Genomic DNA, 72,089 nt, shown 5'->3' with positions numbered 1-72,089 from the left:
AAGCACGATTACTATTTCTTCCCACTGGAAAGTTAATGTTTTAATAGCAGTTGTTTATTGTCAGGTGCTATTTTTTACTATGTAAATTTCTGTGATAAACATCACATAGAAAGAAATGGGCACACTTACACATAATAAGTATCCAATGTGGGGCAGTTAAGTAGTGACAGTATTGGTTGTATGATCAAGACTTTGGAGCAGGGAAGAGCGCTAGCTCTCTGAGGCTCAATCCAGATAAGCTGACACTACACGTAGGAGCCGGAGGGGGGACATGCCACTGCTTCTGGGAGCCATGTGGAGCGGGGCAAGCCCCAGACCCTGCTCCCCAGAGGCAGCTCCCTGGTTTAGACCATCTAGAGGCACTATTGACATGATCTTCACTGCTCACCAGCTTCAGGAAAAATGTAGAGAATAACACAGACCACTCTACCTGGCATTCATTGACCTGACATTAACAGTGAACTGTTGTGGAATATCCTTCTGAAGTATGGAGGTCCATTGAAATTTTCACCATTCTTCATCTCCTTCATGATGATATGCACATGGTGATCATCAGTAATGTATCTACTATGGCTCCTTTTATGGTTAAGACTGGTGTCAAAAAGGGCTGTGTCATTACCCCGGCATTCTTCCCCATCTTCCTTGCTGCGATACTCGATTTGATCACTGGTAAGATCCTGGTAGGAGTGCAGCTAATCTACCAAATGGATGGAAAGTTGTTCAACCTTGGGCACTTCCGAACCAAAATCAAAACATCGCCAACTTCAGTCATCAAGCTTCAGTATGATGATGATGCTGTAGTGTGTTCTCCTTCAGAAACAGATATTCAGGTAATCACTGTCTTTGCTATAGCATATCAGAAAATGGGACTGACACTTAACATCCAGAAGACAAAGGTCCTCCATCAGCAAGCTCCTAGTAGACAATTCCCAGCACCAGCAATGCAGAGCCATGATCTCCCTCTAGAGAATGTTGTGCAATTCCCATATCTTGGAAGCTACCTCCCACAGAGAGCCAATATTCATGAAGAAATCCAGCACTGGATGTGCAAGCTTGCGACATCAGAATCAAAACCAAACCAGAAAGTTGTTATGATCCCTACCCTACTAGATGGGGCTGAAAAATGGACAACATACAGGAGACATCTTAAGGCACTGGAGAAGTATGATCAATACTGTATGCGTAAGATTCTCTGAATCAAATGGGATGACAGATGCACTAACATCAGCATCCTCTTGCAAACCAACATTACGAGCATCAAGTCAATGATTATTTATCATCAACTTCGCTGGGCAGGCCATGTTGTCCGGATGCCTTATTCCAGACTACCAAAACAAGTCTGTTCTCAACTAAGCCAAGGCAAACACACCAGAGGAAGGCAGAAAAAATGTTACAGGGATGTCCTCAAAGCTAATATGAGGAAATGCAACATTACTGTCAATTCATGGGACCAACAACAGTTGAGGAACTGCTGGAGGCAGGTAACTCAACACTTTGAGAATCAGATGCAACTACATGTAATGGGAAAATGGAAATGACAGAAAGAGCGTACTATGCCCAAACTAATACCCCAGGTTCACCCACCGTGCTCGGTAATACACATCTGCAGTGTGGCTCCAGAATAGGCCTTCTCAGCCATCAGATGACCCATAGATAATTTGAAATAAGCAATCCATGAAAGACAATCATCTTCGACCTCAAGGAATTCCCAATGATGATGATGAAGTGGAGTATCCCTCTAGAAACATATTAGATCAGCACTCCATGACATGCACTGGCTGCCTCTGGGATACCATGTGCAGTTTAAGCTGTTGGTTTTGACCTATAAAGCCCTAAATGGCTTTATAATGATGTTATCCTTGGTGCATTTTCCGTTAGTTGCGCGTGATGAAATTTTGATTGGAAGTTAGTTGCTCAGATTACTAAGGGAGGGTATATGAATACCCAGATTATAAAGATATACTATGCCAGGATGTCATTAGGCAAAATTTCCTAACACCTTTTAAAAATATAGGACCACATCATCACTAATGGACTTCCCCAATTTACACTCACTGAACATCTAGCCCATAAAATGCAGAGAGCAAAATTAGTTTTGCAGAGTGCTCCTGACACCTTATTGCCTCCTGCCTCATTCCTGATTTTTTCCCCACTGATTGAAGTGACTACAGAAGCTCTTGAAATACAGCAGATGCAAAACAATTTGCAAACAATTCCCTACTACACAGGTGCCCACGAAAAAAAAAAAAGAATTGGGAAGATGCAAAGTAATTTAAGGAGGAAGCAAAACCATCCATCATGTTACCTGTCCTGGTCTTAATATAGATCGTCATGTCACTTTTGCTGCTGTCGTGAGCACAGAGCCTATCACTGTAACCATTTCACTGATGTCCCACGTGCTATTCTGTGCTCCACCAGAGTCTGAGTATTGGAGCCATTCTGCTGCTGATCCCTGCCCTTCCATCTGCTTTGGCATCTGTGCTAGGAGCAGAACCAAAGATGCACATCTGTGGTTTCTCTCATACAAGCCTCCAGCACCAACTCTCTGCAGATGCTCCAAGCATGATATAATAAGGAAGCTCATCCAATTGTTTCTCACATGCTGCACATGAGTTATGTAGAGCAAAGCTGAATCCATCAAAGAAACAAAGTTTCCCGTTTGTCCAGATGGATGCTACAATTCAGAGAGATTAATATTTGTTTTGTAGCTGAATCAAGTCACTCATCTCAGCTTAAATTACAGGAGAGGTAAAAATACACCAACAAGAGGGACATTTAATAATCTTTATGGCAACTTTTAATCACACAATTGCCAATTTCCTATCATAGCTCATTGATATACTGACACAACACTGTAGAGCACCGATGGATGAATCTTTAAAGACTCAGAAATTCATTTCCGTTAGGATAAGCGCCCAAAATCTGAATCGGTAATCTGAAGCTGTTTGGTCTAGACACTGGACTGAAAAAATCTCATCTGAATAATGTCACCATCAGTTGTCCAGTACTTCCTGGTTTTGTCTGGGTAGGAAATATTTGTAAAATAGCAGTGTAGATGAACTCTGAAGGCGGTAGGCAAAACTGGCACAAAGCTGCACTGTTCTTAGTGCCAGTTTATAGATGTGAGTAAAGATCTTTAATGCATCTGACTAGGAACAGGAATCCCCTACCCTGAGGAGCCTCTACTGAAAAAAAGGCCTCTCCGCTGATTATTTCAGCCAGAAGCAGAAGTGACTGTTCACAAAAATGAAAAAACGAAGGGCAGCTTCTGCAACCCTTTCTTATCTGAGAGGTATCATAACAAACAATGGGGCAGTTCAGGCAAATAGGGGGTTGCAGGATAGGTCCTTGAAAAAATATATTCTTCTGAAAGCTAAAAAAAAAAAAAAAAAATAGTGAGTTCATTCTCAATGAAGGTTTGGGTCAATTCTTTAGCAAAAAGAGTTTTGCCCATCACTAACTCTAAGTGAACAAAGTTGTTCCAACAGCAATTCTTATTTTTATTCATTATTTATGTCAATAACAAGAAGGCATCCATGAACTCTGCGGTTATCTATTCATTTTGGGGTAGAGTTTAAGAAGTTGGTTTTGGCCTATAAAGCTCTAACTTCACTTGCTCAATTTTATATAAAATAAGCAATATTTTTAAAGCGCTCTTCTCCCTCAAATAACTCAGGCTTAAACATAAACCATCTCTATGGCCATAAACAGTATATTATTCTGTGTCTTTAGCTGATCATTTGATTTGTTTCCCCCTAGAAGAAGCCATACAGAGCGCATACCATTCGTAAGTGTTCTTGGGTAACTATTTGGATTGGACTCTTGATGTGTGCCTTTTAAATTATTATAACAATTAGTAGCCTTAGGCACGGCTGATCCCAACAGTTTGTATCTTCCGTGTGCCCATCTGTGCCTCAGTGCTTCCTCTTCCCTCTCTGTGTAAGAAAAGATTATTCTTAAAGCTGTCAGGCCCTCTAGTTTCCAGTAGAAACTGTCACTTCAGATCTATATTAAGTTTATTTTGTAAGGTCTTTGTGTAATCTTTGAGAATAATCTTCAGCCTCTCAGCTAGTTAAGACCTCAAGCATGCAGAGGGCTGACAGTGTTGTTTAGAAATATGTAACTACTTTACAGCCGCAAACAAGCAGTTGTTCTGATTTCCAGTGTTTTTCCTGCGGAGGAATACTCTGAAAGTCTGATACATTCTTGAAATATTGAAGATTTGTTTCTGGACCATCTAATTCTCTATCTCATGGCAATGGATTACATACTATCAATTGGCAGGCTGGGCCATTCAGGTATTTCTTTCAGTCATTCAGAAACCATAATTCTTGTGAACCGTTGGAAGATGCTGTAATAGGAGTTTATACACTGCTACTAAACACAGATTAATACATGCCACCACCACCTATACTTAGCTGAAGATACATGTAACCCTTCTGCCCGTCAGAGTTGGCAGCAACAAGGGCCGGGTTCAATATCTAGGGATCTAGGGGATCCATTCCAATAACACAATACAAACCGGCTCGAGCCCCCACCCAGTGACCTGGGACAAATATATACCACCCCCGCTGGGCACCTCCAAGAGGCAATACTTCCCCTCTCGCAAACACATAGTCTGAGTGTAGCAAAAAAACTTTTAATAACAGAGAGAAACAATGTGGCATTATGTTGGGGAAACACCACCAACAGGATTCATAACACAACCCATGAGCAAAAAACCCACCCCAGGCAAATTGGGGCATGCCCTTTCCCTTTTGTTCTTGAGTCCAGCAACCCCAAATCACCCAAAGTCCCAAAAGTCCAATTACCCAAAAGTCTCTGTCCCTGGTCAGGGCAGCCCCAGAGTTCAAAAGTTTATCTACAGAGCTTTACCTCCCAACCTGGGTGGAGATGGGGATGGAAGTAAGAGGCACCTTACATGATCTCAAGCTGACCGCCCCACAGCTCCATAGGCCTTCGCTTCGCTCCGCTCCACCAGCCGCCCCACAAACTGCTTCGTTCAGCTCCACTCTGCAGTCCACATGCAGCTCCCGCCATCCCATGAACTGCTCCGCATCCCACCAGCAGCTCCCGCCATCCTACGAACTGCTCCACCAGCCTGTCCCCAAGGCACTCCAGCCGTCCTGCAAACTGCTCCACAATATATCTTCAGGCTCCCCCACTACTTAACACAACACTCAGCGATTTCAGCTCTTAGTCAGTTCAGCTCTTTGGTGAATTCAGCTTGTAGTAGGGGAGCCTCAGTGCTGGTGCACCCTTAGCCCAAAATGAGCTCAGCAGCCTGTAACTAGACTCCTAATGGAATCAAAATTAGCACTGATATTCCACAGCGGAGAGAGGAGGAAGTGCAATTAGCATGTAAGGCCCTCACCAAGGGGCCCATGCCACCAAGTGTTAATACTTGTCCCCAGCCTCTCTCAATTCACAGAGTTTTGGAACCCATGACCCTTGCCTAACGAGTACTACTTAGTTGATGGGGAGTCCCTCCATCATAACAAAAGGCCAAGTACAGTTCCAAGCACAGTTCCCATAATCAGGGTAATAACAATTTTATTCTTCCTGCCCCAATAACAGAGACACTGGGGATCCCACAGCAGCCAAAGTGACCATTTGGGCAGCTATGGCCTCATTCTAGGCGGGGTGGGTGCGCCTATGCAAATGAGATCGGCCCCTGAAGTTCTTTTCACAACTTGCCACACCTCACCACCAGATGTCAGGGTGGAGCTCATCCTGACACTGCTTACATCCAGAAACAAGTGTGTTTGAAAACACTGTTTGACCATTTTCAATCACTGTCTTGATAAAAATCCACATTTTCCACTTAGAGCACAACTCCCCCACTAGTTCCTCCTGATTATTAATGAGACCAGCTTTCTTCTTTCATTCACATAGCCCATGAACAGTGTTATCTTCACCACACATACACAAGCAAACCAAACAGAGAAAGATGCCTGATCTAATAGCTATTATATTTAACAATTAGAGAAAAAAGAAGCTTGTATAATGGGCAAAGTGACTCACTACAGTAAATAATAACTTCTCTTCTGCCTAGATTCCTATCCGGCTTCCCTCAGCACGGTATCTGAGTGGCTCTTACCTTGTTCTTTCATCCTCTTGAACCTTCTGTGTGGCCAGAGGCTGTTCGTTAAAATGGTGTTCTGCCACTGTGGAGCAGGACACAACTGAGTTGATCCCTCAAGTCCTTGCATAATACACAAAGTTGTTCCATGTCAATATGAAAATATGAGCTGAGGCAAAGGAGAGGCTCAAGTAAGGGTAAGTATCAGACATAGTCTGCCACAAAAGTGGAAGTCTCTTATTCACCTACCACTTGTTCTCAAAAACAGAAAAGGGGCAGGAAATGGATGAAGAGTTCAAGTGTCTGAGAGAGTATGGGCTTACGTGAAGTCATATGTATGGAAGTGGAGCACTTAACCACATGTTCCCCGCTCTAGCCTTACTTGTGTCACTAGACTAGAGTAATTTGGCATCCACACAACAGCACCTTCATTACGTCTGGATGGAGTCCTTTCCTGAATGTCCTTTGCAATCCTTCCGGACTGTGACATTGAAAGCATCAACGCAATTGTAATAGAAATAGCCCGTATGCGAATACCATCAGCTCTTTATTCTGAGCTATTGCTAGTCTTCTGAGAGCTATCATTAAAGACACTAACTTGTCTGAATCTGCTGTTGTGAATCTTTCTTAGAGGTTGCCTGCTCTGTAACTGTTTTATGGTTAGCTCAAGGAAGGACTTACACATGCAGTGTTCTCAGCTCCAACTTTTCAGAAGATAAACCAAATTCTTATATAGGGATTCCATCCAGGAGGTCCTTATTTTCCAGTTTAGTAATCTGTTCAACAATAACCATTTTTCTCTTTCTTATCTGTACTGTGACAGAACACAAAATATACATTAGGACCCTAGGGATTCCAAAACCCAAACATTTAGCTTACCAGGCCAATGGATAGACTATACTCGGTGGTGAATACTTATTGTGGCCTTTATTATATAGGCTTTGTTACATGCTGTGTTCCACATTTGTACATTGGCAACTTGAGACAGGTGGGTTGAAACTTTTCAAACTACAATTTTCCTGACAAAATATGGTATTTCATTGAAATAAAGTTTTTTTTTAATGGGAAAACATCCATTACGATGGAATTTTTTTCAACAGGAAAGTTCGAAACAGAATATTTCATTTTCATGCCAAATGTTGACAAGTTTCATTTTGACATCTCCTAACTGAAACTTTTCAGAATGTTCTGCTAAAATAGCAGCTATTTTGACTTTTTTGTCCCATTCCGGGGAGACAGAAATTCTGCTTTCCCAAACAGCTCTAGGTGTGAAGTTGGAAGAAATCACTTCACAGGGTGCGTGGAAAGGTGGAGAAGACCTGAAGAAAGCCTGTTCCATCCTAAGAGACAGCCCCGTGTGCCAGCAATCAGCCTTGGGAGAGATTTTTGTGTCTTGCAGCAGAGTTTCTGCAGCATGCTGCTTCTGGGGTAGGACAGCTGTGCGTCTGTGTCTGAGCTGTGGAGGCACGCAGGACTGCACACAAACCATACAGTCTAGCCTTGGGCTACTTAACACTCATTTGCCAGTGGAAAAACAGTATGTTGTTCCATTTGAGATGGTTTTTACCAAAGAAGTTTAAAGAAGCCTTGAATCAGGAACACAAACCATTTCTGAATAAGTCACGTATAGGCTTATGCATGCAGTTTTAAAGTGACACATAGCTGGCAAATCAGCCCAAGTAGAGATGCCACCAATGGTAACAACATTACAGAGTAATTATTTTCAATGGACAAAAGGCTCCCTCGGGAATAGCTGTCACACTGTCTCAAGCACAACTGTTCGGTCCTCTCCCATCAAGTCTCTTTCTTTATCCCAATTCCTAGTTTCTACCAATGTAAATATTGATACTTAAAAGTTCTACTGCTACACAGAAGTAAAGCAGAGAACAGCAGCAAAGACACCAAACCAGTATATAGTAACGCCGCAATCCAACACTTGTGTTCATAAACTGGTTCCTTTGTAGTCAAAGGCTTTATCTCCAAATATAGACCACAGCATTCAAACAAACTGTAAATGTATGTCTCATGCCATACATTCATGCCAGCCCAAATGAATGTTTCACTGCTTGCTTTATAATTGTAAGGGTGCATTTGAAATCTGACTTCTGGGTGACTGATATTTACAGCATTGCCACAGGTCAGCATTGCCTTTAACGCAAAGTTAGTTGAGTGCATTTTGTACTTAATTAAAAATACAGATTACTATATATAGGTATTTACTATGCAAACATAATATTCTGAAGGCAAATTCAATGCACACAGTTATGTAGTGTATCTATACATGCACACTCTGCTTTTCCATGGTGATTTGAGCTGTCCTTGGCTAGAGAATAGCCCAAATAGAGCATTGTACCAACAACGTATCCCCATGAGAGTGAGCTACAAAGCTCATTGGAATCATGATAGTGGTGGTTTTCAACCTCATTCCAAATGTAACTGGCAAAGGGCACATCAGTATAAAATGTTTGGTCACCCAGCTAATTAGAGACAGATTGAAAAACTTCAGAGAAATATTGTAACATATGAAGTATTTCGGTGCAAATTAAGGCCCGTATCCAAAGCCCATTATTGGGAGTCCTTACATTGACTTCACTGGCCTTTGGGTCAGGCCCTAAATCTTTAGGCCAAATCTTCAACTGAGGAAAAACCATTGTAGCTTCATTTAAGTCACAGCATCACTTTGAAGCTTTGACTTAAATGGTCAAATGGTCTCATATCAGCTGAGACTCTGTCCCTTTGTCATATGAGCAATTTAGTGTATCCTAATTTAATTCTATTTTGGATGATTAAATACATAGTCATTTTCTTGCCATCCTCCATTTTGTCAATCAAATTTCTTAAAGTTTCACCCTGCTATAGTTAGACAACTCTCAGAGAATTACATACCCATAGAGGGACCTGCAGAATGCCCTATTAGCCCCCTGAGGAGACGTGAGGTTCCAAAAGAGCAAGGTCGGAACTAGTGTCCAAACTATTTGGAGGATGTGGAAGAATCACCTACTGGTGCACCCATTTCTGAGCAAAGCAGTCAATATGCAGTGCATTTATGATTAAAAAAACAAAGATAAACTGTTTAGGTAAGGGACTGTCATTTACAATGGCATCGGCTTAAGTCGTCCCACTGACATCAGCAGGTCTTAAACTTGTGCTTAAGTGCTATGCCGAAAGGGGATACTTATCTGAACCAGGGACTGTGTGTTTGTACAGGTTTCAGAGTAACAGCCGTGTTAGTCTGTATTCGCAAAAAGAAAAGGAGTACTTGTGGCACCTTAGAGACTAACCAATTTATTAGAGCATAAGCTTTCGTGAGCTACAGCTCACTTCATCAGATGCATATCGTGGAAACTGCAGCAGACTTTATATATACACAGAGAATATGAACCAATACCTCCTCCCACCCCACTGTCCTGCTGGTAATAGCTTATCTAAAGTGATCATCAGGTGGGCCATTTCCAGCACAAATCCAGGTTTTCTCACCCTCCACCCCCCCACACAAATTCTCTCTCCTGCTGGTGATAGCCCATCCAAAGTGACAACTCTTTACACAATGTGCATGACAATCAAGTTGGGCTATTTCCTGCACAAATCCAGGTTTTCTCACATCCCCCCCCACCCCCATACACACACAAACTCACTCTCCTGCTGGTAATAGCTCATCCAAACTGACCACTCTTCAAGTTAAAATCCAAGTTAAACCAGAACATCTGCGGGGGGGGGGGGGGGGTAGGAAAAAACAAGAGGAAACAGGCTACCTTGCATAATGACTTAGCCACTCCAAGTCTCTATTTAAGCCTAAATTAATAGTATCCAATTTGCAAATGAATTCCAATTCAGCAGTTTCTCGCTGGAGTCTGGATTTGAAGTTTTTTTGTTTTAAGATAGCGACCTTCATGTCTGTGATTGCGTGACCAGAGAGATTGAAGTGTTCTCCGACTGGTTTATGAATGTTATAATTCTTGACATCTGATTTGTGTCCATTTATTCTTTTACGTAGAGACTGTCCAGTTTGACCAATGTACATGGCAGAGGGGCATTGCTGGCACATGATGGCATATATCACATTGGTGGATGTGCAGGTGAACGAGCCTCTGATAGTGTGGCTGATGTTATTAGGCCCTGTGATGGTGTCCCCTGAATAGATATGTGGGCACAATTGGCAACGGGCTTTGTTGCAAGGATAAGTTCCTGGGTTAGTGGTTCTGTTGTGTGGTATGTGGTTGTTGGTGAGTATTTGCTTCAGGTTGCGGGGCTGTCTGTAGGCAAGGACTGGCCTGTCTCCCAAGATTTGTGAGAGTGTTGGGTCATCCTTTAGGATAGGTTGTAGATCCTTAATAATGCGTTGGAGGGGTTTTAGTTGGTGGCTGAAGGTGACGGCTAGTGGCGTTCTGTTATTTTCTTTGTTAGGCCTGTCCTGTAGTAGGTAACTTCTGGGAACTCTTCTGGCTCTATCAATCTGTTTCTTTACTTCTGCAGGTGGGTATTGTAGTTGTAAGAAAGCTTGACAGAGATCTTGTAGGTGTTTGTCTCTGTCTGAGGGGTTGGAGCAAATGCGGTTGTATCGCAGAGCTTGGCTGTAGACGATGGATCGTGTGGTGTGGTCAGGGTGAAAGCTGGAGGCATGCAGGTAGGAATAGCGGTCAGTAGGTTTCCGGTATAGGGTGGTGTTTATGTGACCATTGTTTATTAGCACTGTAGTGTCCAGGAAGTGGATCTCTTGTGTGGACTGGACCAGGCTGAGGTTGGTGGTGGGATGGAAATTGTTGAAATCATGGTGGAATTCCTCAAGGGCTTCTTTTCCATGGGTCCAGATGATGAAGATGTCATCAATATAGCGCAAGTAGAGTAGGGGCTTTAGGGGACGAGAGCTGAGGAAGCGTTGTTCTAAATCAGCCATAAAAATGTTGGCATACTGTGGGGCCATGCGGGTACCCATAGCAGTGCCGCTGATCTGAAGGTATACATTGTCCCCAAATGTGAAGTAGTTATGGGTAAGGACAAAGTCACAAAGTTCAGCCACCAGGTTAGCCGTGACATTATCGGGGATAGTGTTCTTGACGGCTTGTAGTCCATCTTTGTGTGGAATGTTGGTGTAGAGGGCTTCTACAATGTCTATTGCCTGGGGGCCCATCCTCAGCATTGCTAACTCTCACAGTTTTACCACGAGACTCGCAATGCTCACTGGTTTTCTTAAAGTGCCAACTTCTGGAGTCGTGGAATTATGCAAGATATTAGTTTTCATTTTTTAAAAAGTAAGTTCCTAGCTCTCATGGATTGAGAGGGAAAGCTTGAAAACGTGACATATTAGCACTAGAATTTTCCACCCTTGTGATACGGACTAAGGCACCGTGCAGACATGCCCCAAGTCTTGCTTCCAGCATAACCCTACTGTAGACAAAAGGTCACCAGATCTGCTTTTACAAAATTTCTCTCTCTCTCTCTCACACACACACACACACAGTATTTACACTAAAAATGTAATAAAACTAGTGAAATTTATATGGCTCCCCACTCCCTTGAGGCTTGCCTACAATAGCACACACTCAGTAAATGTACTCTGGCAACTGAACAATTACTCAGGCTACTCTCACTGGCAACCACTCACTGCCAGTTGGCCACTGATTGATACCTCTGACAATCTATGGCGATGAAGGGATCAGTTTTCAAAGCATGGGCAGGTGCGGAGGGGATTAGCCATGCAAATACTCATTAAGTTGTCTGAACTCTTAGAGGTAAGTCTCTAGGCCATGGTTAAAATGTGAAATAAAATATTTCACAGTCACAGATATTAACTGTTTTGCTGCTACTCCCCATGCCAGGCAACTGTCTCCAGCACTGCTTTGGATCTCATACCCACCATGAGATCTGGTAGCATAGACCTCTGCACCCATGTAGACTCTGAGACTTTCGTCGGTAAAACTTTTGTCATTCAGGAGTGTGGAAAAAACATCCCCTTGAACGACAAAAGTTTAACCGAAAAAAAGCGCCGGTGGGAACATCGCTTTGTCGGTGGGAGAGCTCTCCTGCTGACAAAGCTACTGTGTCTCGTTGAGGGTGGAATATTTAGTCGGCAGGAGACCTCTCTCCGACCAATAAAGAGCAGCTACACTGTGCAGCTTTTAGCATCTGTAGTGGCACAGCTGTGTCACTAAAAGGTGCATAGTGTAGACACAGCCTCAGTGAAGGAATATCAACAGGACAGCAAAAACTCAATGGGACTCTACACAGGTTCTGCAAGCAGATCAACGCATAAGTTACCAGATGGATTGCAAATGGAGCTGTGTGATTAATGGGAAAGCACCGGTGAACATTTTTGCTAATTCTGAACTTCATTTGGATTTGGTCATATCCAGACCTGCTCTTTCCCTCCCCCCCTTCTTTTCACAACATTTTTGCAACAGCAATTTCATTCTTATGTATTTGCAAAAAGCAAGTTACAGGCTGGTAGCACGATTTGTTTGATCAAGGAGTGAAATTTAGTTCTTCAATACATGCAGTTTGCTTAAGGCGGAAGCACAAGTAATTTGTAAAGGTGAGTATGCAATCAGAGAACAGAAAGAATACTGTGTGACCTAGTAAATTATGAATACAAACTAAAACAGGGCTCGATTGTGCCATGAAAGGTGTAGGCCTGTGTTGGGGGCTATATGGCACACCACCATCAAAGAGGGCGTACTGGAGATATTTTGCCTCAGAAAGACAGCAAGGCCTCCTGGTGCTCACTGGTGACAAAGGGAGAGAACTGGGACATCCCCTGAAGAGGTTCAGTGTACGCCCCTCTATTGGTTAGTGGTTGCAGGTTTGTGTGGGTGGATTCATAGCTCCACATTTCTGTGCCCCTTCCTGCCTCTGGTGGGATGCCATGACCCCGTGGGGGAAATTAGGGAACAATCCTTGAGCTTCCAAATGAAGGGACTTAAATTCTGTCTGGTACTTACATGGGCAGTGCAGGGAGATGCTCCTTGCTCCCTTGCCACCCACCCACAGTATGCACGTACATAAGGGCTAGGCAGAATCTAGCTGTGAATGGAGGCATGCTACAAGTAGGTCATAAACGATCCATAGGCAGAAAATTATTCACGTAATCCATCCAGCAGTTACAAACAACAGAGAAATCTGGAAAGAGTGATCCTGTTGTGGACAATTCAAAAACAGTGAAATAGAGTTAAATTTTCCAAATAAATTGTTCACAATGTACATTTCAACTAGTTCTAACCCTAACATTCCAGTGTAATTTCAATCAAATACTGAAGCATTGATGGAACACCACTGCAATCCAGAGAATGAAGTGGAGAACCAGCAGTCCGAAGCATTTAGACAAAGAAGGATACGCCTTTCCAGCTACAGAGCAACAGTTGTCCTTTGAAACAACAGAGAATGGTGTTTTTCTCGGCTCTAAACCCTTACAAGTGAAAAGAAATGATTTTTTCCTAAACGGCCCAGATGGGCCTGAGGCCTGAAACAGTGTAAAATGCCTCTCGCTTTCACCTTGCATGGCCTGGAATTCATTGGTGTGTCTGGCCCCAATTCAGTTATTCTTATTGGTTTTATTCATGCAAGCTGCTGAGCACTGCTGAAAGAAGGACAATCAGAGCACTGGCACTCAGCATCTGTTCAGCACCTGTGCAGAAAGCCTTTAGCAAAAGCCCTGTGGTTTCATAGAGAACAATAGTCATCCTATAGAATTTTAACCCAAACTCTAGAATTCTCTAGCCAGGATGTAACTATTAGACTATATCAGCTGGTTCAGAAATGTTATAGCCAGGAGGTCAATGTCAATTTAGTGTTATAGACTTTTAAAGTAGTTTCCATGGAACCCTCTTGGTTTAGATTCTGTAGGACTTTTCTGAAAAGGGAGGCTTCTGTGCAGTGCATGGAAATATTATTGTGATCAGCAGCATGAGCCAACCTCTACATGTAGGAGTAGGATTTTATATTGGTATTAGAGGTATAATAATGTACTATGTATTAAATGTATTAATGAATTATTTGATTTCATCCTGCCAGCCACCCTTTTTGAATAGCAGAAAGGAATGACCCTCTGGGGCAGGGGTGGCCCAGGGGTGGCTCTGGAGCCACATGCGGCTCTTCAGAAGTTAATATGTGGCTCCTTGGATAGGCCTGATTCCGGGGCTGGGTCTACAGGCACCAATTTTCCAATGTGCCAGGGGTGCTCACTACTTAACTCCTGGCTTTGTCACAGGCCCTGCCCTCACTCCACCCCTTCCCGCCCCCTCCCCTGAGCCTGCCGGGCCCTCGCTGCTTCCCCCTCACCCCCAGAGCCTCCTGCATGCCAGGAAACAGCTGATCGGAAGGTGCAGGGACGGAGGGGGAGGCGCTGATTGACAGGACTACTGGTGGGTGGGAGAAGCTGGGAGCAGGTGGGGGGAGCTGCTGACGTATTATTGCGGCTTTTTGGCAACGTACATTGGTAAATTCTGGCTCCTTCTCAGGCTCAGGGTAGCCACCCCTGCTGTGGGACATTGGTAGAAATGCATCTGACAGACTGCCAGCGTCTATACTAATATTAAGGCAGGAACAGACCAGAACAGTCCTTATGGCTGATTATGGTCACCCTCTGTTTTAGGATAAATTGTATTATAATGTCTACTATGGGGTCTTGTTTCCTATATGCATTACAAAGTAGGCCCTCTAGTTAAATATACATTTCTTTGTTTTAAGGTCTAGTAAGTAAGAGACAGGCTCTTGTATTGTGTCTATGTTAATTAGATTAGAGGCACGTTGAAGGCCTGGACCCCAGAGTGAGCTGTTTTGGTCACAAGATTTAGTAAGATTTAATTTACAATGGTTTAGTAAGGTTTAATTTACGTTGAAGTCTACGGATTTTGCTGTGTCTTTTTATAACCAGTTACTCCTTAATTGGTGTTATCTTTTGATGGCTTCTTTCTTGCTCAACATAAAACATGGCTGTTTGTATACCTTTGAAGGTCTCTGTAAGAGACTGTTTGTGTGAATGAGGAGTGTCTGCGTCAGGAAAAGATAAGGTGTGAAGGCCATTGTTAGAGCCAGATGGTCAAGGGAGGAGGAGTGAAGAGACTTAATGATACCAGAAAACCATCAACAGGCATCCATGATTAAAGAAGGGCAGACTGACAACCCTAAAGTGGAGGCTAGCACCCCTAAACACAAGATAATTGATTAAATTGAAAGGACTATAAAACAGGGTTCTTTGCCATGGAACTTTGGGTTCGTCTTGCCAACAACTCCAGGAGTATCGGATCACAACCAACAGAGCCAGGCTCCCCACTGAGACCAATCCGGCTGGCCACTAGATTGATCCAGAGTCTTGATTGGTAACTATAACACTGACTGGCGGGGGTGGGTGGGTGGGTGTGTGTGTGTGTGAAGCATATGCTAACTGCTGTATTCTCAATAAATGCAGCGTATTGCCTTCTCCCCTATAAAAGATCTCATGTGCTTTGTATAAGCATAACATACCTCCACACTGAAGTGAGTACCAGCAAGTAAGAGAGGATTTGCAGGGATGGAAATGGAGCATAGACGCCTAAATGCGGTCCATTCCTTTATGGGCAAAAAGTCCTATGTGATTTATTCGGGATGAGGGGGAGGTCTATAGAAATTAACCTAAAACACTGTTTCCATTGCCACGCCACCCCCACCACAATCCATTGTTTATTACACCCACTTGTTGCATCTTGTCTTAAATGACTGAAACCCTTCAGGGCATGGACTATTTTTTACTGTGTGCCTGTACAATGTCTAGCATAATAGGGCCCTGATCCTGGGTTCCATTAATACAAATAATAAATACCTGGGGAATGTAACAGGGAATGATAACCTCGCTTTAGTTTTTCTGACCCATCTTCAACAATTCTTCAGAAGAAGAAGTTCATCTATTGAATTCTATAGAGTGGCTCAAAAGAAGCCTAAAGAAAGCTTACCATTAGCTATTGAAGCAAATATGAATTTTCCATGTGGGTTGGATGTAATTGATGTACATAGCAAGCAAATCTAGGATTTTCATTGACTCCTGCTGCCAATGAGGAGAAGTGGTTCACTTGAGTGTGCATAAGAGCTGCACTTAGAAGACAGGAGACCTGCAGCCAAACTTGGGGGACACTAAGATGTACAGTAAAAAGCTGGGGCATGTTCTTCTTTCCCTTCCCCCCATCCCATATTGTGCTTATAGAAGACAATGAGAGCAGGGGCATTCAAGAAGGCCAGCCACTGACATGCTTTGACATGAAATTCTTCCAAAGGCTCTTTGGATCCCTTGGAGCCATCTGCTCAATAGCTCATGATCCACTGGGCACAGTGATCTTGGCAGCCTACTAGCCTGTAGTGCTTGCTCGCCTTTTCTTACCTGGCACCATGCTGGACACACCCTACCAACACTATTCTTTCACAGCCATCATCTATACACCTGGCCTGAGCCCTCCATTTTCACTCCATCAATACACCCATTGATGTGAACGAGCATTTTGAATGTATAAGGGCTAGAAATTGAATAAGGACTGCAGTATTTGGCCCTCTGTTTTTATTGTAAGTACTTCGTTGGATATATTTTTCAAAAACCCTTTTCTTGCCACAAATTGCTATTCATGGGGCTGAGTGAATGGCTGGTAGACATACCATGAGAAAACTATGGGTTGTATTGTAACAGCCAGATAAAGGATCCCTGACAGAGTCCATGACAAACACAGGTAAAACACAGAAATATGAAGGTAGGTGGTTGTATTCAAATTTCTTGGGAATCTGTATGCACACCCTTACAGGAAACTGATATTCTCTGATTATACTGGATCTAAGGCATTTAGGACCAAATTTTAAAAGAAGCCACTGATCACAGAAGACTTGTAAAATTTCTGCACTTGTAATAGACTAAGTTACATTATAAAAAGGGATTTGTTTGTGCAGCTAGCCATTCTGTAAGAGTAAATGTTCATTTACCTGCACAATTATGCATTTAGCCAATATCAAGAAAAGAACTGGGTACTTCCAGAGCTAAAAAGAGAAACCTGAGCTAAAAAGCTAGGCTCTCAAATCCACAGCTATAACAAGACTATTCTTTGTGGTCTAGGCACAGATGGTGATACATACCACCAACTGACCAGTGGGTTTACACATGTGTGCACTCAAATTTTGCTGAAGGCACTTTCGTTTGAAAGAAGTGGCCCTTCATTCTTTTTACAAGCAAAAACTGCCTTTTCTCCATCACATCATCTTTGGACCCACAATGCCAAATGGTTCTTTACAAAGCTACGGAACATGCAATATTAATCAGTTTTGCCACTGGTGTGACTTTTTCACACTGTTCAGCTAGAGAGTTTAGCAGCTTTATTTTTAGGACAGGAATAGCATCACATCCTGGGGGAAGTTTGTCAAGATGTTTCACTCTGAGCTCGCAAAGACTATCTGCAAGTGTTGAGGGGGCAGTGAGATTAAGAGGAAATTGGAACGCTGCCTGCTTTTTCACACACTGACAATCCCTTCAGAAATGCCGAGTCACTGGAAATGTTTAATATTAGATAGGTGGCTTCCCAAATAAAGAAATATTATTTATTTGTGATGCAGCAGCACCTAATAGCTCCAACCAGGAACAGGGCCCCAAAGAACTAGATACTCACACAGGCACATAGGATGGCATGGTCCCTGCCCAAAGAATATGCCATCTAATTTGAGGCTTTCACTCATTCTTCATTCTGCGGTGTCAGCTCTTGCATTTTTATTGCAAGACTCATATTTGGTGTTTCTCTCAAACCCCAAGCTCCTGGAATCGCAAGAATCTCAGCTTTTTAAAGAAAAAATAAGTGTTTAAAATTCATGGCTGTGGAAAAGCTGGAAAATGCCACCCAAGTATAACCTAAAGGCTCCAAAAAAGGCAAAGAAAAAGAATCCAAATTTTACTATTTTTTAAAATCTCCTGATTTTGCAAGGCCTGACTCATGAATTTTGAACACTTTGGGCTGCAATACTGTTCATTTGCTGCTGGTACATTTCAGTCACGTAAATTAGGTAGGAGGGAAGTGGGTATAATCAGATGCATCCCAGCTCAGCTCTAGAAATGATCCAAAACTAATCCAGGGATCCTAATAACCCAGATTTGGGAGAAGTTCGATACTGATCTAGATTCAGGTTTACTAGCTTGGTCCCGCCTATTCTCCAAACTCATGCTTCAGGTTCTAAGATGATTGCTTATGGGAAATAAGGAAGGATTTTTCCCCCACCCAAGTACAGTACAATTTATCAAATTTCAGAAACCCTTCAAATGGTTTCCCTTCTGCTACCCTTATAAATACACCATACACAGTATTGCCCTGGACACAATCATGAAGAAATATGAAGAGTGAGAAAGTAGAATAGGTTTGGATGCCTCCAAAGGTGCAGCTGCTTTATATCCCAAAACACAGATATTTTAGCAGCCAGAAAGGAAAAGGAACTCGCAGATAGTTAAAGTATCAATAATGTTTCTGGCTTTGGAAGAATGTGAAACAAAACTGTGGCCACCCAGAACTTCATGGTCGCTATAATGCTGCATATCATGGCCACTAAGAAATTAACTGAAGCAACCGGGATTGAACTCAGTTCCACCTTCCCTAAAAGCACAGACCTCTACCACTTGAGTGAAGGAAAAATAACTTTTAGCAGTCTAGTACTGATGGCACAGTTGAGAACTTCTGTATCCATCCAGGAGGGGCAACGGTATGTATAAACACTAGCCACTTCATTCCAACACATTTGAAAGCATGGCTCCAAATTTGCAGCAGTGTTGTCTGGTGAACAGAGCATTGGACTGAGACTCAGGATATCTGCATTCTAGCCTCAGTTCTACCACTGGGCTGCTGGATGATTTTGAGCAAATCAAATCACCTTCGTGCCTCGGTTTCCATAAAGGGAAACACGGAAAATGATACTTTACCCATCTTGTAAGGCACTTTGATTTCTATTGCTGAAAAGTGCTATACAAGAGCTATTAGTAATATCTATTACTAATAATAGTATTATTACTAGTAATATTATTACTAATAATTACTAATCTATTACTGTTCAATCAAGATCTTTTTCCCCTCTCTCCTCACCATCACCATTTACTATGACATGGAGCATATAACATATGACAAAAAATAGTTATTCGGGTGAAATAAGCACGTGGCACTCAGCTAAAGCCCATCTAAATATTTCCTTTGGAAGCGTTACTTTTTTGAAAATTGGAAATAAGGGTAAATACAATCCTTAGCCACAACTCCAATTTCAATGGGCTACAAAACCATGTTTTTCTTCCCATGCAGCACTAAATAATGGCCTAGAGTTGCTGCACACAATTTAACAGCTGTGATGTTTGAGCCCAGCGATAACAGCATTTCAGTGATGCTGTCCAACAGGCCAGATTGTGATAATCTTACTCACATTGAGTAGTCCCTCACTCCATAAGTAATCATTTGGGCTTCAGTGGAACTACTCCAGGTGTTAGGCACTATTCCACATAACTCAGGTACACTATCTGATCCCATTTGTCCATCCCCTGTATTAGTTAAAAATAACTAATATTTGTCAAGTTCTTTTCAAGGGTAAAATGCCATAGGATTGATAAGTAATATTACACATAATTGACAGGGCAGTTGTGAGGCTTAACTAATAGATATTTGTGAAATCCTTTGCGATATTGGAATTAAGGTGCTACAGAAGTGCAAAGCAGTAGCAGAAATGTATACTTCATAGGGCAGAGAACCATTGCTCACATTGAATCGCACCTTCTACCAGGAGTAGTCCATTGAAGTGAGTCAGACCCCTTGTGGAGCACATTCTGCCTCTATATAATGGGGGGGGGAGGGAGGAACAGGGAGAAAAGCTGTTTAGTCCTGTTGCTAATTCATGTTAGGCTGAGAAAGTCAAGCCTTTGCCTTTGGCAGGCCAGCTCATTTTCTTCCTAGGTCATTGCACAAACTGAGGATGATTAAATGATCTGTTATTTTTAAAGTGATAATTAATTCTAGGAGATCTTAAGGGTGTTCAGAAAAAGTGATTCCACATTCCTGAAAATTATTTAGTTTGTTGGTGTGAAAGCCACACGCACACCCAACTCTCTCTCATGCATACATACACTCTTACTCGCCTTTTAACACAGTTTTAGTGGATACACTAAAGAACATTTAAATTTTGGATCCTTCTGTAAAACAGACCCCACAGTGCATGGAAACTTACACGGCTAGCTACAAATATACAATATACAGCAACAAAGAAAGTTCCCATCAACTGTATCTCTGTAAATATGACTGATCAACACTGTAACTTGCAACAAAAGTTCTCTGCTAATCCCAATGCAAATGTCTAAAACTAGAATAGACTTCACTATTCATGCTACATCATTTTGCCTACGACATCTTAAAATCTGATCTTGACTTGTAGAAAAAAAGGAATTGGAGATAGGATCTGATTAGATACTAGGAATAAGAGGACTTCATTCATTTTAAGGAGTTAGCAGATATGCCTCTTATTTAAGTTCTTACTTATTCTCCAAATGCACCAACATCTCCCTCAGAGCTATTCATTCTCTGTATCTACTAGGAAAATACATTCTTTATGTCTATCTATATTACTAATATTGAGGAGCATGCTAGCAGGACCAGTATTACAGAGTCTGCATTTTCCTTAGGATTCAGAGGAACATTTTCAAAAAAGAACAAATAAATTTCAGTGTGTCTGGTGTTCTTTATAGACTGAGGACATTCAGAGACTGAGGCCAAAGCTCTTCTCCCCCTACCTTTGGTCCCCACAGGCAATCCCCAAGATACAGGAGCAACAACCTCATTCCAAATCTTACCTTTGCTGTCTTCAAGAACGGAGGTGGCTTATCCCTGCTTACTTCTGGAGCTAGCTAGCCCATTTTGTTCTTCCCCCAGGTCATCAGTGGATACCAAATGCTCTCTCTCTTCCCCTCAAGAGTTTCTTCAAGAGGCTGTCTGACATGGTTGTTGATGTCTCCCAACCCTAAGGGTGTTCCCCTCCCATCAGACAATAGGAGAGGGACATACACCTTTTGCTGCCCTGTTAAGTACAGGATAGAAGCATTCCATAAAGCCTAATAGAAAAATCATGCACCATTCCACCACTCTATGTAACTAACAAACATTATATTATGATCTTTTAAAGTGAGTGTTTCTGTACAAAGCAAGAGAGTTGTCTAGCATTCAGGAGGGGATAAGCAAGGCCAGCAATGAAGAAGAAGGGAGGATTACCACAAACCAGTGAATAAAGGTTTTCCATGAACAAAATTACAGAACCTTCCTTATAGTAAACTGGGCCGAACTCTTCTCCCATTTACACCTGTATAAATCCATTACTTCAGTTGAGTTTCTCTGGATTCACACCATGAAACAGAGCAGAATTTGGTCCCTCATACACAACTCAGACCACGCCTACAGGGACTTCAGACATTCAAGATCCAACGTTCCACAGTCAACGTGCCGAGCTTCTGTCAGAGGGATGCTCCCGGCATGAAGGAGGCATCTTTTCTTCGATCTTTTCAATGTTTTTCCCTAAGAATATAGTTTAATCCAACATCTGCCACAGCTGCCTTCATTTTTACTTACTCAGGTTTTTTATCAATTAGGGGGAAAATAGCTCCCTGAATATTGATTCTTGCATGTAAAACCGTCTCTGCTTTTGCTCATCTTCAATCAGAAGATTTTGTCATTCAGACTTTGAACAGAGATAATTTATACACATGGAGATATCACTTAATTACAAGTGTCTCATTCAATTAAATGCAGCTCAGATGTTTAGAGCAGCCAAATGACCAATCAGGGGGCTCCTTTCTAAAGTGCTGCATTCTCCTCTCCTTGCTGATTCCTCGCTCAGGCAGAACTCCTCGTGAAGTCTTTTAGCCGCAGTGCAGTCCTCAGCTGCACAATATATCAAGGGAATACCCACTGATGTCAATGGCAGCTCTCTGCACTTAAAGACAGCTATATGAGACAGACACACAATAGGATGGATCAACTATAGAGTTTTGACCACGTTTTGTAAAAACTGAAACAAAGTGGCCTCAATCACATTGTCCTTGGACAAGCATGCACATCACACCAATCCCTTGGTTCCTAAACCTGCACCAATATAAAATCAGATTAAAAGGCAACTTTCTAGTCAGTTTCTTTGTTCATTTTTCCATGATTATTCCAGCACTTTAGCTGTATTGGATAGGAGTGAATTTTTCGGCAGAATATTCACTAATTGCCAAGTTCAAAACTGTATATTTCATTGTAAATTCCTAATTAAAATTTCACCCAGTTAGGGAAACAGAAATAATACCATGTGACTTAATAACCCTACACTCACTCATGAATGATGGGCAGATGATGAATCGTGCATCGAGTAGTTCGGAATAATGAAGACATGTGAGAATATTGAGATCTGTTTAAAAGAAATCCCAAAAGGGAGGGAGAAGCAAAATTCATTGAATTTTAGTTGAATTAAATTAATTTAATTCACTAATTAGTCATCCAGATCTATTGGCATTCCCATCACCAGTGTTAGTGGTGAAATCCAGCCCTGAATAGGCTTGGTGGAACTACTCCACAGAGGTAACCTGGCAAGGCAACATAGATTTTACATGGCTGTTGCCCCTGGCAACCATTCCTGTACTGGACAGAAAATATTAATCTCTAGGGCTGTCAATCTGGCACCTTTCATGAATACTAAATTTATGTGAAAGAAATTAAAAGTGGAGCAACTCTTATGGACAGATCCTGGTTTCACTAAAGTCAATGGCAAACTCAGTGTAAAATCCTGGCCCCACTGAAGTCAATGGCATTTTTTACATTAACATCAATAGGACCAAGATTTCTCCTGCATTTACTACAGAGGAATCAGGGTTCATTCCTTAATGGGTATCAGTCTGAACTGTCTACCATTATAAAATATGCACTCTATTGGGGGGTTGAGCTGCTCATGTTCTCATTCACTGTGGTAAAATGTAATTAATCAAGTCTACAATTCAGATTAAATGAACTCTTGTACATACTCTGAACTGCTTCATAAATAGAATCTCACTGCTCGGGGAAAAACATTTTTACCAGTTACACAAAAAACCAAAGAATCTGCTAGTTTTGTAACAATTTTTGTTGTTGGTCTTATGGTGAAAAGAAAGTTTGCAGGCAAAAACTGCTGCTTCTCCCCATAAGTCCGTGCCACGCTCAGAACAATTAAAATGACCCACAACCCTTAGCCCTCTGTGTCTTCTGGAGAAACATGCACACTATAATGGCAACCTTAAACAGTATGTTTACCGAAACTTCACCATCTAGCCAGGTTTTTATACTACATTAATCACTGTAGTGGATTATCAGAACTCTGAGATACTTGGTGTTATTCAGTTTCACATTCTCACACCTATCAGATTCCAATCTGTTTTGCTGCTCGGTCCCAAAACCACATGTATCTATCCATCTTCGGTATTATGTGTGCCCTATTAGCTTAGTATCTGAGCACTCTCACAATCATTAACAGCCTTGTGAGGTAAGGAAGTGCAAGTATCCAATTTTGCAGAAGGGGAAATGAGGAAGAGAGAAACTAAGTGACTTGCCCAGGTCACACAGGAAGTCTGCAGTGAAGCAGGGACTCGAACCTGGGTTTCCCAAGTGCCTTAACCACTGGACCATGCTTCTTCCTTTACTGAAGTGCTTACTGGTCCAACTTTGAGAAATGGTGCATTACTCACATCAGGCAATCTCTCTATACTTGAAAACGCTCCCTCAACACAAGGAGGGAACAAATGGGAGATGGAGAAGCAGGGGAAAGAGGATACTGGAGGATTAGAGAGATAAGAAGCTCCTAAATCAAAGAATAACATTCCTGTGGGGCCTAGGTGTGCCATATATAGGGGTTTTCCTCTGCTATACTGTGTAAGGGACTGGGGTATAGGCCATCAGGCTAGGCTGGTGTCCGCAAGTCAAGGACAGCCACAAGGCAGAAGTCAGTGAGCAGGGATCAGCGTAATTACTAGAGCTAGGATCAATAGGCAAGAGTCAGGCCAGGGTCACAGATCAGAGGTAGTTACCAGGCTGGAATGAGGAGGCAAGAGTCAGAGCTAGAGTCAGCCTGAGGTCAGGGCCCGCAGATAAGAAAACACAGTGAGTTCTGGAGTCACAGCAAGCCAAAAGTCTGCATGGTTGCCCAAAACAACTTCCAGTGCCACCCACCAGGGTTAAATAGTGAACAAGAGCCAATCAAAAGGCCACAGTGTAGTGTCACTCTGGACTGTTTGGACGGTACTTCCTGTGGGGCCTAATCGCCATAGTGCTCCTTTGGAGGAAGCTCTACATAGCCTCCCAGTGGTGAGGGTGGAATATCATGTGGCCCAGTCTCTACAGTCTTGGATTCTAGTCCCACAGATCCTTATATACTGCTTCCCAAACCCCATAAGAGGAGCCATGTTAAGGCTTCCTGGAAACAGCCTGCCTAGCTACACTGTTCCTCATAATTCAGAATTTCCATCCCCTTACCTTTGACAGGCAAGTCATCCTTTAAACGATCTTCCTCAATCCCTTCTCATCCATCCTTTTAAGGGCAGCACATGGGAGCCCACAAAGAATCCATCCCTCTGTGGAAAACACAGAGGAGATATACAAACATGGGGAAGGAAAGCAAAACATCAGGCAGACAAACTGAGGAGGTGGGTGATGAAAGGGTCCTGGGCATTTATGTGGCCCAAACAGATTTATGGAGCATCTTGTCTAAAAGGTAAACTATGAAGCCATTTATGTAATTTCATTACATATGAAGCCCTGCTGATACACCACTTCTGGAAACCACACAAGAATTTCCTTTTCTGACACAACCACATTTATTCCAGGAGACATGAGTAGGCACTAGCCACAATGTAAAAGAGCATTCATGAATTTTCTAGGATGCAGACCTGGCAAGATCCGTTGGCTCCGTCTCATCAATTCAAAATGCTATATGAAGTCAGAAACACTCCATATAGTATAGTACATGGAAGAACAAGATACCAGGGATAGAAACATGAGAGTAACAGATGGAGAGGAAAAAAAGGAGATTTTGGTTCTACTCTGGATTTTCATGTAAACATTGCAGTGATGGCAATAGGAGTTCCACAAGCAGAGTAGGAATGAGATCTTAAAAACATTATATGGTGGATAATTACACAGACACCGTACACTGAAAAGAGGGGACCTTCTGGCCAATTTAAGGGCATGGAAGAGATAATGGGATAGTTAGGGTAGACATGGCCACCCCAGTGGCGGGTCACACGTAACATATAACTGTGCACATTAAGGGCTCAGTGATACAAGGTGCTGAACATTCTGTTCCAGTACAGAGAAGCACTTCAGCATATACTTGACAGTAAACACATGCTTAAGTCCTTAGCTAAAACAGGCCAGCGTACTTAATGTCATGCTGGATGGAGCCATAAGCAGGTTTTGTTCCTGGCTATTAGGAAGGGTCACCACCACAGCTGCCAACTTTCATGCAGTAATTAAGCACCTCGACTTTCACAATAAACCAAAAATCAAGCTAATCCCATTTCGAAACAAGGCCAAAGCAAGCCAATCCCTAAGAATCCCAACACTCTAAGTGACTAGATCCTCCCAGCTTGCAGTCTGGGACCGTGGTGGGCCTGCTGTGCACCCCTGACTTTCTTCCCCCGGCCCCTGCTTGCCCCTCGCCCCTGCTTGCCGGGAGCCAATCAAAAGAGAGCAGCAACAAGCTACAAGTCAAACAAACAACAAGCCAAAAACTAGCCAACAAGCAACTCACAAGCCAATTAAGCCAAAAACAAGCCCAATTTCTGCCTTTTTTTCATGGATTTGGCATGTCTGGTTGCCACACATAGCTCGGATTCTCCCAGGGACACTGTGAATCCAAAGCAAACTAAGTTCACAGTGTCTAAAACTGCAGGCCACTTAGACCTAGGCACAGTAGGCAGAGCTCCATTTAGGCAAAGGGGCCCCTTCATAAAATCAAGTGCCTCTTCAAAAGCCCAAATGCTGCCTTTAAAAAGGGCCTGCTTCCCTTATGAAGCCCAGCTTTCAGCCTTTCCCTCCAGGACTCCATTCAGGTAGGGCAGGTTTATTTTCCTCCCCTACATGTAATAAGTTCAGTGACCATTAGAAGACTGCTCTAAATCTGTATACGGTATACTCCCACTTTCCCAAAATTCTATTATCCAAAACTCTGTATTATCCGAATCCCTTCCTTGAACCACATGCAGGAGTGAGTGAGCAGGGTTGTGCCAGCAGAGGGGGTCCCTGCACTACTGCAGAGCTGGAGATACCTGATCCTTGCAGGCACAAGATGCAAGAAAGGCTGCAATCCTGGCAGGGCAGAGCAGAGTCCTGGCCAAGGGGGGGGGGCGGTCCCTTCTCTGCCCTGCCAAGACAGCAGCCTCCCCTCCAAACCTGGAGCTTGAAATAATTGAGAGGGCAAGAACGGCAGTCCAGGGAGCCCACTGAAGCCCTGCTATCACAGGAGTGAGTGAGCAGGGCCGTGACAACGGAGCTACAGAGGGATCCCAGTGCTGCCCGATTATCCAAACTCCGGATTATTTGAATAAAACCCATGTCCCCTATGCTATTTGGATAACTGGGAGTAGTCTGTATATGTCATAGAATCATAGAAATCAGGGTTGGAAGGGACCTCAGGAGGTCATCTAGTCCAACCCCCTGCTCAAAGCAGGACCAATCCCCAACTAAATCATCCCAGCCAGGGCTTTGTCAAGCCTGACCTTAAAAACTTCTAAGGAGGGAGATTCTACCACCTCCCTAGGTAACGCATTCCAGTGTTTCACCACCCTCCTAGTGAAAAAGTTTTTCCTAATATCCAACCTAAACCTCCCCCACTGCAACTTGAGACCATTACTCCTTGTCCTGTCCTCTTCTACCACTGAGAATAGTCTAGAACCATCCTCTCTGGAACCACCTCTCAGGTAGTTGAAAGCAGCTATCAAATCCCCCCTCATTCTTCTCTTCCGCAGACTAAACAATCCCAGTTCCCTCAGCCTCTCCTCATAAGTCATGTGTTCCAGACCCCTAATCATTTTTGTTGCCCTTCGCTGGACTCTCTCCAATTTATCCACATCCTTCTTGTAGTGTGGGGCCCAAAACTGGACACAGTACTCCAGATGAGGCCTCACCAATGTCGAATAGAGGGGGACGATCATGTCCCTCGATCTGCTCGCTATGCCCCTGCTTATACATCCCAAAATGCCATTGGCCTTCTTGGCAACAAGGGCACACTGCTGACTCATTTCCAGCTTCTCGCCCACTGTCACCCCTAGGTCCTTTTCCGCAGAACTGCTGCCTAGCCATTCAGTCCCTAGTCTGTAGCTGTGCATTGGGTTCTTCCATCCTAAGTGCAGGACCCTGCACTTATCCTTATTGAACCTCATCAGATTTCTTTTGGCCCAATCCTCCAATTTGTCCAGGTCCCTCTGTATCCTATCCCTGTCCTCCAGCGTATCTACCACTCCTCCTAGTTTAGTATCATCCGCAAATTTGCGGAGAGTGCAATCCACACCATCCTCCAGATCATTTATGAAGATATTGAACAAAACTGGCCCCAGGACCGACCTTTGGGGCACTCCACTTGACACCGGCTGCCAACTAGACATGGAGCCATTGATCACTACCCGTTGAGCCCGACAATCTAGCCAACTTTCTACCCACCTTATAGTGCATTCATCCAGCCCATACTTCTTTAACTTGCTGACAAGAATACTGTGGGAGACCGTGTCAAAAGCTTTGCTAAAGTCAAGAAACAATACATCCACTGCTTTCCCTTCATCCACAGAACCAGTAATCTCATCATAGAAGGCGATTAGATTAGTCAGGCATGACCTTCCCTTGGTGAATCCATGCTGACTGTTCCTGATCACTTTCCTCTCATGTAAGTGCTTCAGGATTGATTCTTTGAGGACCTGCTCCATGATTTTTCCGGGGACTGAGGTGAGGCTGACTGGCCTGTAGTTCCCAGGATCCTCCTCCTTCCCTTTTTTAAAGATTGGCACTACATTAGCCTTTTTCCAGTCATCTGGGACTTCCCCTGTTTGCCACAAGTTTTCAAAGATAATGGCCAATGGCTCTGCAATCACAGCCGCCAATTCCTTTAGCACTCTGGGATGCAACGCGTCCGGTCCCATGGACTTGTGCACGTCCAGCTTTTCTAAATAGTCCCTAACCACCTCTTTCTCCACAGAGGGCTGGACATCTACTCCCGATGCTGTGATGCCCAGCGCCGCAGTCTGGGAGCTGATCTTGTTAGTGAAGACAGAGGCAAAAAAAAGCATTGAGTACATTAGCTTTTTCCACATCCTCTGTCACTAGGTTGCCTCCCTCATTCAGTAAGGGGCCCACACTTCCCTTGGCTTTCTTTTTGTTGCCAACATACCTGAAGAAACTCTTCTTGTTACTCTTGACATCTTGCTAGCTGCAGCTCCAGGTGCGATTTGGCCCTCCTGATTTCATTCCTACATGCCCGAGCAATATTTTTATACTCCTCCCTGTCCAACCTTCCACTTCTTGTAAGCTTCTTTTTCATGTTTAAGATCCGCTAGGATTTCACCGTTAAGCCAAGCTGGTCGCCTGCCATATTTACTATTCTTTCGACGCATCGGGATGGTTTGTCCCTGTAACCTCAACAGGGATTCCTTGAAATACAGCCAGCTCTCCTGGACTCCTTTCCCCTTCATGTTAGTCCCCCAGGGGATCCTACCCATCCATTCCCTGAGGGAGTCGAAGTCTGCTTTCCTGAAGTCCAGGGTCCGTATCCTGCTGCTTACCTTTCTTCCCTGTGTCAGGATCCTGAACTCAACCAACTCATGGTCACTGCCTCCCAAATTCCCATCCACTTTTGCTTCCCCCACTAATTCTTCCCGGTTTGTGAGCAGCAGGTCAAGAAAAGCTCCCCCCTAGTTGGCTCCTCTAGCACTTGCACCAGGAAATTGTCCCCTACATTTTCCAAAAACTTCCTGGATTGTCTATGCACTGCTGTATTGCTCTCCGAGCAGATATCAGGAAAATTAAAGTCACCCATGAGAACCAGGGCGTGCGATCTAGTAGCTTCCGTGAACTGCCGGAAGAAAGCCTCATCTACCTCATCCCCCTGGTCTGGTGGTCTATAGCAGACTCCCACCACTACATCACTCTTGTTGCTCATACTTCTAAACTTAATCCAGAGACACTCAGGTTTTTCTGCAGTTTCGTACCGGAGCTCTGAGCAGTCATACTGCTCCCTTACAGACAGTGCTACTCCCCCACCTTTTCTGCCCTGCCTGTCCTTCCTGAACAGTTTATAACCATCCATGACAGTACGCCAGTCATGTGAGTTATCCCACCAAGTCTCTGTTATTCCAATCACGTCATAATTCCTTGACATCACCAGGACCTCCAGTTCTCCCTGCTTGTTTCCAAGGCTTTGTGCATTTGTATATAAGCACTTGAGATAACCTGCTGATTGCCCCTCATTCTCAGTATGAGGCAGGAGCCCTCCCCTCACAGACATTCCTGCCTGTGCTTCCTCCCGGTATCCCGCTTCCCCACTTACCTCAGGGCTTTGGTCTCCTTCCCCCGGTGAACCTAGTTTAAAGCCCTCCTCACTAGGTTAGCCAGCCTGCTCGCAAAGATGCTCTTCCCTCTCTTCGTCTCTGCCCAGCACTCCTCCTTCATGGAACACCATCCCATGGTCAAAGAATCCAAAGCCTTCTCTCCGACACCACCTGCGTAGCCATTCATTGACTTCCACGATTCGACGGTCCCTACCCAGGCCTTTTCCTTCCACGGGGAGGATGGACGAGAACACCACTTGCGCCTCAAACTCCTTTATCCTTCTTCCCAGAGCCACGTAGTCTGCAGTGATCTGCTCAAGGTCATTCTTGGCAGTATCATTGGTGCCCACGTGGAGAAGCAGGAAGGGGTAGCGATCCGAGGGCTTGATGAGTCTCGGCAGTCTCTCCGTCACATCGTGAATCTTAGCCCCTGGCAAGCAGCAGACTTCTCGGTTTTCCCGGTCAGGGTGGCAGATAGATGACTCAGTCCCCCGGAGGAGAGAGTCCCCGACCACCACCACCCGCCTCCTTCTCCTGGGAGTGGTGGTCGTGGAACCCCCAACCTCAGGACATCACATCTCATGCCTTCCAACCAGTGGAGTCTCCTTCTGCTTTCTCCCCCCAGACGTATCATCTGGTCCACTCTCCGCAATGGTACCTGTGGAGAGAACATGAAAGTTACCTGTGTCCGCGTTGCTGGAACCCGGACATTCCCCCTTCTTCTTCTGGAGGTCACATGTTGCCAAGCTTCTTCACTGGTCTCTTGGCTCCTCTGTGCAACATGCTCTAAATCTTTAGAGCTTTGTGCCCGTAGAAGCATATCCTGACTTTTGTCCAGAAAATCCTCAGATTCTCATATGCAACGCAGGGTTATTATCTGTTGCTCCAGACCTTCAATCTTCTCTTCCAATATGGAGACCAGCTTGCACTTTGTACAGACAAAGTCGCTTCTGTACTGTGGAAGAAAGACAAACATGGCACATCCAGTCGATACGGTGCCAGTAGATGGTGCTGAAGAACGCATAGCACAGTTCCTAGGTTTTGTAGAATCAGTAAAACTCCTTGTGCACCGAAAATAACTACCTATATACAGCTCCTTACAGCGCTCCTCCCCTGGCTGGGGGTGAGGTACCGTCACTCCATCACAGCAGCTCAAAAAACGGACACATTTACTCTGCTCATAAAGATGTGTTTTGTTCTACATTTGTTTACTTTCTGCCATGCTGTAAGCTTGTAGTCTAATACGAAAGGGGCTGTTTAGGCCTCCCTGAATGAATACGTGACTCCTACCTAATGATATCACTGGAAGAGAAATGTTTATGGCTTGAAAGGATACAAAGGTTGCACTTTACACAAACATTTTGTTAGCTTTAGATTCAAGTATAACTCATCAGTGGCCATTGACTCTCATATTTTCAGATGAGAAATGAATTTCTAAAGGGCATTTCTCTCTTTTTGCACAGATGGCTGATTCAATAAAACCAAGATCCAGGAATGCCTCTCAGTGGAAAAACCATGTCATAGCAGAAACCTCAAATCTAGGAAACAACTTCCAATCCAAGGTCTCTCTGCACTGAATAATCTAGTCTTTGAAAACGTATCATGAAAACTACTGAAAAGGTAACAAAATCAACAGTATGAAGACAATTAAATTATACATTTGTGAAAAACTAAATGCAAGAAAAAAAGTACAGCGTCTAAATAGCATGTGTGTTCAGGTGGAATTGTATTCTTATGGCAGCTGTCAGAATATTGATGGGTAGCTTTCAATGACAAAGTAACAGGATTATACTTAATTCTTAGTTAAACTGAGTAAGGTGATTTATGAATATGATATTTTTTATTTTAAAGAGAATTATACCCAATGGTAATAATTACCCTTTTCTAAGACATTAGCTGCCCATATACAATGAAGACTTGACTTTTTCTGATTAAAATGTCCCTCCTCATTGTTCAAACGTATGATAATTTTTCAAAACAGAAGAAAGTTCTCGTAAATATAATTCTGAAGTCCCTACTCAGGGAAAACTCACACTGATTTTAATGTGAGGCTTGTCCGTGTAAGGACTGTAGGACCCTAGAATGGATTGGCCAAAACAGAGCATAATCTACGGTAATGAGAGAACTAAGCCAAAAGAAAAAAAAAACGACTGTAGTAAACATGAAATGTTACACATATATAAAACCATAAAATTAGACTGTTTAACAGAATTCATTAATCTTTTAATTTCAAAGAACTAATATCAGTAGGTGCAACTTTCCAATATACAGGAGTTGCTCAAGAGGACACAGTGTATCTCGGGTTTTTCTAATGGAAATCCTCAGACCACAGTGAATTTACTGAGTTTTACAATACAACTCAAAAAATACTGACTAAAATTAGTATCTAATGACTTCATCATGCAGTACTCATTCTGGCAAGATAGGAGTAAGAATTGCAGGATTGGGTCTTCAAAGGTTAAACCACAACTGCTAATTTAGACTCTCCAACAAAATGAAAGAGCCAAGCAACACCATCAAAAAGATTACACTGTGAGAACATTAATTTATGGAACACATCTACAGATACTGTTAAATGCTGTGCTAGAAAACCTATTGAATTCCAACAAATTACTGTACTATAAAAGGTTTCCGAGTAGCAGCCGTGTTAGTCTGTATTTGCAAAAAGAAAAGGAGGACTTGTGGCACCTTAGAGACTAACAAATTTATTTGAGCATAAGCTTTCGTAAGCTGCATCCGATGAGGTGAGCTGTAGCTCACGAAAGCTTATGCTCAAATAAATGTGTTAGTCTCTAAGGTGCCACAAGTACTCCTTTTCTTTTTGCGTATACTATAAAAGAAATTGCTATGTTCCATAACTAGTAAAGGGGCCTATTTGTCAACCTGTCCTTTCATACTTCTCAAAGGGCAACAAGCCACCCTTTTCAGCTGATCCAATTAATACATAATACTAAAATAATAACTACAGTAATGCAGTAGAACCCCACTAATTCACACAAGAAACAGGCAGACTCGTTACCAGTTATTGGTGGGGTCTGCCTTGCAGACAATGTTGTCCACACCCTAGTGTAGCCGCTCCCATCATCAAGGGTGCTTCTGTTTATGGAGGCCAGTGCAGTTTGTAGGGGGTGGGGACAGAGCATTCTCAGTGGAGCTTGAGCCTGTCGAAAGATTTTTTCCAAGGGATTTGCAGAGTCACTCTGGCACTACTTGGAATTTGACACTCTGTGTAAGAGCTCCAACTTCTGAATGAGTGGTAGAGGGGATGTTGGGGTGTGTTCCTTTCATGGGTTTCCCTGCTTCCACTCATGCTCTCCTGCACCAGCCTCTCTCTTACCACTTCCTCCCTATCATCTCCATGCTAGATTTCTCTCCCCAGGGGAAGGCATAATCAGTAGCAGCAGGGACTCCCTCTCTGATATCCTCTGTCTCAGGTCAGGGGAAGCAGAGGATTGGCTGCAGATTTAGAAGATTATGATTCCTGGCTTTTTGGCCTGAGTCTCCCCCTTCTGGGATTTCTCAAGCTTTCAGAACTTTGTGGGCAGCAATGTCTTTTAAGCGCCACAAGTATCATGTGCAGTAACCACAATCATGACTGTGTCACTGAAGAGATCAGAGCAGCAGTTCTCAGACTATGGGGCGGGCCTCTCAAGGGAGGCGTGGGAATGTGTCAAGGGAGCTGTGTGCTTTTCTTTTTTTTATTTTATTTATTTATTTATTTAAGAGCTCTGGCTCTCAGCCCTGGGTGGCTAGGGCTCGTGCAGAAGGCCAGGCACAACCGGAAGGTGGGGATAAAGGGAACAGCCGAAGCCCTGCCACCCAGGCTCGGGCTTTCCTCCCCTTCCCCCCCCCCCCCCCGCATCCCTCACCAGGAGGTAGCAGGGCTCCAGCTGTCAGTCCCGGGGTAGCAGCAACAGCACAGAAGTTAGGTTGGCAATGAGGTGCTAAGTCTGCTGGGCAAAGTGACAAATATCACTTTTCATATTGCCAACCTTACTTCTATGCTGCTGCTGACACAACGCTGCCTTTAGAGCGGGGCTCCCAGCCAGTAACCCCGCTGGTTGGCGATGTGTGTAGTGGGGGGGAGGGCGTAAACCTCTACAGACACAAAGAAGGGGGAGCCTGATCAAACAATTTTGAGAACTAATGGATTAGAGAAGAGAGAGATGGATCTTGCTAAAACAGGCTGCAAAGACAATCACCCTGGAATCCCTGAACCCCATTATTGTCTGAATTCACTTTACCTTGATTTAAAACAATGCAAATTATAAGATTTTTTTTTAAACAAATATGTGAGAGAAACCAGGTGTGAGGGTGTTGTAGGGGGGCAAACCAGAGGAAAATACCAGGCTTTTCTTTGGCTGCCTGGCAGGGGAGAAGATAGTTGGAGCCAACAGGAGGGACAAACTCTTGCAGTGCCAGTTCCTCAACTGGTATAATTTGGTGCACCTCCAAAGAATACCTGTTTACACCATCTGAGGATCAGACTCACACAGCGATGACAGAAGCTGCAGGACAAAGAGCTTCTTCACTGCTCCCTGATACTGCTTGTGTGACATTGCAAATAGCTGTTTAAACAAATTCTCACACTCCCAGGGAACCGTCAAGGCCCAGGCAATATTCTTGTGTGACTGCCAAAGGAGCCCGCCAGAGAAGGTGGAAGTGTGAGGTGCGGGGAGGCACTGCAGAATGGCTGCCTGTGCAGATAGTTTTGGATATGCAGGAAATGGAGCCTTGTTTCTCTGCAGAGGCTTTGCTGCATTTCCAGGTCCCACCCACCTTGGAAACTACTCCTGTCTGAGGGAAACTCGACCAGAAGATCTTCCCAGAGTACTGGCCTTCACTTGACACTTAGCTTATGTTACAAGAGGCCCTTATGGCATTGCATTAAGAAATATGACGTTCAGCCTAACCTTGCAGTCGGTGTGACAGGGATTGGTATGTTTAACACCATGTCAGCAGTTGGGAGAAAACACTTCTGGAACCAAAGGTTCCACAACAACCAGACAAACAATGTGTAACCTCTCTTGTCCCTGACTGCAGAGTTGTGTTTAATGTCATGCTAGCTAACACAACTCCTCTAGGTCAAGTCTTACATGACCTAACTGTCTAGTGTAAATGAGCCCAAAGTCCTAGTGGCCTTTGTCCCCTCCCATAGCTTTTTTCCCTTGTGGGACAGTCTGCCCACCCCAGACAAGATTTTACCATTAACACTGCAGAGCCACTATAGGTATAGGAAAGTCATAGGTCTTGCCATTTTAAAAATCATTGTTAGACTCGTCTAGTTTTGATATGGAAGCCACAGAGCACTATATTAATTTTACAGAGTCGTTTTTTTGGAGCGTGGCCACACTGTGCATTGATTGTGCAGGCATTATGATGTTTTCTTTCCATCCAATCCACATGTAAACTAAAAAGCATTCTGAAGCTTCTGGAATCTGGACTAAAACTAGACAACAACTGAAAAACAACTTCTGAGTCAGTAACTACAAGATCAATAAAAGAGTCTAAGTGATAATCAATGCCAATTCAATTCAATGTAACTGTACCAAAAGTGGAATTAAGATAATTTTAAAAGAGCATTAAAAGCATCAGACTTTTCTCCTCTCCCTTTATTATGTAGTTCAAAGCCATTTAATATTAATTTGGTAATTGGTTCTTTATTCGCATTTCCCTATAAATTATTTAGATTGCAACAGAAATGTCACAGTTTTGCCAAATTTTGAACTTGATTTATTTCAGTCAATCTGACTTAGCTTTCATTTGATAGATACATAAATAATTGCAGTTGGCATGTGCAATGGTTTCCCTAGCTTTCCTCCAAACAAAATCATCTGCCATTCCTTGAACTCCAGCAATAAATTAGGGGTCAGACAACTACACTATTACCTTTATCCTTTTCTCTCCGCTGAAATAGCCTATTTATTTGTCATTGTTGTTAAAAACTCAGACTGGAAATAATGCACAACTAAATCAATGTCAAGAACCATATCTATCTGCATGATACAAAGTGAATAAGGTAATATATTTTATTAGACCAACTTCTGCTGGTAAGAGACACAAACTTGTCTCTCACTCACCTTGTCTCTCTAATATCCTGGGACCAACAGAGCTACAATACTGCATAAATCAATCTGTGATAAGGCGTTAAGGGTCTGCAAATCATAACACAATTACATCAACTTGCTTAAAATACATGTAACCCTTCTGCCAGGCCGAGTTGATAGCAGCAAGGGCCGGGTTCAGTACACGGGGGTTCCCTCTCATCAAAGCAAATGCAAAACTGGCTCGAGCCCCCACCCAGTGACCTGGGAAAATCTTACACACACCCCTGGGCGCCTCAAAGAGGCAATACTTTCCCTCTCGCAAGCATGGAGTCTCGGTGTAGCAGAGAATCTTTAATAACATGAGGTAAATGACATCAGCATTAAATTGGGAAAACACCACAACTAGGGTTCATCAACCAAACCATGAGCAAAGACCCACCCCAGCAAATTGGGCCATATCCTTTCCCTCGGGTTCTTGAGTCCAATAAACCAAAAGTCTCTTGAATCCAGCAACCCAAAAACCACCCAAAGTCCAAAAAGTCCAACAACCCAAAAGTCCACCCCCAGAGTTCAAAAGTTCATCTGCAGAGTGTTACTCCCCAGTCTGGGTGAAAATGTGTGTGGGGATGTGTGGAGGTAAGGGGCACCTTACATAATTTGAAGCTGACTGCCCCGTAGCTCCATAGGGCTTCACTCCGATCCGCCCCACGAGCTGCTCCGCTCCACCAGCCATCCCACAAACCGCTCCGCAAGCAGCTTCCGCCGTCCCACGAACTGCTCCGCCAGCCGGTCTGCAAGCCTCTCTAGCCATTCCACTGTCCTTGATTCCCATAATCAGGATAATAACAATTTATTCTTCCTGCCCCAATGACAGAGACACTGGGATCCCACAGCAGCCAAAGTGACCATTTGGGCAGCTATGGCCTCATTCTAGGTGGGGTGGGTGTGCCTATGCAAATGAGATCAACCCCTGAAGTTCTTTTCCACAACTTGCCACACCTCACCACCAGATGTTAGGGTGGAGCTCATCCTGACACTGCTTACATACATATTAGGTATAAACGTACAACTAATTTTTGTATACTGTGCACAAAGAGGAGAGATGCACACTTATGTAAGGGGTCTGTTGCCCCCTTACTAACATTCAGTGGGGGTATTTTGGTTGGCTAGCTCCCAGTACTAAAAGGGGAAGGGTCTATGGGAAACCAGGACCCTGAGACTGATAGTCCCCAGGAACAATGGGGAGAGGCCAGTGCTCCAGGTCAGCCTGAATGGCAGGGTGGGCAGGCTAATCAGAGAGTCAGGAGGCCTGGGAGGTCCCGTCCTCTGTGTGAGCTGGATTTGCCTGGGTCAGACAGAGTGGGGCCGAGCTAAGGAGAAAGCAGGGGCCTGAGCTGAGCTGGGGAGCAGAGCTGTGCCAGATCCAGAGGGACCAGAAAAGCAGCCCAGAGAAAGCAGACCCTGTTCTGGGAGCAGAGCTGCAGCAACCAGAGCCAGAGGGGCCAGAGAAGCAGCCCAGGGAGCTGGAGGCAGAGCAGCAGCAGCAGCAGTGCAGAGACAGAGTGGTGGAGCTGGGGCTGGAGCAGTCCGGAGCTGGGTGTGGTGAGCAGCTGGGGAGAGTGAGGGGGACCCTGGGCAGCGGGTCCAGCACAGGGAGACGCCTCAGCCAAGGGGCTTTGCAGGCCAAGCTTGGATCATAACCCCAACAGGGCGGGGGCGACACTGGGAAAAAGGGTCCTACAACTTAGAGCCTGAGAGCGAGTGGCCACCACCAGAGCAAGTGTCCAGCCCTCAGCATCCCTATAGCACAGCCAGGGCCTGAGAAGAAGGCCTGGGACTTACAAGGAGCAGACTGTGAACTGCCCTGACATTCCAGAGACACCGTTTGTGATGTTCCCTGCCACAGAGCGGGTTGATGTGTTTCCTTTAACCTTTCCCATTTTTCCTTATTCTTTTTAAAATTAATTGTTGATTAAATAACTTGCATTTGCTTTAACTTGTATGTAATGATCAGTGGGTCAGAGAAGTGCTCAGTGCAGAGAGAGTACCCCGGAGTGGGGACACCCTAGCCCCTGTCCTAGGTGACCACAGCAGGGTTGGGGGTCGAGCCCCCCAGGAATCCTGGGCCCAGCCTTGTTGGGGTTACGAGGACTCTGCCAGACAGGAGAGTGGAAGGGGCGTCCTCAAGGGCAGGGAGGCCACTGGGTAAAGGAAGTGGGAGGGAGGACTCAGATCCTTTTGCTTGCCCACTTCACCGGGGTAGTGCAGATTCCAGGAAAGTTCCCCAGAATAGCAGGACTATTCCCCCGCTTCCACGTAGCTACTCAGTACAAGAAGTTTCAGCATAAGTCTTTACCAAAAATAAGTATCACACCAAAAAATACAAAGTAATGTGGTTGGTGTAGGCCCACTATTATTAATTAAATATGTGCTGGACAAGTATTCTGGGCAATCAAAAATGATAACTAGATTTATTAAGGCAGATGGTGAGTTTTGCGATTAGCTGATTCAGACCTTACTGTCACATAGTAAAGAGCTGAATCAATCATACCCACTACATAATGAGATTACTGTATATTGAAATTTCTTAATAAAATCAGTTTGATATTCTGATCCTAATTGCTCAGTACGTCATCTAAGGCAGACATTTTGAAAGGCTTTTACAGACAGACAATCTATTATTTATGACCACCGAATAAAATCTAATACTATCTAATTAAATCCTGACCACTAACCATTTGAGACCATCAATAACACACACAGTCAACATATAGGCATGGAATACCTTATATAAATATAAATATGAACCAACAAATACCACATGTTCCAGAACATAAAAGCTCATATGAAAGTTTTTCTGTCAAAAACACATTATATACCTTTGAAACTAGTTTCTGAGGCTTTGATACTACTTTTTACAATGTCTCTCGGACTTGCTGATAATTCTTAAAATCCAAAAAGAAAAGGAGTACTTGTGGCACCTTAGAGACTAACCAATTTATTTGAGCATGAGCTTTCGTGAGCTACAGCTCACTTCATCAGATGCATGCCGTGGAAACTGCAGCAGACTTTATATATACACAGAGAATATGAAAAAATACCTCCTCCCACCCCATTGTCCAGCTGGTAACAGCTTATCTAAAGTGATCGTCAGGTGGGCCATTTCCAGCACAAATCCAGGTTTTCTCACCCTCCACCCCCCCACACAAATTCACTCTCCTGCTGGTGATAGCCCATCCAAAGTGACAACTCTTTACACAATGTGCATGATAATAAAGTTGGGCCATTTCCTTTATTATCAGCCAGACTCCGAGATCTTGAGAAAATTGCTTTCTCAGCTTCAGTTCCCCATCCCACTTAAATGATAATTATAATACTCCTGTTCTCTTCCTTTTTGTCTGATTTCTCCATTAAGCTCCTCAGGGCAGGAACTGTCTGTCTCTTTATTCTGGTTATATACAGCACTTTGCACAATCAGGCCTCAATCTTAGTTGATGCTGTCACAAAACACAAAATAGATAACAAAATGTTGACCAAGAAGCTAATGCTCATCTCAAGACTGTTTCATCTTCTCCTCATAGTCATATGCTTTTAAATTATTAAACTTTTTCAATCTTTTTTTATGGCTCATATCAAAACAAAAACATATTTTTTTAAAAAAAATTAACAACATGGGTGAACCCCTTATGCTTAACAAACTGTCCCATATTGTGTCTAGCGTGGACACTGGTTTCCTTCTCCAGGCCTTAGGAATAGCTCTGTGAAGCTGGAAAGCTTGTGCCTTCCACCAAAAGAAGTTGGCCAAATAAAAGATATTAACTCTCTCTTTCCTGGGACAAACGCAGCTACAACAACACTGAGAACAAAAGGGAAATCAAAGTCAAGAGGAAAAGGGGGGTGAATATGTGAGATGAGGAGAGAGACAAAGAGGAAAAAGGGCAGAGAAGGGGTGGATGGATATATTGCCCATCTTTCATCTTGGTCTCCTGCAGGAATCTTTAGTTGACCAGTTCTAGCTCTATCTCAAATGGACTCAAATTTTTCTCAGATTTGCCATCTATTGTGTGTGATCTTTTCATTCGCACCTTGGTCCGCCAGTCCATGCGCCTATATTTCTTTTTTATTTTTAAATGGATCATCGCATACATATTCATTTTACCATCAACATTTTTTCCACTTAATAAAAATCAATAAATTATTTACAACTGAATAGTAAAGTGCACATCCCCATGAAAATATTTTACTGGGAGTTCATTAGTATAAGTGATATATTGATTTGTATTAGGCAGATGGGGGACTCAAAGATGGTCTACACTTTAAAGTGTGTTGGAAAGCAAATGGATGTTTGATTTTAAAGGACTAGCAATGGGACATGGAGTTTTATCTTTAGTTCACGGTTTCTAAATCAATTCCAGTTGTTAGTGATCAAAAACTGTTTGAGTCAAAAGTAATTTAACATTATTGAAATGACTTGAAAAAGCTCAGAGCAGTTTTTAAATGGACAGGCACACCACACCACAATTAGCACTCTTAGGATATGGAAATTGAATTACCTATCCCTTGCTTCCTTACGGTTTGGCTTTAACTCAAGCTAGCTAACCAGTTTATACATGCAAGTCTGAATATTCAACAAATGTTTATGGTTTACCCAAAGAACTGAACCTAAAACTGCTCTTCCAAAGGGGAGGCTGGACTTGAGCTCAGCTGAAAATATACCACTGCATGTCCTGTTAGTGATATTATTTCCTTAGTAAAGGCCTGTCTTTTGTGAAGGCACACACAGCATTAAAATTCCTTATGTGGGATTCTACCCAAAACCAGAAAGCATGCTAGGATTATTACCTAATTGTGTTTACTTCTGAATAGATGTTAAATTCTAACTCTGTTTGGTTCCTGCAGCACCAGGGCTCCTCTGTTCTGATTAGTTTTAATTGTGCAACCCTGGATACCCATGCTAAAGACAGTCATTTAGTTAGTTTAGCAGATAAATCTCATAATGAGCAATTAAAATAATCAACTTTCAGGAGATAATTTAGAACTAAGTCAATGCCCCATTGGAAATCACTTTTAGGTTACTGAGATTTTATCAGAGAGGCTTCTTTAAGAACTTGAGAGTATTCCCCCTGGTTCTTAACAACAGGGAAAAATCGATGATAGAGCGAAAGATTTAATTGTGGAAATGCTAAACCCTTGAGAAACCTTATCACCCACACATTTATAATTAAAGTTTTAACTTTTTTGTAAGATAGATTTTGACTTCTCCTGAATCAGCATATAATATAATCTTTTCCTACACAGAGTTGGACAATTTTGAAACATAAAATGTGCTTATGTAATGAACATCCAAGCATGAGACCAGGAGTCAGAGTACAATTTGAAAAATATCATATTCTTGATCCCCTACTTGATAAGCATCCCCTTCCCCAGGACAGATGGAAGATCAGGATTATCATTCCCAAAATGGTTTAGTTTAGAAGGCTATTGCAAAGGGATAAATTGCTTAAAGCTCTTATAGTGGTAGGAGTGTCCTATCAGTGTCTGCCTCAGGCTGGATAGAACAAGAAAACTCAGAAAAACATGAGCATAGGATAAATAATTACAAATTATTTATTATTTGTGTTATGATAGCACCCATCTGCAAATGGGGGCTCATTGTGCCGGGCATTGTACACCCACATAATAAGAGAGAGTCTCTGCTCCAAAGAGTTTACAATTGAAATAAACAGGAAAAGCAAAGGAAGTATTTATAACCCATGTCACAAATGGGGAATTGAAGCACCAAGATTAAGTGATTACCTGAAATCATACAGGATGTCAATGGGAGAGTCAGGAATTAATCCCAAATCTCCAGAGTCCCGATCTAATGCTTTAACCACTGTCTTGAAAATTTAAAGTTATCAACTTTTTTGAACCTTAAAAAAATTTGGTTTGGGTTAGGTCTGTCGATTAATTGCAATTAACTCATACGATTAGCTCAAAAAAATTTATTGTAATTAATTGCAGTTTTAATCACACTGTTTAATAATAATAGAATACCAGTTGAAATTTATTATAAATATTTTGGATGTTTTTCTACATTTTCAAATATATTGATATCAATTACAACATAGAATATAAAGTGTACAGGGTTCACTTTTTATTACAAATATTTGCACTGTAAAAATGACTAAAAGTATTTTTCAATTCACCTCATACAAGTACTACAGTGCAATTTCTTTATTGTGAAAGTGCAATTTACAAATGTAGATTTTTTGTTACATAACTGCACTCTGAAACAAAACAATGTAAAACTCTAAAGACTACAAGTCCACTCAGTCCTATTTCTTGTTCAGCCAATCACTAAGATAAACCAGTTTGTTTACATATATAAGAGATAATGCTGTCTGCTTCTTATTTACGTCACTGCAGATTTCACAAAATGCAAAGAAGGTACCAATGTGAGATTTCCAAAGATAGCTACAGCACTCAATCCAAGGTTTAAGAATCTGAAGTGCCTTCCAAAATCTGAGAGGGATGAGGTGTGGAGCATGCTTTCAGAAGTCTTAAAAGAGCAATACTCCGATGTGGAAACTACAAACCTGAACCACCAAAAAAGAAAATCCAATCTTCTACTGGTGGCATCTGACTCAGATGATGAAAATAAACATGCGTCAGTCCGCACAACTTTGGATCATTATCGAGCAGAACCCATCATCAGCGTGGACGCATGTCCTCTGGAATGGTGGTTGAACCATGAAGAGACATATGAATCTTTAGCGCATCTGGCACATAAATATCTTGTGACACCGGCTACAACAGTCCCATGCGAACACCTGTTCTCACTTTCATGTGACATTGTAAACAAGAAGTGGGCAGCATTATCTCCTGCAAATGTAAACAAGCTTGTTTGTCCGAGCAACTGGCTGACTGAGCGGACATGTGAGCTCTAAAGTTTTACATTGTTTTATTTTTGAATGCAGCTATATTTTGTACATAATTCTACATTTGTAAGTTTAACTTTCATGATAAAGAAATTGCACTCCAGTACTTGTATGAGGTGAATTGAAAAATGCTATATCTTTTGTTTTTTATAGTGCAAATGTTTGTAATACAAATAAAGTAAGCACTGTACACTTTATATTCTGTGTTATAATTGAAATCAATATATTTGAACATGTAGAAAACATCCAAAAATATTTAAATAAATGGTATTCTATTATTGTTTAACAGCGTGATTAATCACACAATTAATTTTTTTAACCGTGCAATTAATTTTTTTTAATTGCTTGGCAGCCCAAGTTTGGATTCACCTGACGTTTGGGGAGAAGGTTATAGATGGTTCTGATTCAAAACATTTTCCTCGCCTGTAGCCAGACAAAGTAGAGTTCACTGTTGAGAAAAAGCCTTTGCGCTATTGACTAGAAACAAGGCAGTCCGTTCAATCCGTGAGTCCTATGCGTAGCTCTAGGGAGGATGAGGAGGCTGCTCATAAGAAAAAAAAAGCAAAGGCACTGAAAAGAAAAACTATTAATTTTCTTAATTCCAATTAGTCAACATGTAAACCAATTTTCTTAATTTCAGTTAGTCAACATGTAAACCTTACAAGAAAGAACAAACCACATAGTCACCTTTTTAATGACAACCGTAACACGATTTACTGAGAATTTATTTTGCCACAAGATTAGGACTAAATATTGGAATTAAAAATAATAAAGTCAGTGCTAATATAAGAAAAATGTTTCCTTTTTAATGGAAACCAGTGTGCATGCCAAGCACATGCTTTTGCTTATTATTAACCATCCCTAATACGTTCAGCTGTGTACATGATATCCCTACCCCAACCAGTTTACAGTGTAATGGAAACGGTATTACTAATGTAAATTCCCAGGGTAAGAATACACTGTGGTGATGTTGAGAAGTCACCTCAATGTTGCTGGAGATCATATGAGGGAAATGAGGACTGAGATTGTCTGGCTCTAATCTAAGGGGAGCGAGAGGTGCAGTAATACAAAAAGTACTCATATCTTCACATAAGATCAGGCATGGGTCTTTCACAATAAAGTCCCCAGCTCTACCAGAGCAACTTCATGCATCTTGTTCTTTGTGCCCCACAAGCCAGGGGAATGCTGGCAATACCAGTTGGTGAATTAGCTAGCTGGCAGCTGCCCTTTGCAGGTTCTCAGGTCTCACAGCTTCTGGCAGTATTCAGTTGTGCTGGCAGACAGCCCAGGATGAAACATAAATGAGGCTAACAGCAGCTTTTCTCTGTGGCAGTTTTGGTGGAAGGCACCTGCTTTCAAAATGATGCCTCTTCTCTTTCTGCAATTGGGAGGAAGTCTTTAATCCTGCCATGGAAACATGGGGCTGCCCTGGTGACTGCAGATGGCAATTCCTCTTCTCCTTTAAAAGTAAATGAAACTTCCTCCTTTTGGCAGAAGGTCTACACAAGTAATTGCATATACAAAATATGTATCGGTGTGTGCAAAATATGCAGCTGAAGTCATAAGCACTCTTCTCTGCCTTTAGGCCTCTTCTTAAAGTTGTAAACACAACACACACACGCACTGTCATCTAACAAGTAATCCATAGCTGCCACACTTCATGGAGTTACGTGTATGACCTTCTTTTAAATATCCAACATGTGTCAGGAGGATGTAGCTGATTAAAAGTGACACGTGAAGTGTTTGATATACTTCAACAACCATATTCCATTTTTGTGTTAAAATCAATTGTTTGGGGAAAATGGTTTCACTAGGGGCCTGTCTTCATTTAAAATGCTACAGTGGCACAGCTGTACCACATCTCTGTAGACACTACCTATGCCAATGGGAGAGGTTCTTGGAAGAATTCTTCTGTTGACCTAGCACTGTCTACACCAGGGGTTAGGTCGATACAGCTACATCCTTTGGGTGATGTGGATTTTTCACACCCTTGAGAGACCTAGCAATACTGATGTAAAATCCTAGTGTACAGCAAGCGTAACACTGAAATAGTCAACAATCTTATATACAATAGGGAAAGCTACAAACATCAAGGGGTATCATAATTTATACCTACTTGATATATACTGGCTGGCTCCTTCTTGCTCTAGGAATACCAACTGACCCACCTTTTGTTCTCTAACATTTTGCCTGTAGTGATAAAAGCATTACACTCCCATATGGAACTAAACCAATATCTAATTTACCAGCATTTGATTCTTCCCTTAACAGATACTGACAAAGGATAGCTGGCATTCACAGGGAATAGAGAATCACAGATGAAAGGGTCATAATGCTACAGATGAAAGGGTCACAATACTATCTGTGAATCCAGTTTGTGCTGTCTGACAGTTGGACACTAAGCAGATTTTCGCCAGTATAACAAATGGCAATGTGAAGACACAGTGACTCATCAACAAAACCGTGGACAGAAAATAACTATTGGGGGAAGAGGATTAATAAGGTTTACTGTCAAGACTACACAGCTAATTTTGGGGGGCCCAAACTGAGACACCTAGGGCCTCATTTTTCAGACATGCTGATCACCCACCACTACCATTAGCTTCATTTGGGGTTGGAAGAATCATAGCTTTCTAGATTTTGGGTCAGAAGAGACAATTAACTCACAAAGTCTGACCTCCTGCATAATGCAGGCCATAGAATTTCACCAAGTAGAAGGCCTTAACTAAAGCATTTGTTTTAGAAAGTCATCCAGCTTGATTTAAAGACTCCAAGTCATGGAGAATCCACCTCAACTTTAGGTAAGTTTTTCCAATTACTCTTGCTGTAAACAGTTTGTTTTTCTAGTGAGCACCTCTTAAAAAAATCAGTCCCCGACTGTCCCAGAGAGCACATCCAGAAACAGAGGCTCCCGGAATCAATGGTTATTTTTGAAAACATTGGCCTATAGGATTTATTCAAGCCCACAGAGTAAGTGGCAAACCAGAAACAGATCCCAGGAGCCTCAACTCAGAGAGAGAGCTCCTTTGCGCTCACTCTTGCTGCCTCTCACCCCTAGGTTCTCAAATCTAAGAGTCCATAGTCTGTGTGTGGACACGGCCTTGTTTGCACTTATGTAAGTAAAGTTGTGTTTTCAAACCAATTTAGTTAAACGGGTGGAAGTTTGTCTAATAATACCTAGCTCTTAGCTCTTTTCATCAGTAGATATCAAAGCACTTCACAGTCTTTAGTGTGTTAATCCTCAAAACACCTGTGTCAGCATAGACACTCTTACTTGGTTTTTTAAGAGTGGCTTGTTGCAGTTTAGTGTACCTTATAAAAACTGAAGTAAGCTAAAACAGAAATAAGGGTGTCTACACACAAACTTGCGCTGGTGTAACACAACACTGTTAGTTCTACCACTGCAAGTTTGCATGGAGTCAAGGCCTAAGTGAAGTTATTGAGACACCTAGTGAGTATTGTTATGAGTATGTCCAAAACAACATAATCAAGAATGATGTGTACGTCTGAGAGTATCAGGGATAACAATTAACTCTCATATCTCAATTTGAGACAGTTACTCCCATGTGACCAGACACTTAAGACTTTAAATATTTGCAAGAGAATTCAGCTATTAAAAGAATTGTGAAAATAACATTAAATCCATGACACCATCCACCAAAAGCAAAAGAAAGAAAAAAAAACTTACAAAAAATAGGATTGAAACTGTTTGGTTATCACCCCACTATACCTATGTATGGCAGCTACATATAGAACCAGCTTCTGGCTTCTTCTGCCTTGGTTTGCAAGGCATAAAGAGCCCCTGTACCACTGGGCATCTATTCAGGAAGCAGCCAAAATTGGTACTTGTGCTTTGTGAGTACAAGGCGTGAGGTCAGGGGGAAGTGTCACCACTGATAGCAACACCTGGCACCTCAAATGGGACACTGATGGATCTGTCCCACAATCCACCTCCAACTCCTTCCTCCACTCACTGGTAATCAGTAGCCAACACTCATGGGGAAGCTCATGTTGTGATTTTTTAAGGGATATAGTGGTTGTAGCTCTGTGTGTGCTTCCCCTGGTTCCAAAGTATTCTGTCTACTTCTACCTACACTGGTAGGATGCCTCTTCCTGCTGCCAGTGATGTGGGACATCCCCATTTTTCCAACTGGGTCAATGATTTGAAAAATACTATAACCCAGAGCACAATAAGACACTATGTCTTGAGAGATGGCCAGTGATATCACATGGTGATAATGATGGGGTTAAATGCTACACATCCTGGAACCTCAGACCTCTAATCAATTTCCTGTTCTGCAGGGTGAATTCCATTGAGGAGCACCAAGGGCCAGACTTTTTAAAAGTGTTTATGTACTTAGAGATGCATACAGATGTCTGGTGGGATTTTTCAAAAGTGGCTAACTCCCATTGGGTTAATACTCCCCTGGTGAGCTACCTGCTTTTGAAAATACTACTAATCACTATCTGCATCTCAAGGCATCCAATTCCTTAAAAAATCTGGCCTCAAGTTCTTGTGGTTGGGGAAGGGGAAGAACAGATGGTCAGGTGGAATTTTAAGGCTCCAAAATGGTGAATACTTGTGGACCTCTGTATTGCGTTAACACAACAATGACATCTATTGAATGGAGTGGCACAAATTTTGCTTTCACCTGAACACACACAATCCCACTGAAGATTTAGTTTAACAATTAATTAGTGGGATTGGAAAGCTCTATGCTGGTCAATTCATTTCTTAATTAAAACCTACGTTTTATATTATCTTATGTGGTTCTTTAGGACAAGACCTTACTATCCAAGAATCTGTCTGCTCCTTGTGGATATTAACAAACCATGATGTTATTTAAATAATGGAGATTTCCGCTGATGTTCTGGCTTGAAATATCTCTTTCCTTCAAATTAATAGGGGAATTTTACCAAGGGGATCCTGATTGCTTCTCCCAGGAAAAAAATATGTTTACATGCCTGTTACTGTTGTTCTTCAAAATGTGATGCAGCCGTGCATTCTACTGAGGTATATGCACACCCAGTGCTCATGAGCCAGAGAACTTTGCCTAGCAGTACCCATAGGAGTGATGTTCACACCCTGCAGTCTTATCCCTTCCCCAGGTCAGTGCCATGCCGACCTTCTTAGTGCCTGGCCACCAAACATCAGAAGTACAGATTCCAACGCAAAGGGGACAGAGGGCGAGCGGTGGAATACATGTCTCCATCACATCTCAAAGAATAAGAGTTACAGGTAGATAACCAGATTTTTCTTCAAGTAGATGCAGCCCTGTATTCTATTTAGGTGTTTCACAAACACTACTCATAGGAGATAGAGCTCAGAGCCTATTTAACTAAGATTGCAGGACTGCCTTCTCAAAAGTTGGCATCTGATCTGGACACAGCAGTAATGGCATAGTGGTTTGTAAAAATACGCACAGAGGACCAAGTGGCAGCCTTGCAAAAATGTCCAATATAGGAAGGTCACTTAGGAATGCTGTCGATGTTGCCTGAATGTTGTGGAATGAGTTCATACCCTTTGAGGAGCCATAGCCTGGGCTACTTCGAATGCTGTCATGATACAGGAAGATATCCAACTGGAAATTGTCTGGGAAGAGACCACTTGACCTTTCATTCAGTCTGCATATGAGAAGGGGAAAGGTTTGGTCCCATCTGGATAAAAAGCTAAAACTTCACTTGACGTCCAGCTTGTGAAGACATTGAACTTCTGGGGTTGAATGTGGCTTAGGGAAGAACACTAGTAAATATATAGCTTGGTTCAAGTGAAGTTGGGAAATCACTTTGGATAAAAAAAAACAAACAAACAAAAAAAAACACTTAGGTGTGGCCACAGGATGACTTTGTGTTTAGAAAATTGCATGTAAGGGGGCTCCACCACCAAAGCCTGAAACTCACCTACCCTTTTTGCAGACATTATCACCACAAGGAAAGCAGTTTTCTGACATGGAAGGGAGAAAGATGGATGTTGCCAGAGGCTCGAAAGGCAGCCCCATAAGAGTCGCTAAGACAGCAATAAGGTCTTACAAAGGAAACAGCTCTTTAACCGGAGGGTGGAGATGAGTGACTCCTTTCAAGAGCCTCCCTGCCACAGGTTTGAAAACACTGACTTCCCATGGATGGGCAGAGAGGAAGTGTATGGTATAACCCAATCTGAGGGTGCTCAGGACCCAGTTGTCCATGGTAATCAAGTCCCAAACACTGTAAAAATGAGTTAGCCTGTTCCCGGACGGGGGTGGGGGTGGACCGAGAAGGAGAGATTGCTACTGAATCACTGTCTTGGACACATGAGACAAAATGGGTGCTTATTGGATGCTGGGTAATGGGATGAGCCGGCTGGTTAAACCCAGAAACAGAGCACCCTCTCCTCTGGGATCTGTGGCCATTGCAGGAATAGTCTCGCTTCCTTACAGGAAGGGAGCACTGTCCGAAACAAACAGTGTGAATAGTACTGCTGCTGACTTCTATAGTGGCATCTCTTCATGGCCAGAGTATTTACTCTGAAAGAGTGTAAAGTAGCTAGGGAGTCTTTAAAAGAGAGCAGGGTTTCGTTGTTTTTTTTTCTGAAAGCAAAATCTGACCATAAAATGGTTGGTCAACAATGGTCTGCTGCACATCGGGAGCAATTCTGCTGTCATGACGTCCTCCTCCTGGGCACGGCCATAATTCTGGCTGCAGCATCCAGCACGCCCAAAGATGAGTGCAACGAGGCATTGGCCACCATACAGCCTTCTGCAGTGAATTCCATCAACTCTTCCCTGTAAGGTTCTGGCAACTTGTCTGTAAACTTAGATATGGCTGCCCAATTGAAAAAGTCATATTTAGAGAGCAATGCCTGCTAGTTCATGATGTACGTTTGCAGGGAACAGGATGTATAAATCTTCCTCCGCATAAAGTCCATCCTCTTGGACTCTTTGTCCTTCGGAGTAGACTTATACCTCCCCTGCCTTGCCCTGGCATTTGCTGCAGTGACCATTGGCGAGTTAGCGGACAAGTGGGGGTAAAACCCTGCATAGGGATGAAGTGCCACTTCTCCAAATGCTTCACGGTGGGAGGCAACAAAGCTAGAGTATCCCAGAGGGCCTTTGTGGGTGCCAAGAGAGACTCATTTATTAGGAGGGCTATTCTCCCCAGCACTCATGATTGGAGAGTATCCTGCAGCCTATATGTATTCTCCTGCAGGAATTCCACCTGAATACCCAAGGCAGCAACCATATACCTCAGGAGGTCATGATACCTCTTAAAGGCCTCAGGTACTGCGGGAGAGCAGAATTCTGACATGGCAGAATCATCCAGGAAAGATGTGGAGACAGTTTGCTGTGCCGATGATGGGTTCTGTTTCTTGCACCACAGGATCTGGTTGGAATAGCCCCAGAGGTCCAGGGGGCTCTGCAGTCACTTGCAATAGAGATGGCTTGGGAGCAGGAGCCAACATTGGGACCACTAATCTCATTCTGGAGCATGTCAAGGAGTGGGACCTCAGGGACCAAGGAACACCACAAGGATTCCAAGGAGGCCTCTGGTGGCCAGTAGTCACTGGGCCAAGAATCTCTGTCCTGACTGCCTACCCAATAATAAGGGAGAGATGACCCCAACCTGGATCTTGTGGTGTCCCGGATGTTCTCTGGTCACAACAGGGGAGCCAACCCTAAAGGGGCAAACAAACCATCAGACTCATCTGAAGCCCAATATGGGGGCAGTATTGGTGCCAAAGAGGAATGGAGGATCAGCACCAGGTGGTACCAAATGAGAGACATTCCCACCTGGTATCTAGAGAGGTGTCATTACAGTGGTACCAAACTCAATGAAGAGATTTGCTGCCAAGACAATGATGGTGACAAAGGATGTACCAATGTTGACAGGGCCATTGGTGCCAGGCCCAGCATCAGCCTCCACTCCATTGTCTGAGGCCTGAGTGGTGCAAGCTGTGGTGCTGATGAGCCAAGTAGCTCTGTGATGCAGCCAGAGGATTCCAAGAGTACTGTGATGGGTTGGAACTCCCACATCCGGGATGCCACCTGATGTACTGAGATACCACTGAGCCCGCCTGGGCCCCCTTTAACCAGGCTCTTAAGCCTCCTCTAGCACACATACAGGCAGGGCCACACCCAGCTGCAGAAAGACACAGATACTGAGATCAGCTCTGGGAAGACTAGGCTTAAGGGGCTTGCCCCACCTCCCTTGGAGTGCAGACCCAAAGGTCTGTTGTCTTGCACTGTATAGACAAATCTGCACAGCGCAAACTCATAAAACTTTGCCCTCTTCCTCAATGTGAAGAGAGATATGCATGACTTCTTGCTCCCCCAGTTAGAAATTACATAAACTGGGTTTAATAATAAACAAAACAAGTGTTATTAACTATAAAAGGCAGATTTTAGGTGGTTAAAGAGATAGCAATCAGAACAAAGTAGATTACTAAGCAAATAAAACACACAAACTAAGTTTGATTCACTAAAGAAACAGGATACAAAATGTAATTTCTCACCCTAAATGTTGAAGTTAAATAGGGTGCAGGGTTTCTGTAGCTCAGAGTTCCAGTTCTTTTCTTACAGACTTGACCTCTATCTCAGTCTGGACTCACCCCTGCCTTTCCCTTCAGGTTGGTTTCTTTGTCCCTTCAGGTACTTTCAGCAGTCTCTTTCTTCTTGGGTAGGCCATGGAGGAGAGTCCCGTTTGCCTTCTTCTCACCCTTAAATAAGATTTATATATGGCGGGAATCTTGTTTCCCAAACCTGAACACACACCCCCCTCCATTTCGTGGAAAGTTACAAGAAGTCCAAGATAATGTTTAGTATCAGGTGACAAGACCACCTGACCTAGTAATGTCACAGTTACATCCCAGGATGCCTCCCAGGAAAAAGGGATTAGTATCTTCACAGTCTTGTTGTTTCTTCCTGATGGCCCATCAAATCTGCTGGCCTGTTGTCTGATGGGTCTCTCCCAAATACACACCCAATTGTAATTGTTACATAGTCTATATTCCTAACTTTAGATACAGAAATGATACATGCATACAAATTGGATAATCGCATTCAGTAAATCATAACCTTTTCAATGATATCTCATATGACCCATCTTGTATAAAACATCTTAGTTATGTCATAGTCACATCATAAGCATAATTCCATAAAGAATATCGAATGTAACGTCACAAGTACAACAGAGGTTAAGGTGATGGAAGCCATAGCACTAGCGAACTCTTGAACCAGTAGACAGTCTGGGACTTAGAGGCAAAGCAGGTCTGATGATGCCTGATATGCAACCAGCATGGAGACAGTCAGCGCTGGTGCTGATGTCATTAGTACTGGGCTCAGTATATGCCCCGTGGTCAAAATGGGAGTTGATCATCCAGGGTCTCACTGCTCTTAGGGCAGCACAGGGGAACTCTGACTCGATCCACAAGCAGTGAGAAGGAACTGAGGGGGTTGAGGCGTTGCTGTCCTTATATGGCTAGGGCCACAGGACATGAGTGCCTGTCCTATTTGGTACTGCTAGGCAAACTTCTTTAGCTCCAGTGCACTGCATGCACCCACTCAATACGGAATCACTGCCTTGCTGTCGTGGTAACTGTGAAGTGTGAATAAAAGCTGACCAATTGCAGGTTTTCTTCCTGGTATACTCAAGTGAAAACAATGAGCAATTTCTGTTCATTGATTAAGAGAGGTAAAAGCAGAAGCGAATAGGATTGTGTGCATTTTTTAAAAAAGAATTTACAAGTTATAAAAATGCATATGCAACATCAGCATGGGCCAAACATTCTGGAAAAGTGGCCTTGTACGGTTCTCACTGTCATAAACCCAGCACCCACAGAATAGTCCAATCTTCAGGACCTAACTGTGAATCTTTCACATTGACTGCATAAGGACTATTCATGATATTAATTACTTACTTATGTGAGTAAGGGGCTCATCATCTACCTGAAATTTTTTTCCGCAGCCAGTCCATTGTGAAGATATAGCCAGCATTTTTCTAATGGTGTCTTCCATCCTGTTATTAAGTCTAAAGTCCACATCCTCAGCTGGAGTAAATAGATGTTGCCCTAGTAAAGTCAATGATGATCTTTCCCACAAAGTGTTAACACTGCTCCCTCTGGGTTCTGCAATTTGTCCCACCCGAAGTCAATGGGAGTTCTGCCACTCAATTTCACCCTCTGTGTTCAACACATTAGCTGTTCCATTCAGGGAAGTTACGTTATCTCCACGATCTTGAATACATTTCTTAATTTCACCCAGTCACGCCATGGAAACAGACTTTGTCAGATCTTTTCAGTCTTCAAGAGATATCTCCCAGTCTCAACTAGTATTGTGGTACCATTGGCTTCAATTAACTGGCACTTAGAGAAGCTGCCTGCTTCCTGTGATATTTCAGAGTTCTTCTGACTTATCTGGGTTCATTATGGTGATAAAGTGTCTTGATTAGCACTTCTTTATAATGGTAACGCTTTCCACACTGTTGAAAATTTCTTCCATTTCAGGCATTTTCACATTAAATCAGTTCTAATAAGAAATTTCACTTATGGGGGGGAAGGGGAATCTCCAGGTAGATAGTGTATCTTGGAGAGGAGACAAAGATTAAGAAATCAGATGGGTGAAGGCTGGGGTTTATCAGTACAACATGCTTCTCTAAGGACCAGTGAGAAACAAAAGTATTTTTGTAAATGACTTTTCAAGATACCTTGACCTCTGAAACACTAAATGAATTTAGACTGCAATTGACCATTCATTTTTGCACTTTGATTTCTTTAATTTTTCCTACATAAAAACAAATAGCATAGGGTCGACACTAAGAAGTCAAGTTTCACATCCACAGAAATTGTGGCCTCGCTCATAACTTATGCAGTAGCAAGTCTGGAAGTAGTAGCCTACAGTTGGTTACACAAGCACTAGACTGCAAATGGATAAATAATCAGAGAACATAAGACATCAGAGATGGAAAAGGTATGTTATTTTATCTAGTCTACCCCATTGCCAGTGTCCTACTGTTCTGTGAAGCGTATTTTCCAATCTAGTCTTAAATGTTTCCACCAGCAAAGGGGATTCTGTCACTGCCCTCGAGGGACTATTCCACAGTTGAAGAGTTTTTTCCTGCTATTTGGCCTAGATTCTCTTTTGCTCTCTTTCATCCCGTATCTTTACAGAATACAAGAAACTCTGCAAGGTTTGTCTCTTGATGCTTCTGCTACATGCTCCCTCTAGGAAAGGAGAGATGCAATGGGTCACAACGAGTATAGGCTGAATAACTCCCAAGTCCTACAGAGCCTCTTAAAGTCTATGAGGCTTTGCAGAAAGTCAGTCCTTGGACATTCCTCACTCCCATGACAGGCTGGCAAGCCCCCTCAGGAATCATTCTGCCAATGGCCACCCCCTCCAATACACACACATATACCTGGGTGGTGCTGTTTCCTTTGCAGTGGTAGGGCAATGCAGAGCAGAGCAGAATGCTGGATGTTCAGGCTGAGACATTGCCAGGGAAGCATGCTACATGAATCCAGGTGTTTCCTGATCCCATCCTAGCAATCCTCTTGAAGACCAAGCAGAGCTATGAGCTGCTTCTTCAGCCCCTGTGGAGGGAGAGCATGCTGCACTGGTTTCACTTCCCCAGTTTTGCTCTTTTGGGAGGTTTAAGTCCCATTTTAAATCTAGTTGCTCCTCTGGTAGTGAGCACAGAGCTGTCAGTCATAAGGCTTTCGGTGTAGTGTTCTCCTGAGTTAGGGCTTCTAAAAGGACCCAGATTTCCTATGCTGTTAACTGTTGCATTGAAGATATTTGAAATAGTTAGTTTCAGTAACAGGGATTATAGTGTCTCTGATCCCTCATGAGATCTCAGCAGGGTCTGAGCATCTGGGCACCTAATTCCCATTAATTAAAATGGGAGTTAGGTGCCTAGGCTCTTTTGAAAATGCTCCTACACGTACCTGACTACCCTAAACACCCCCTAGGTATCATTACATACCTAAATACGTATTAGATACCTTACTAGAAACAGTACAGGGTCTGCTTACCCAACCCTTCTCTAGCACTTCTGTTATTCACTGTCACTATTGCCACCTGATGGCCAAATGAAAACTTGTTCAACTAAAATTTCAGACACCATAGCCAGCTTGTCTTCATTACCGTGCTACATAAATGGAGCTGCGCTCTCCTGTTGACAAGATTAATCCATCTCCAGGAGAGGCGCAGAGCTGTCGGCGGGAGAGTATCTCCTGCCGAAAGTGCAGTGCAGACACCACTTTAAGTCGAGGTCACTTATGTCACTCAGAGGGGTGGTTTTTTCATACCCGAGGGATGTAAGTTACATTGATTTAAGTGATAGACAAGACCTCTCTCTTGCTTATGAGCACCCAAACCGCTCCATCCATTTTATGTCTGCACCCATAAAGCTTATGGATTTTTTCTAGTAATTAAATATTCGTATTTTAGGCTGTTCATTTCTTTACTAGCATAACGACCCAGGAGCATTCCCTCCTCATTGCTGACTAGGATTTTGGAACAACTAAAGATACTTTACACAGAGAATCCTTGCAAGGGTTTTTACACTGAACCTAGTGCATGCTGGGATAGGGAGTGCATAGGTGATGAATAAAGCTCATAGCTATTGGCCACAACTGAATTTCAAAGTTTTATGTCCCCAGTAACTGAGGACATAATCAGACCAATGCACAAGTAGCATTGGTTGAACTGTTGTGAAGTTATAAGGTTTAGCTTTGCTCCAAGTTGGTATAATATCTGATATTTTTTGCAAAACTCTTACAGAAGCAAAGTTTTTGTGAAAAAGGAGTACACAGACTAAGTTTTCTCAGCAGCATATATTGTACTACATGTAAAAACCATATCCACCCACAAGAATATGCAAGGAGACCTTGCTCCCCTCTCAGTTCTCAAGATAGTCATTTGGAAATATTACCGTCGAACCTCAGAGTTACGAACACCTTGGCAATGGAGGTTGTCCATATCTCTGCAATGTTTGTGACTCTGAACAAAATGTTAGGGCTACTCTATCAAAAGTTTACAACTGAACGTTGACTTAATACAGCTTTGAAACTTTACTGTGCAAAAGAAAAATGCTACTTTTAAGCCTCTTAATTTAAATGGAGCAAGCACAGAAATAGTTTCTTTACCTTGTCAAATCTTTTTTTAAACTTTCCCTTTATAGTTTTAGTAGTTTACATTTAACACAGTACTGCTAGGTTACTTACTTTCCATTCCGAATGAGGTGCGTGGTTGACTGGTCACTTCGTAACTCTGCTGTTCGTAACTCTGAGGTTCTACTGTACTGCACTATTCTAATATAGGAGCCCTAAAGAATTTAGCCATTTAACATCCAAATTAGTTCTTAATCTTCTCTAGTGAGCAATAGTAGTTGATGACAGAATAAAACATGAATGCTATGGCCCTCATCTTGATCCCGTTGCAGTCAATGGCAAAACGCTTAGAGTGGGACCCGCAAACATACTTAGGTGCCTAAATCCCAGACTTAGGCTATTAAGTCTCTGGTTTCTGTGCCTCAGATGCAGTTTTGGCTCCACTGCAATCCACAAAACTCCCACTGAGTCCCATAAGCTCCTAAACACACTTGACACCTAAATTTTCAGGGTAAAGTTTCCCTGGATGCCTAAATTTCTGCCTCTGAGCATGTGCACTGCTGCCTCCCTCTAGGCATCCAGATGTCTATCTCCTGGCAATGGACTAGAGTGAATCACAAACCAGACATGTCAAGTGGCCTAACACTTATCTCACATGCAGGGCCCAATCTGGTTGGCAGCTTCTGAGCATACCAGCAAGACTGGGCATCTGTGAAAATCCCACCACCACTAGAGGAAGCTGTGAATGTGGTGTCCACCTTATACCTTTAGCCCAAAGGTTAGAGCACTCACCTGGGATGTGGGAGACCAACATTCAATTCCCCTCTCTGTGCTGGGGGGAGAAGGGAGAGCCCTCTTCAAATCCTACCTCTCAGGAGAGTACTTTAACCACTGAGCTATGGATATTCTGAAGTGTAAGTAAGTCTATGTTCAGACATCAAGATACAGATTCCCCAGGGGAAAGGCAGGAGAGTGCTTCAGAGCAGTGATTGGGAAGGGATTCCTCTGTGATCCCACCCCTCTGTCACTTCTGTAGCATGTTTCCCAGTGTGGTAGAACTGGACAAGTCACTGGCATCGAGTCAGCATCCAGCCACACTTCACAGGTAGAGGGCAGCTTACAGTGCCCTCACCTCAGGGAGCTGACCAAGCCTCTGCTGCTAATCCAGCAGGGTTTGCAAACCAAGCCACACAGTCCCTCCTGAACCCGTTTCACGCATAAACTGATGTAACCAATGAGGCTGCAAAGTAAAAAGCTGACAACGGCTGTGGTCTTACAAGCCTCAAGTGATGATTCTTTATACAGCAGTTGTGCCCAAGGTACGCTGAGTGCTTTCTAACCATGCAGGGAGAGCACCAAGGAGCTCACGCTCTGAAAAGATATGACATGCAGGCAGAAGTGAACAGGGTGGTGGGTGGCACCAGATGAGCTGCCCTAGAAGCAGTAGGATGGTGGAACGGAGCTGAAGCAGAGCAGGGTGCAAACACTGCTGATGTGAGACTCCATTAAGATGTGTTCAAAAGCTCAGTAACAGACTTAAAGGTGGCAATTTTGCAACATAAAAGCTTCAAGAACAGACTCCAACGAGAAACTGCTGAGCTAGAATTAATTTGCAAACTAGAGACCATTAACTTGGGCTTGACTAGAGACTGGGAGTGGCTGGGTCATTACACAAATTGAATCTATTTCCCCATGTTAAGTATCCTCACACCTTGTCAACTGTCTGAAATGGGCCATCTTGATTATCACTACAGAAGTTTTTTTTCTCCTGCTGATAACAACTCATCTTAATTAATTAGCCTCTGAGAGTTGGTATGGCAACTTCCACATTTTCCATGTTCTCTGTATGTGTATATATCTCTCTTCTTACTGTATGTTCGATTCTATGCATCTGATGAAATGGGCTGTAGCCCACGAAAGCTAATGCTCAAATAAACTGGTTAGTCTCTAAGGTGCCACAAGTATTCCTGTTCTTTTTGCGGATACAGACTAACACGGCTGCTTCTCTGAAACCATTCTCATCTTAGTTATTCTTTCCCCTCTAAGTTCTTTTCTAACTCTCACCCACCCCATCTATGGTGACTTTTAAAGCAGTGGCTCTCAACCTTTCCAGACTACTGTACCCCTTTCAGGAGTTTGATTTGTCTTGCATAGCCCCAAATTTCACCTCACTTCAAAAACTACTTCCTTCAATATCAGACACAAAAATACAAAAGTATCACAGCACACTATTACTGAAAAATTGCTTGCTTTCTCATTTTTACTATATATTTTTTTTAAAAATCAATTCAAATATAAATATTGTACTTATATTTCAGTGTACAGTACACAGAGCAGAACAAACAAGACATCTGTATGAAATTTTAGTTTGTACTGACTTCACTAGTGCTTTTTATGTAGCCTGTTGTAAAACTAGGTAAATATCTAGAGTTGATGTACCCCCTGGAAGACCTCTACGTACCCCCAGGGGTACACACAGCCCTGGTTGAAAACCACTGTTTTAAAGCATTTGCCCTTAAATCATCTCTGTGAAAAGATAACAGTTAAAACATTCAAAGATGTGCAACTTTCAAAGAAAATGAAGAGCTCTGGAATAATATTTAGCACTTACCATAGCACCTTTCATTGGGAGATCTCAGAGTGCTTAACAGGGGAAAACACTGATCTCAGTTTTCTGAATGAGGAAACCAAGGCTAATGACCCAGTTCAGCAAAGTTTAAACTTAATTTTCACCCAGTGCATAATTCCATGGCTGTTTAGCAATGCACCGATGCTTAACTTTATGAGTATGCTTTAGTTTCATTGAAATCTATGGGACTTAAGTACATCCTTGGTTAAATCCAGGGCAAAACAGTGAATAGGAGTATATTATACCTAAATCCTCACTCAGGACTTCAGGATCAAGTCCACTGTGTGCTATGAAGCAGGGGTCTTAGGTTGGCATTTCAGAACCTGTTCTCTCACAGGAATCTCCATCTTGCTTGAGATGTACCACTGAGATAGATTTAACAAGTGATGATATGGGCTTGGAGTGTAATCTAGTGTACTGGAGAAAATGAGAGTAAAAACCATAATGCAGTTGAAAGAAACAGCTTCACAAAGGGCAAGGGCTATTCACTCCAACTCTTACAAAAAGGAAGTGCGTTAAGATAGCTACAAATTCTGACAAAGAGCAGGACTTTTCAAATAAGCCTATAAACTTTAATATTATTGTGTAAATGGTTGGGATTCTTAGTTCACAAGTAAGGCATTTTCTTAGTTACATCTATGGAAATAATAGCAACAGAAAAACAACAAGTAAGAACAATACCATTTGGCAAGCTGAGGGCTTGTCTATATGGTGCAGCAATGCAGACTACAGGTGTGTGATTTCTACAGTGTACTAGCATATTGCACACTAAATGTTCTCTAGTGTACTCTAATGGAGCGCCGTTTAAAACTGTAAAATGTTATAAGCGCACTATGGTACTCTTAGTGTGCAACAGCAGGGTCTACATGAACCAATTAGTGTGTCTCACACTGGTGAGCTTTAGAAATCACAACCCAGTAGTGTGCATTGCCCCACTGTATAGACATGCCCTTATTTTGGCATTCTGGCCTCAGCTGAGGAAAGCACTTAAGCACATACTTAAATCCATCCCTGCTAAAGCACATGCTTAAATGTCTGAACAGCCATGCTTTCCTGACTTAGGGCCTCACTGAAATCAAATGAAGCAGGGACATCTACTGAAACTTCAAAATAAGTTAATATTGAAAGCTTGCTAATTTCCACTGATGCTAAATACCATCAATTGCAAGCGATAAAACTGTTGCATTCTTTGATAAAATATAATCATTCAGAAGATATAATTTAACAAGCCAGTTCTCCATATAATTAGCCTTCATAATTGTTTACTTTTTGCTTATGCCTAACCCTACCCAGGTCCTCTTAGCACGTAGAAAATGCCCTGATGTTTGACTGAAATAAACTTTAGTTCTACCAGATAAACAGCAAAAAAGACTGACTTCAGTGGGAGCATGATCAGGCCCAAAGTCAGACTTTTGTTATGTTTTCTAGATATCAAGCAACAAAATCAGCATCAAATACTTCCTCAAAAGCATGTCTCTGTTTTAGTTGCTACATGCAACTAAGAGAAATTCCCATTCTTGTTCTGCAGTCCTATAGTTCTGATTCTGCGATAACTTTGACTTTAGCCACATATACAGTCATGTTGCAGGACTGCTCAAATATGCAAAATTAAGCACACATATATGCAAAAGTCTGCAGGATAGGAGTCTAAGCATTGTGCCTGTAATTTAACAAATGTTTCAAATATTTTGGGGAGACCCAATCCTGGTGTCCTTACACAAAAGAAGAATCCCACTGAAATCAATAGGACTTTACACACAAGTAGAGAGAGCAGGTTTTGACTCTGCCTCACTTGTAACCAGGTTTTTTGTAATATACAAACATTTCCTATTATTTAAACAGCAACTCTCCAAAATTCATACTGTAACCAGTAAAGGAAAATTTAAAATACCAGCATATGTAAGAGAAACCTCTCTCACCTTTGCAGATTTTAAAAAATAAATTCCTTATGATATGAACCAAAATGCTAATTTTCTTTTCAAACTGCCATCAAATTGCAATAAACTAGAATGGCCAGAAGATGGTGCTCATTTGCTTTGACTTTGTTCACTGATTAGCTCTGAGATTCGCAACATAAGGTCTACAAAACTCGCAATAAAAATAAATGTATAAAGAAATCGTACTTGCCGTCATCATTTGAGAAGAATTTTATGAATGAAAAAAAATCCACAATACAATAAAATAAAATAAAAATTAAAAAATCCAAACTACAACCCAAAATAGGGGTTGTATTCAGTGTATACAAAGGACTGATTTTCAGAAATTCAAACCCCACACTGAAGTACAGTTTTTACATTTGGACTAACGCTGTTAAAAATGGGTGCCTAAAATCAGGTTCCTACATCCACATTTAGGCCCTGATACTTCAAAAATGTTCACTCATCCTTAACTTTACACCTTATGAGCCAGATCCTCAGCTGACTTAAAGTAGCAGAGTTCTACTGACTTCAGCTGAGCTATGCTGATGGATCACAATTGAGAATCAAGCACTGTAACTTAAATGGGGCAATTCTCAGAATGCAGAATTAAGTATGTGCATACATTTTTACAGGATCAGGGCCTTAGACACCTAAAAGAAGAGCCTGATTTTCAAAAGTGTTAGCACCCTGCAGCCTCTATTTACTTCAGTAAGATCATTTGAAAAATCACGTTGCTTATTTTAGTGCTAACTATGGATTTATCAACTTAACATTAAGGACTCATTTTTGAAAGTCTTAGTTTTAAATCTCCAAAGTCAATGATGCAAACAAAAATAAGTACACAGAGTTGATTAAACATTTTTTTTTAAAGGGAGAGGAAAGTTATAATGGACTTTCCTTAAAATTCAACTATTTCTGTTCACAGACAAATATATCCTAGTTATTGTTTCATTTACAAAACAATTTGAAGACATTATACAAACAAAATATATGTATAATAAAAAACTCAGTTTCAAAATCAGTGCTAATTTTGAAACCAGCTCTTCACAGCAGATATTCTGGATGGAAAAAATACATAATTTAAAGTATTTTCTTTTTTGCTTAAAAATATTTGAGTTTTGCAAGCCATTTTACATTAAAATTTAAAAAAAAAATCACATTCAAAAGGTGTCTAAAGCCTCATTATGTTCTTTTAAAAAGGAACTGGAAGTGTTCTGCCACCTCTAATATAATATTCTATGGACTGTGGGATTAAAGCATCCTTTGAGGCTCGACATACTAGTCCAGATGTCATCACAGCTGCATATTTTGCACGTGCATTACGAAAGGGAATATGCTAAAGGCACTACTGGTTTTCTTGATTTAACCTTGAGAAAATTCCACTGCTAGTGACTGACTCTTTACTCGGAAAGTAAGACGCATCCTTGATCGCTCCTGAAAAGGAGTAGTCCATTGCTGGGTGAAAAGGCAAAGCTGGAACCAGTCCAGGTGTTAAGTAGGGTGACATAAATCCAGGCAGCCCTCTTCCAGGGGTGGAATAAGCCAGTTTTAGAGGACTAATCCCCAATCTAGGGTTTAGGCTATAAAGATTTGTTGCACTTCCAAATGATGTAGAACCGGTTTGAAGAGGGGAGAAAGCTGATGTATTGCCAAATGCTCCAACACCTAATCCTGTGAGGCTAAAACTAGAGGCTCTGTGTAAGGCACTAAATTCAGATCTAGATGGGTTTGCAAAGTCTTTGACATTTTGTTTATTCTCTTTCCTATTCAAGATCTGTTCTATGGCTTGGACCACATCTCCTTTGCAGAACTGCAGGATACTCTCCAGCTTGCTTCGTTTATGACTAGGAAAGACTTTGGTGAGAATGCCAAGTGGGTCTCTGTGTCTTGAAGCAGCAGCAGGCAGACTGGAACGGGGGGCAGCAAAATCCTTGGACCATTCACTTTCATTTCCTGATTCCATGTCTGAAGAAGAAAGAGATCCTGAACTTTCTACACCTTCCAACTGCTGCTCCGGACTAGGACACTGAACATTCTCTTCCTTTTCTGAGATTTCCAGCCCAGATGACTTCACTCTACAGCTTCCACTAGCTTCCGCTGACTCAGGCGAAGATATCAGGGGAGGAGGATGTGATAGGACTACAGGACCTTCTAACACCCTGAAGTACGAGTCATACTTCTGCACCTGTTCTTCTGGGAAATAAAAAAAAAGATTAAATTTAGTCTAAAACTAGCCAACTAGCCTTCAAAAGTCTTATAAATAGCTACCAAAATTTCCACACAGTACACATTACACTTCCCAAGAAAAGATATAGGGTGAAATCCGAGCCCCACTGAAGTAAACAGTAAATTTGGCAAGGACCCCAACGAAGCCATGATTTTATCCCTTGGTATTCAAAGCAATGAACAGTGTAATTAAGACTGAAATCTGAAAAATGACCAAATAAAAAAATTGCACCTTTGTACTCAAGGGATCCTTGCCCAGATGCTCATTCATTTCAATGGAGCTGTGCTGGTATACAATAAGAAAACATCAGACTCTCCCTGTTTATTTAGTTATATTAGCTCACTTTAGTGATGAAACAGCCATGCTGGCTCTGCAGGGCTAAGAGAGCAGGCAGGATTCTCTTCCTTCTTGTTCTTCACCAACAGAATTCCTTCCTAAGTTCAGACTTTCATTAGAATGCTCAGTGCCATTTTGTGCGGAAATTTGAGGAAATTCCCTCCAGTTGATTTTGACTTAGGGAGAGACTGGGGAGAGGAAGCAGAAAATCAGCTTAGTCCTCCCCACTCTTTAGTTACTTTTTATGCTCATGAAGAAGAAAAAATGACTCATTTAAAAAAAAAACTGAACAATGGGTAATCCTCACTGAGTAACATTCTTTCATCTAAAGGGAAAGATCCAGATTTTCTTATTTTTAGCTGAGATACAGACAGAGAAGGCAACTGAAATTAAAATGAATAATGATGCAAGACTTCCCAAATTGTTCAGCATAGTACTTACATCACGTCAATACCTTTTTTGGGAGGCAATAACTATATATTGGACATGCCCAGAACAAAAATCTAGGCCCCTATCCTTCTATTGCTCCCATGCAGGTAAACATTTTTGCCTGCACACTGATTTCATTGGGACTCTCCATGGGCACAAGAGTCCACCTGTGCACACAAATTACAGAATTAAGGCTTTAATGGTTAATTAGAGGAAAATATACATAATTTCTTTGTAGCATATATGTGGGGTTTTCTGTTTTGGGGGGTTTATTAATTTAAATTTTCGAAGGGTTATTTTTAGCAATTTTTGCACTTTAGGTAGATGTTCAAAAAAATCGAGGGTTTTTTCCCCCAAGGCTCTCTCTTTGTAAATACTGAAATGAGTAATCTCTTAGTAAAATGTTAAAGGAACATGACAATTTCAAACAGCATGACACTGAAGTGTACTAGGGAACCTCTAGTGTACTACAGCAAGATTTACATAGACCAATTAAGGCTGAGCATGTTAGTACTTTTTAGAAATCACACCCACTGTAGTCCGCATTACTGTTCTATATAGACAAGTTGTTAAATACAAGTAACCATTTCTCGTGCTTATTGGATAAAAACTGATTTATTATCAGTTAAAACCTAAAATCAGAAGCCCTACAAACATGTAAATATTGAAAACTTTCTCATATTTGTACAATCCTGTTAGCAACCATCCCACATAGATTTTCAGTGTTTAAAAACTAAGGTTCCAATCCTGCAAAGGCTTATAAGCATATGTAGTCCTATAAGGGCTGATTTTGCACCCACTAAAGTGAACAAGAGTTTTGCCACTGATTTCAATGATGCTTAAGCCTTTGCAGGATCAGAGACCACTGAATGATCTCCCATACATGCATGATCAAATACCCAAATGTGTATGCGAGTCTTTCAGTTAACTTTGCTGTATATCAAAACTATTGCCAAAAGCAAGGATTAAGGACCTGATGCTGCCACCCTTAGTCACTATAGTCCAGTGTAGTGTAAATGGACTTCATCCTTAAGTATGAATTTGCAAGATAAATTTTTTAACAAAAATGCAAGAAAATCAGCAGAAACCATAGTTTGCTTTGTTTTTGTTTTTAAAAAAAGCTATCCACTTCTTTGTGGCATCATGACACCAACTTCATAAACACAATATTCCTAAACTTACAAAATGGGTATTTTTTTTAAAAAAACTGATAGTCTCTTATTTTATTTGTAAAAGCTGCATGACGTATATTTCACAGATAACATATTGCTTACTATACTTAATATGCAACACAGTATCCTGCATAATAACATAACATTGCACATTTAGCATTTATATATATATATATATATATATATGCAAAAATAAAGACCCTGATCTCACAAACACTTGAGCACTTATTTGAATTATCCTACTGTTCGTGCTTAAACTTAAACACATGCCTAAAAGTTGACAAAACTGAGGCCATATATTGCTGATATTATCTTGAACTTATTAATACACTGCATATTACATTAAATATGACATTTCCTATTTTACTGCATAACATATTGCATTTTGTTAGATCATGTGTGTGCACACACATACTCCAAAATGCAATACATTACACATGAAACAGATAACAGGAAATTGCATATTTAATAAAAAGCATAAGAGCGTTTATATGCTGTGCATATCATTCATGCACGGTATTGTAAGAGAGAAAAACTAAAGGCCAGAGCGTAACACCACGATCTAGAGTCACAAAGGGATTTGGGCACCCAACTGCCTCTTTAGGTACCTAAGGATATACTCCCTATATACGCATAAATATGCAATACATATGTACATACACTGTACTGGTAAAACGCGCAACCTTGGCTAGATTTTTAGAAGAGCTCCGTGCATGAGGCTCTTCTGAAAATCTGGCAGTAAGCGTCAAGATAGGACCCGCTGGGTGCGGAGCACTGAACATAAGGTTCTGGTCTGGGAGCCCACGCGGGAGCAGCGCTCTTTTAGGGCATCTGCCCCCTAACGCGTGGGGAACACCGGGGCAGCTCCCCGTATCGCCAGGCGCCGCCGTCCGTCCACACGGCCGCTGCCCAGCCCCGCCAGCGCGCGCACACACACGCTTCGGGGAAATCGTGGCCACGCTGAAGTCAGCATCTGCTGCAGAGGGGCCCGGATTTCGGGGCCCCCCCGGCCCCACGCGCTCCCCGCCCCGCTCGCGCACCTCTTCTCCCCGGCTGGAGCTCCGCGCTCACGCCCCCGCCCGCCGGCGCCCGCCCGCGGAGGTGCTGGAGCCCCCGGGCCTCGCTCTCCTCCTGCGCCTGCTGCCGGCGCAGGGCCACCTGCGCGGCCATGACCCGCTGGCGCTCGGCGATCAGCGCGCACTTGGCGCAGGCACAGTCCCGCCAGCGGCAGAAGCGCTTGTGGCCCTTGAGCGCGGACACCACGCCGTGGTTGCGGCAGCGGGCGCACTTCGGGGTCCGCGGGGAGCAGGCGCCGCGCTCCGGGCCCCCAGCCGCCGGGCAGCAGGGGCTGGAGGAGCCGCCAGTGGCCGCGGCCGCCGCCCGCAAGAAGAGACTGGGCGGGCGGAGGAAGGCGGGGGGCAGCCCCGGGGAGCTGCCCGGCTCCATGCCCGGCCACCGCACAGCTCCCGGGGAGAAGGGCGCAGCGCCTGTGGGCCGGGCCGGGGGAAAGCCGCCGCCGCCGTCTGCCCCTGTCGCCTCCCGGTGCGGGGAGTTAAGCGTCTCTCGCGGGTGGAGCAGGGCGCAGCGCCACGCCCCTTGCAAAGGGACAGCCCCCAAAAGAGGGGCGGGGTGGTAGCGCGTGGGGCCCCCACTGCTCCCCTCCTGGGCACACTGAGAGGAGCCGAGGAAGTTGCTTCACACTGGCGAGAGGGTGGGATTAATTTGTGAGAGTGCGAGTTCAGGTACATGCTGAGGGAGCGGCGAGAGCTGCAGGTGTCTCCCTCCTGCCCAGCCCTTCCCTGGTTCCTTCCTCGGGGCTCAGTTCTGCGAGCACAAATAGGGGCCCGACCCTCAACTGGGATGGGGGAGACTCAGGTTCAGTTCCCCCTTTTGCCGAAGGAGATGAAAGGATTTCAGAAAAGCCATAAAAAGAAAAGGAGGACTTGGGGCACTTTAGAGACTAACACATTTATTTGAGCAAAAGCCATGGAGTTTAATGCTAGAAGGGACCACCAGATTATGTACTCCAGAGGTTCTCAAACTGTGGGGTGGGCCTGGCAAGGGAGGCTTTTTTCTTTTAAAGAAGTCTGACGGTCAGCCCCAGGTGACTGGACTCCTGCAGCAGGGCCATGCACACCTGGGAGGTCGAGATAAAGGGGAAAGCCAAAGCTCTGCCACCTGGACTCAGGCTCTCCTTCCTCCCCCACCCCTGCCAGTCCCTCACCTGGAGGCAGTAAAGTTGTCAGCCCCCAGAAGGAGCAGCAATAGCGGGGGGAGTGGCATTAAGTCTGCTGTGAAAAGTGATATTGATGAATATCACTTTTCACATTGCCAACCTTACTTCTATGCTGCTGATGGTGCCACACTGCCTTCAGAGCTGGGCACCTAGCTGGCAGCTGCTGCTCTCTGCTCTGCTTCCAGAACTGGGGGGTGGTATATGTACTTGGAGGGAGGGGCATAAATGACTATGGACACAAAGGGGGACCCAATCAAACCACTTATCTCATCTAACCTCCTGTAGATCACAGAACACCATCACCCTAAACTTAAAGTCAAAGTTAGACAAAAGTACTAAGTCTACAGAAGACTAAACTATTATGTGGAACAGGAAAACAATGGACAAGACTGAGGGGTACCAGGGCCTGAGGCCCTCACGGTGGCAGTGAAAGGATTGAGACATACCCAGATAATCCCAGTAAGTGACCTGCACCCACTCACTGCAGAGGAAGGCAAAAACCCTCCAAGGTCACTGTCAATCTGCTCTGGGGGAAAATTCCATCCTGACCTCATGTGGTGAGCAGGTGAGCAAGAACTAACCAGCGAAGCACCTAAGAAAGAGGATGCTCTGTACCACCTCAGGGTCCTGACCCTTCTATCCTATGTCCCATTTCCAGCCATGGCTATTCCTGATGCTTTGGATGAAGGTTAAAAGAAACCCAGAATATTACAGGTGAGGGGTAATCCCTTCCTGACCCCTGCAGGTAGCCATCTGAAACCATGAAGCATGAGCTTTAGAGACATAGGACGAAGTGAGACCCAGGAGTATAGAGCCTTGCCCCCTACCATCACAAGCAACCCCCTCATACAACTGCACTTATAAATTTGTCCAGCTCTCTCTTGAAAGTAATTAAATTCTTTGTCCCCACAACTCTTATTGGGAGGCAGTTCCAGAACCTCATCCCTTTGGTGATTAGAAACCTTCTAATTTCCAGCCAGAATTTGTTCATGGCCAGTTCACATCCATTTGTTCTTGTGCAAACATCCAGTAGCATAAATAGCTCTTCACCCTCCCTGGTATTTACACATCTAGCATATTTATAGAGAGCAGTCAGATCCCCTCTCAGCTTTCTTTTTTTGGTAGACTAAACAAGCCAAGCTCTTCCAGGCTCGTCTCGTAAAACAGACCCTCCATTCCCCGATCATTCTAGTAGCTCTTCTCTGCACCTGTTTCTATGTAAATTCATCTTTCTTGAACATGGGTGACCACAATAGTACACAGTATTCCACATGAGGTTTTATCAGTGCCTTGGATAGAGGCATTAATTCTGTGTGGCTACTAGAAATGCCTCACTTGACACATCCTATGATCTCATTTGCCTTTTTCAAAGCCGCATCACACTGGTGGTTTATCGTCATCCTGTGATCAACCCACACATCTAGCTTTCTGTTCTCTGCTGTCACCTCCAACTGACGAGGCCCCAGTTTGTAACAGAAATTCTTCTTAGACCCTAAGTGCATGACTTTGCACCATTGAATTTTATCCTAGTTCTCTCTCCCCCCGCCCCAGTCTTCAAGGTCATCCAGATCTTCCTGTATAATATTCCAATCCCCTAATTTGAAGAGGGGTCTCCCACCTCTCTCTGGGAGAGCTCTAACCACCTAGCTATAGGATATTTGGATTTGGGGCTCCCTCAGTTTCTCCTGCTGAAGCTGTTCCACTGTGGCTAAAGAGACATTAGAGCAGGGGGACTGGACCCTGAGTCTCCCTCCTCCCAGGTGGGTGCCCTAACAAGCAGACTACAGGATTGGGCCCACACATGAGATAGGTGGGTAAATGCCTATCTTCCCTCTGTTCATGGATTGCTCAGGAGTTTACATGGGAGATAGGCACTCTGACAAACCTAGAGTGGGGCAATAGTGCACAAGCTCAGAGGCAGGAACATAGGGGCTTAGGGAACTTTTACCCTGAAAACGCAGGCACCAAGTGAGTTTAGGTGCTCGCAAAGTTCACCAGGAGTTGTGTGTTTCGCAGTGAAGCCTAAAACTCGGATTAGGCATCTGAGCAGTGCTTAATTTGTGCCAGGGCTGAGCCCTGGCCCTTCTAGGCTTGGCAGTTCATAGCCCCAGCACCTCTGCACTTGCTGGTTTCTGGCACCTCTTCCTTGACAAATTAAGCACTGCATTGCCTTGAATGGGTGCAAGCCCTTGGTGTTATAAATATAGATAATTACTAAAGTATTGTCAGAGCACTATCTTTTGAAAAATCTCTATGAACAGCAGGAGTTGGGGTTACTAAGGTGACTATTCTGCTCCTTTTATGTAAGCAGGAGTTTCTCGGTTTCTCTCTTGCTGCACAGAAGGAGGGATATGCAAAACTTAGGCTGTGGAATAATCCGCTCAGCCTTCAGCCCATTTCTGCCAAGTTACTAAGATTTTAAGCAAGAGGACTGTAACATTCTAGCCTTGATGCACGTGTGCATACCTTTCTGCATCTATTAATGAGTCCATATACAGCACATAGCTAGGGGGAGAAATGGATTCCTAAAGGCACATCAGATATTTTTTCTGCTGTTAATGAGATTTTTAGCATCACACTAACTAGTAGAATGATGGGAATGGTTGTTGATGTGTCCTGTTCCAGAAAAAAATAACATTAAGTCACCTTCATAATAGCCATATTTTCCTTTTCTTCAAGGTTCATGTTCATATTGTGCAACAGACCATTGTATTACAGGATCCTACCCTCTCCACTCATATTTTTACTGATTTAAGACTAATTTATGGGTGCTCCAGTACTGGTACATTGGTAGAGTAGGTGAGTGAGAGAGGCTTGTCCTTCCCTCCTTAACGTGTTTCTGCATAGAGATTTATTCTTATTGCTCTTGCACAAAAGAGCCACAATGCTTCAGGCCAGCAGGTCTTGAGCACAAGAGGGAGAGGTGCTGTCTGGATTGGTCAGTGGCATGGCTTTGGCTGTGCTTCCGAGTTGCTGGCGATGTCAGAAGGCCTCTTCTGGGTGGAAGTGAAAGCTATATCTTGTCTAAAAGCATAGCAAGGGCTGCTGGTGTGTGCTTATCCTGTCCCTCCCCTGACATTGACGTGGTAGGTAAATGCCTGCCCCGGCACTAGGGAGGCAGAAGACCTACTGCTGTTACCATTAGAACTCTTCAGAGGCATTTTAAGCCAAAGTGCTCCGCAGCACCTTGCAGAGTCAAGTTCAAAATGGGAAATAAGGCTGGGCCCACTACTGTCAAAATGGAAGTAGCACCTTAGGTGTACTGTTGTTCTGCATTCTTCAGGGGGAAAAGAGGCCACACTCTTCTTATATGGGTAGATTTACTCTACTCTTTCCAAGCAGCAAAGGCATAATATTGAAATTAAGGAAATCCATCACTTCTAAATTAATTTTTAGAACCTTGCCAGCTGGGCTGTAAGTCTGTTTTTTTTTTTTTTACTAAACTGTAGACTATAGATATTGGAAGGAATAGAAACACGATCATCAACATTTGATATTTTGATTTTTATAGAAAATCCCAACTCACCCGCACAATAGATTCAGTATGGGGTGTTTTGATCTTATTTTTGCCTGTGGATTCAATCCTGCAGTCCTCATTCATCCAAAACGCCTAGTGACTTCAGCAGGAGTTTTGCATTTGTAAGAACTGTAGGATTTGACCCACTATTTTGGTAAGAGATAGTAGTTTGGTCCAGCGCGATTTATCTGTTATTAGAAATAGTGTCTATTTTAAACTTTGTCTTCAGGCTGTCTGGAATTCCTCTGCCAGAGATTCTTCTGGGACCTTCATTATCAGTGTTCCAATTAAAAGAGCTGGGCGATTAGAAAATGTTAGCCATTCACAACCAGAGCTCTGAATAGGAGACGAAGCCAGTTCCTCATTGGTTGCTTGCCACTCACATATTTCAGTTCTGGATCCTCTTTGAAATTCATTTCTTTTGTGAGCATAAGGTTGTTTTTATGAGGTGTTGTCAGGCCTCTGGCAGGATTATTGTGTGTGTTAGAAGGTGGTAGTTTTTGAACAAAGTCTTCAAAGTCAAGGCTTGGAAAATAAAAGCCTCAGATCAAAATCAAACACCATAAAATGCTTAATGTTGGGCCTCGTCTCAAGGCTCAGAGGCATGGCAGGTATTTTTTATTCAGCTTTATCATAATTAGAAAATTAACAGTTATGTCTACAGTTTTCTTGAAGTAATTAAAATAAATTATTAGCTATAATTTTCAAGATAAGATTTAGATCATGGGTAATGTTCAGTAAATTACTAAATATTAGTTATCTGTAATAACAGTTTGGGCCTTATTGTGCCATCAGTTTTTAAGTAGAACTCTTCACTGAAACCAATATGGTCCTTGGACTCCCCTCTCTGCCAAAAACTGAAATCAGCAGTAATAAGGAGCATCTGGCATATGACAATAATTTAATTTATGTGTCTCGTATTAATACAATTTTTAAAGCTGCCTTTTCTTTTTTTTAAAAAAAATACACATCTTAAACTGGTAAGGCTGTGAAGCTGCTACCCTAGTCATTTTGATCCTGGAAATAGAGATGAGTCTGAATTCCTTTATGTTTTATCCATGTCACTTTTCCAGTCAAGATTCACAACACTCATACATTATTCATGAACACTTAATGAAAGAGCTTATTCCAAATTCCTCGAATATCTTTGAAAAAGCCTTCCATCAAAAGAATGACACCCACATCACTGACACCCCCGTCTATACCTGAACCCCTACAAAACAACAAAAACAAAAAAAAATTATATCAGAAACAAAACCCCTATTCCAAGCCGAATTTTGACCCTAAAAGGGGAGACATTCCAGAGACTCCATAAATTCCATTAAACATTTTTCTGTTGCTATTGATTTTACATGGAAGGCCCTCAGATACTATGGCGATGGGTGGCAGATAGACAGCCAGACAGATACTGTAAGGTGGATGCTGAATGACCTGCATTAGATAGGTATACGAGCAACACTGTAGCCATATTTCATAGTAAGAGTTGAATTAAAAGAACAAAGTGTGTGCAAGGAAAACAGAAGAAATTCACATCACAGGGTTAAATGTGCCATATATCCTCTGACACAATATTAAGAAACTCATTAAAGTGGCTGCAAAGAGCAGCTGGGCAGCTCCCTAATGGGGCTGTTCTCAGCAATGCATGCTGGTTTTTGCTGTGGGGAGCAAGAATAAAAAGGACACTCCTATTAGAGACCCAATAATGTCCTGTCCAATTTGCAGCCATGAATGTAGTCAGTGACCCTGTTGGTAATAATGCAAAATGCATTTATTTATACATTGTATAAATCACCATCATCATCGATTATTCCAAATCTTATTGCTCTTTGGTTAAGCCTGTGCTACATACAGATCCAGGGAGTATCAAACATTTCACATTGTCCTACCCAAAAGGGTTATTGACACTGAAAAAAACTGTCTGAGCACAAGAGATCTTCAGTGTTTGATTTGAT

The 72,089-nt window shown here is 42.8% G+C and overlaps 1 protein-coding gene across 1 annotated transcript; it reads right to left on the bottom strand.

Moving 5' to 3' along the window:
• Window positions 1-61,271: 61,271 nt before the first annotated feature.
• On the bottom strand, window positions 61,272-65,989 carry DMRTA1 (DMRT like family A1). Its single transcript, XM_073346287.1, has 2 exons — window positions 65,425-65,989; window positions 61,272-62,413 (listed from the first exon to the last, which is right to left on the bottom strand). Exons 1-2 carry the CDS (start codon window positions 65,828-65,830, stop codon window positions 61,566-61,568), a joined length of 1,254 nt encoding a protein of 417 aa, XP_073202388.1. The 5' UTR covers window positions 65,831-65,989; the 3' UTR covers window positions 61,272-61,565.
• Between the last annotated feature and the right edge of the window lie 6,100 nt (window positions 65,990-72,089).

Source organism: Lepidochelys kempii, chromosome 5, assembly GCF_965140265.1.
Source record: "Lepidochelys kempii isolate rLepKem1 chromosome 5, rLepKem1.hap2, whole genome shotgun sequence".
NCBI classification, from domain to species: Eukaryota; Metazoa; Chordata; order Testudines; family Cheloniidae; genus Lepidochelys; species Lepidochelys kempii.
The sequence above is the reverse complement of the archived record's forward strand: the minus strand, read 5'-3'. Positions and strand labels throughout refer to the sequence as shown.

What these genes read in the sequence shown, in the direction of transcription:
- DMRTA1 (XM_073346287.1), bottom strand. Translation starts at nt 65,830, where the DNA reads ATGGAGCCGGGCAGCTCCCCGGGGCTGCCCCCCGCCTTCCTCCGCCCG. An exon ending in GCTCCAGCCGGGGAGAAGAG is followed by an intron (nt 62,414 to 65,424) that starts GTGCGCGAGCGG and finishes TTTATTTCCCAG; the next exon opens with AAGAACAGGTGCAGAAGTAT.